The sequence below is a fragment of the Rhodamnia argentea genome, chromosome 2 (genome assembly GCF_020921035.1).
Source record: "Rhodamnia argentea isolate NSW1041297 chromosome 2, ASM2092103v1, whole genome shotgun sequence".
Lineage (NCBI taxonomy): Eukaryota > Viridiplantae > Streptophyta > Magnoliopsida > Myrtales > Myrtaceae > Rhodamnia > Rhodamnia argentea.
Genome location: NC_063151.1, coordinates 10,565,157 through 10,633,846, shown reverse-complemented (window position 1 = coordinate 10,633,846; position 68,690 = coordinate 10,565,157). Strand labels below are relative to the sequence as shown.

The 68,690-nt window shown below is 39.8% G+C and overlaps 6 protein-coding genes across 9 annotated transcripts; 4 read left to right on the top strand and 2 right to left on the bottom strand.

Annotated features, from left to right (window-relative positions):
* Nucleotides 1-10,794: 10,794 nt before the first annotated feature.
* On the top strand, nt 10,795-15,875 carry LOC115754156 (uncharacterized protein At4g26450). Its single transcript, XM_030693118.2, has 4 exons — nt 10,795-12,962; nt 13,162-13,348; nt 13,917-13,974; nt 15,550-15,875. The coding sequence occupies exons 1-4, from the start codon at nt 10,987-10,989 to the stop codon at nt 15,603-15,605; spliced, it is 2,277 nt and encodes a 758-aa protein (XP_030548978.1). The 5' UTR covers nt 10,795-10,986; the 3' UTR covers nt 15,606-15,875.
* A 12,628-nt stretch (nt 15,876-28,503) lies between these two features.
* LOC115754155 lies at nt 28,504-35,966 on the top strand. Of its 3 annotated transcripts, none has more exons than XM_030693115.2 (4): nt 28,504-28,654; nt 29,571-30,082; nt 30,873-32,037; nt 32,511-35,966. In XM_030693115.2, the coding sequence occupies exons 2-4, from the start codon at nt 29,907-29,909 to the stop codon at nt 35,442-35,444; spliced, it is 4,275 nt and encodes a 1,424-aa protein (XP_030548975.1). In that variant the 5' UTR covers nt 28,504-28,654; nt 29,571-29,906; the 3' UTR covers nt 35,445-35,966. The 3 variants fall into 3 exon arrangements, with proteins under 3 accessions (XP_030548975.1, XP_030548977.1, XP_030548976.1); XM_030693117.2 differs by lacking the exon at nt 28,504-28,654 and adding an exon at nt 28,666-28,765; XM_030693116.2 differs by lacking the exon at nt 28,504-28,654 and adding an exon at nt 28,773-28,915.
* A 3,970-nt stretch (nt 35,967-39,936) lies between these two features.
* On the top strand, nt 39,937-43,398 carry LOC115754157 (histidine biosynthesis bifunctional protein hisIE, chloroplastic). 2 transcript variants are annotated; one of them, XM_030693119.2, is made up of 6 exons: nt 39,937-40,286; nt 41,757-42,002; nt 42,091-42,186; nt 42,271-42,422; nt 42,724-43,052; nt 43,111-43,398. In XM_030693119.2, exons 1-5 carry the CDS (start codon nt 39,963-39,965, stop codon nt 42,923-42,925), a joined length of 1,020 nt encoding a protein of 339 aa, XP_030548979.2. In that variant the 5' UTR covers nt 39,937-39,962; the 3' UTR covers nt 42,926-43,052; nt 43,111-43,398. The 2 variants fall into 2 exon arrangements, with proteins under 2 accessions (XP_030548979.2, XP_030548980.1); XM_030693120.2 differs by having other exon boundaries at nt 40,152-40,286; nt 41,747-42,002.
* A 708-nt stretch (nt 43,399-44,106) lies between these two features.
* On the top strand, nt 44,107-45,039 carry LOC115754169 (PRA1 family protein G2). Its single transcript, XM_030693130.2, has one exon. It carries the CDS (start codon nt 44,184-44,186, stop codon nt 44,856-44,858), a length of 675 nt encoding a protein of 224 aa, XP_030548990.2. The 5' UTR covers nt 44,107-44,183; the 3' UTR covers nt 44,859-45,039.
* Nucleotides 45,040-45,549: 510 nt separating this feature from the next.
* Nucleotides 45,550-49,892, bottom strand: LOC115754168. Its single transcript, XM_048274400.1, has one exon. It carries the CDS (start codon nt 48,759-48,761, stop codon nt 45,729-45,731), a length of 3,033 nt encoding a protein of 1,010 aa, XP_048130357.1. The 5' UTR covers nt 48,762-49,892; the 3' UTR covers nt 45,550-45,728.
* A 16,793-nt stretch (nt 49,893-66,685) lies between these two features.
* LOC115754158 lies at nt 66,686-68,281 on the bottom strand. Its single transcript, XM_030693121.2, has one exon. The coding sequence runs from the start codon at nt 68,279-68,281 to the stop codon at nt 66,686-66,688; it is 1,596 nt and encodes a 531-aa protein (XP_030548981.2).
* Between the last annotated feature and the right edge of the window lie 409 nt (nt 68,282-68,690).

Below are 68,690 nucleotides of genomic sequence, written 5' to 3'. Positions count from 1 at the left end.
TGATTGGATGATATTGTGGATGAACTAATTTGAGACTATATTTCATATATATTGGTAGTTTGCTATAACCTTTTGTGTTGATGACAAAAAGGAGGAGAAGTTATGTATGAATATCCCCGTAAACTATCTATGTGAGATAATGATCTATAGGTTCATGAATCTTGCTGAACAGGTTTATACAACTTTGAGAAAAAGATGATATGCAAATCTAATAGGAACTAAACAGGTTGATATAGGAGAAGTGATCGAAGAGTCACTTTATCATATAGAGCATGTTCTAAACAGGTTGATCATATCAAGTTGAAAGCAGATTGAACAAGTTTTAAGCTCCAGGAAGAAGTTCTGAGAAAGATATAAAATGAGATGTTCCGAGCATCATAGTACAGAATTGTCCAAAACTTAAAGTACTATACTTTCATATCTATTGAAGATTTTTGATCCGATACGGGGTCACGTAAATTACATGCTCGCGAACACGAGAACCTATTACTATCATCTCATATATCCTGTTTACATACTTTAAAAGTTAAATGCTTTATACCCGCGCATCTACGATTTTAAAAATACTTTGATATAGGTTTCACAAGTCCTTAGAGCAAAAGCGGAATCACACCGATAATGAATTCAAACCTTGAATTCATCACACATTCTGAGCTTATCTATTGCTAAAATACAAGATTTGAAATGATGCAATGTTATTTAGCAAGACTCTCTTGAGTAACACAATTATTATATTACTCACCTTTTTACTTAACAACTGATATTCTTATAGATGATTTGGTCATCATTAAAAAGGGGAAGATTGTTGAGAAAAATCCCCGAGTGATTTTGAAATTGACAAAACAATCCATGTGCTCTTGATCCGGGTTAATGAGGTAAAATACTTTTTTGCAGATTATCCAAAGGTGTAGGGATACATAGGATTGAATCTAGCAAAAAGGAGCTCGGATGTTATTTTGAGGGACTCGGACGCTATGTAGAGCTCGGGCGTTGAGCGGGGGAGCTTAGTCGTTGGAATGATGCTCAAGCTATGAGAGAAGCATTTTATGCGCAACAACCGGACTATCAAGAGAGCTATTGAAAGATAATTAAATTGATCATCGCAACGGCTAGTAATCGAGCTGGATCATTCTTGAAGATTCTTTGTCTTGAGGATCTATTAATGACGCAGATTAAGGGAGACGAACGTGACCTTCCTAATGAAGAACTCCATCTATGAAAACCTAGGATCATAATTGTATGGGCGATTTGATCCAATGGAGAATACTTTCCTTTGGCAACCCTCAACGGCTACGAGATCTTCTTTTAGGATACATTCTCATCCAAATGGGAAGTTTTGGAGAGCGATCCTCTAGAGGCCTTGCAATGAATAGTTGGAGATGGGGGAGTATAAAAGACATCTCAAAGTCGAATAGAACAGAGGTTGGCTTAAGAGGGAAAATGATTCTAAATTCCAAGATCGAGAGAACTTCAACTTTACATATTCCCATTGATCTATTCATTGTAATACTTAGAGGTATACACACGAATGTTGAGCGTTAGGTGTGGAGTCCTTCGTCTCAAGACAAATCAATGAGTTGTAACTTCTGAGCAATTAACTAGTGGATTCCTATCGATTGGTTGAGAGCGTGAAGAAGTGGATGTAGGCTTGAACAAAGCCAAACCACTATAAATCCTATGTGCAGTTTTTCTATCCCTTACTCGTTTCTGATTATATCTTGTGATAGTAAACCTGAGCACGCTCCCCGTTCTACAATCTTACGTGTGCTAATCATCTTAGGATCAAGCCTTGAGCGTATTCGATTATAATTCCGCAATTATTTATTAAAATACTCTGTAAACACCTATTCACCCCCTTTAGGTGATGATCCCAGCCCCAATAGAAGAAAATTAGTCACAAACATTCCTCTGTGAACCATTTCCGGGTATTGGAAATTTTTGTGTTACAAATAGTGCAAACCCATCACTTTGAGGTCGCTTTTCTCGATGATTTCTCGAGCTTTTGAAGTCGTTCTTTGGTTGATTATACTCTCTCTGTGTAGCACTTCACATTGATACCTTGGGTTTGGTTTGATTATCTCTGTGAATTAAGTTATTTTCCTTCAAAATTGCCTTGGTGAACTGCAAAGTGAGAGGCCTGGGATTTTGGCTAAGTGTTGCTTTGCGATTACTATCTTCCCAACACCATTATGACGTACTCGTTTGGTCAATTCTCGAGCCATTAGTCGTTTTGGAAACTAGATCATACCTATTTTCATGTGGTATTATCGGTTTCTCTTGATTTGATTTGAGCACTAAGATAATTGCTTCTAAAATCACCTTGATGAGCTGTCACGGTAAGGGTTGAAAAATTTTCTGTGTTGGCTTGCGAGTTGCCATTTTCCCGACGTCATTATGATTCATTTGGTTGGCCAATTCCAAAGCCCTTGGTTATTTTTTGAAATCTTATTCCACCTAGTTTTGGATGGTATGTTTGGTTTCCTTTAATTACGAGTGAGGACCGAGTAATTTGTCCGACAAAGTGCCCTACCGATTGGTTTTCAAACCAAACTTTTTTCGAAAAATTGATCTCGTACGCGATTTTTAATGAGATTTCCATTATGCCTTTGCGCAATATGTCATCCCTCAAATCCGGTCCGACCGAATATCTTTTTTTAAAATAAAAATAAAAAAATTACAAAAATACAAAATTTCCAAAAAATAAAACAAAAAATCTGAAAATTGTTTGGAAAATTCGTAATTGAACTTTCTTCCTGTTTTTCCAATCTAATTAGTACCTTTAATCTCTATTTCGTCTTGGAGGTTGGCTGATGTCCATTCTGGCCTGTTTCATTTGTATACCTATCTTTGTTATGTTTTTTTATTTGCGGCTTTGCATATGAACACCCCAGGGCGCGGATTTTTTTTTTTACCACTTTAAAATAGCTCTTTATACTTCCTCCATTATACCCTTTTGAATGCTTTGGATGATTTTCATTTTTTTTAAAATAAAACCCGAAAATTAAAAAAATGCCACGAAATGAACTCCTACAAACCATTTTGCATAAACGTCTAGCATGGTAGCAAAAACATGATTAGTGATTAAAAGCAACTAAACCTCACATGATCACCTTAGGTAACAACCAATCTCATGGTAACCGCAAGGGCTCTAGTAGAAATACAAGGGTAAACTAATCCCCGAACCTAAAATCTTTGGTTGCGAGGAATCGAGCGGCCCCTCCCAATTGCTCGATAGGATTTCCGGCCTACCTTCCTTGAAAGCCCGGTGGCAACTCCTTTGCATGCACACGTTGCACATATCACCCGGCCACATTAAGGTCAAATACAAATTCCCGAAGTCTCGACTTGATATGGGCTTGGGAGGGCCCGAGCCAAGGGCTTGAGCCGAGGGCCACACGCAAGGCTCCCCTTAGCAATCCATTAGCTTGCCTTCCCCTCGATCGAAGGAACCCCCATCGCTCAAGGGCGGGTTCACGACACCCATAAGTTACTTAAGTCATCCAAATCCTTATCATAGAATACGTACTCTTTTCATAAATATATGTATAAAGGAAAAAGATATATTTAATATTTTAAATACAAAGAAAGAAAATTAGATAGGCCCAAAAAGAAATTATTACTTGTCAATTTGGAAGTGAAAAAAAATAAGGATAATACTACAAAAAGCCCCAAACTGATTTACTTATGACAAATTTATCCCAAATTATTTTTTTGACCACAAAAAATCTCAAATTGGTATATCTATTATAAATTTACTTCAAACTAATTTTTTTACTACAAAAAATTCCGAACTAGTACGCCTTGGATAAATTAACCCAAAGTTGGTACACTTGTGACAAATTTACTTTTCGTTAGTTTTCGTTAAATTGTATTAACACCACAAAAACCTCAAACCGATACACATATGACAAAAGAGGGTAAAATCCCCAAAACTAATACACTCGTTAACTATGACGTGTCATTCAACTTAGCAATTTGATGGTAAAGTTTAGCAAAAACTAATGGAGGATAAATTTATCACAAGTGTATCAATTTATGGTAAATTTGTCATATGTTTATCAGTTTGGGATTTTTAGTTGTCAAAAAAACAGTTTGGGATAAACTTGTTACATGTGCACCAGTTTGAGGTTTTTCATGGTATTAATCCAAAACAATAAAAGGATGGTAGAGTATATAAATTATAAATATACAATAGATAAAAAGATAGTAAAGGGAGGGTTTGAAGGAGTAACACATGACCTCGCTAAAACCCTCATTTTGACCTTCTTTTTAATAGATAATAGTTTGATACTGTTATATTTATTCCGTACTCATCTCTGAAATGGAGGGTTCACCTAACTCCAATTGGTGAACCGACTGTTTATGCTAAATGCAAATTTTAGTTTCTATCTTTTAGAAAAATTACTTAACAAAAAGTACATCTATCATCAATAATGGTTTGTCCCTAAATGCTGTCATTGATTAAAGGAATTTTTTTTTTCATTTACTCGTTTTGTTGAACAATATAAATGATTATTTTACAAAATGTTTTTTAATTATTGATTTTCCATTTACAAAAGCGCCACAATATAAATGAAAGGAAAATTTTCGTTTAAGGATTCGAAATACCCTCATTTTTTCAAATAAGTGCTCGAAATAAACCTTATTTCAAATAAGAGCACTAAGCGCTCTATTTATTTCAAAGAATGGCCTGACCAAGGACATTTTAGTTATTTCCTTTTTTTGACATTTTGTTCCTTTTCTCTTTCTTTTTTCCTTTTCTTATTTTCTTTTGTCCTTTTCTTTTTTTCCTTTTTTGTTATTGCCCTAGCTCCTCACCGGTGACCGGTCTCGATGGTTGGCCACGGGTGAGAGTTGCGCAAGGCCATTGGCGATGGCAATGGACTCGCCGGGACCGGCCGAGGGCGGCCCTCTCCCGTATGAGAAATCAACACCCCGGTTTCCTCTTCTTCGGTCGCTCGGGTACATAGTGAAAATTAAACTCATTTGGGAGTGAATTAGTTTGTGGGCTCCGTCAAACCACTTTTAATTTGTGAAGATCTGATTTGGTGGGGGGAAATGGAGTCTTCGTACATGGTGGAAAGACCACTCAAGTCTAGCTTCCCAGCAAGGTGGAAGGCTAGCATGGGACGACGATTGAGGCCTCTTTGTCGGGCCTCGGCGGAGCATCCTTGGTAGCCTACAATGACAATTTCGCCATCGATGACTTGTTCAACTTCTCTAATGAAGACGGAGAGGTTGAAGAAGACAAAGAAGAGGAGGAAGATGACTGGCTCGCTCGGGTGAGGCGATCAAGGGCAGCCTCGACTCGCCCGGGGAGGCCGGCGACGGCCACCCTCGGCTCGTTCGAGGGAGGCCAACCCTCGGCTCGCAGAGGTGAGGCCACCGTTGCCCTTACTGGCGGCTGGTCACCGAGACCGATCACAGGTGAGGAGTTAGGGCAAAAAGAAAAAGAAAAAAAAGAAAGGAAAAAAAGAAAAAAAAAAAGTAAAAAAAAATGAAGTGACTAAAATGCCCTTGATCAAGCCATTTTTTGAATTAAATAAGGCACTTTAGGCCCTTATCTGAGAAAATGAGGGCTCTTCGGTCCCTTAGATGGAATTTTCCCTAAATGAAATCATGATTGAGCAACCTTAGAGGGTAGATTTTTCTAAGGTGGTATTAGGAAAGCGGGGTTGAGTTTCCTCTTCAAAACTCCAAAAAGAATGGAGAACGTTGGAGGTATAAAAACATAGCAGGCACTTACCCAAAGTATTTCATTCTCTCATACGCGTGATGAAATTTACATCTATTAGGAATAAATGTACAAGAAATTTAAAATGGTCATGAAAATGCGATTAAATCCTAAAACTTTCAAAATGTACAATCAAGCCATAAATCTTGTTAAATTGGTGCAAGCAATCTATCAAACTTGGCTAACCAAAAATGCTGATGCGATTTTTCTTTATTATATTCTCTCTCACATGTGACATTAAAGTTGACTAAACCACTAAAACAACATCGTTTTGATCAAAATCTTAATTTTTTTAATCTAAACTTTAGTTGAATTGAAAGTTTTTAAAAGATAAAAAAAATTGAAAAACAAAGTAGAGGCAACAGGGCTAGGCCCGCCTGTGGCCACCGCTCCATCGTCCAGGTGTGGGGGGCTCAAGAAGGTGCACCCCATCGGCAATTGGGCGAAGGGCCTAGTCCTCTTGCCGGTGGTTTTCTTCTGTGTTTTTTTAATTGTTATTTAAGTTTGTCTTTTTCTTAGATAAACTTTTGGAAATTGTTAACCGAATTTAATTTAGATTTGACGCCAGGATTTGAATAAAAACGACGTCATTCGAATATTATAGTTAACCTTTAACACCACGTAGGACGCCATATAGAAGAAAGAAAATAAAAATAAAAAATCATCTTAGCATTTTTCGTTAATCAAATTAGCCAGATTCAATGAAAGGGTTAGATTACATCGATTTGATAAGTTTTATGACTTGATTGCATTTTTTGAATGTTTTAGGATTGAATCACATTTTCACAATTAGTTTTGGAACTTCTGCTACACCTATTCCTTTTACTATTGATAAAAATGCGACAATAACACAAAATCTGAGATGGTCATTAACTAAGTATTAGGCTTGGCAACTTTTGTTGGTATGCACATCTCAGATTTTTTTCTTAATTTGCAGCTTTTCCTATATTTCCTTGTTTCCCTCTTCGGGTGCGGTTGGTTAATCTTTTCCAAAAAAAAAAAAAAAAAACCTTTGAGCCTCCAAATGCCTTAGTGCTAAAGATAAGTCGTTTCGTACCACAATCCTAAAGATCTTTGAGCCAAAGTTTCGTAATTCCAACAAATTTTAAACCCAATTTAACTCCCGCTTAGCATTTGCATTTCACCATTTTTTAAATGCCATTTAAGGGTCTAAATGACTTTCTTTTTCTTCCAATCCTGTGCAAATGATATTTTCATATTTCATTTTGGCCCTTAATGAGGACAAATCGTGACGAGATTTGCAGAGGAGATAGAGGGACGTCGGTGTGGGGCTGTGCGATACCAGCGTTGCCTTCCCTGGGGTCGCTTGATCTCAACGGCACTCGCATGGGTTTGCACAACCTTAGTGACCCTCGTCTGGGCTGTCCTTCGAAGCTCGATCTCCAAATTTGGGTCCCCTGGAGTCACGTGACATTGGTAAATTGATCACTAACATGTGGGTTGCTTGAGGTCACGTGACTTCAGATTCGCCTCGGCCGGGGTCACGCCACCTTGGTGGTCCTCACCTGTGTTGTCCTATTGCCTTTGCTCATCCATTCTCTCTTTATTCTTTTTCTTTTTTTTAGACTATGGGCACCCAATGCAAATATTTCTGTCTATGCAAATAGGGTTCACCAAACACTATCTAAAGTCATTTCATCTTCTTGGATAGAAATAATTTCGTTTGTTGATTTTCTTGCAATTGGGAAAACTAAGTAATTGAGGGTCTCAAAATGGTTTTGTGCCCTTTCATTCTGTCAAAGATTTATCATCTCTTTCTTTGAAGTGTGACTTGTCCTTGCTACTTTCTTCACTTTCGAGCTTTTAGCCTTTCATTAGAACAATTCGTAATAAATAAATTACAAGTTTTTCCCAATCAATATTTAGGCATGCCTTTTTTACTCTAGAATTACTTTGATTATGATATGAAATTTGGAGATATGTCATCCGGGGAAACTCTGGAGCAATACGCTAGCTAAATATAGAATGAGGTTATAATGGAATGACAAGTTTACGAGTGTCCAACAAAAAGCTAGAGTTCTGTTGACCTTTTGCATACTAAGGCTCATTAGGCATTCTAAATTATGAGATAATGTCCACCTTTTTTGGGCACAATAACAGATATCTCTTTACATATATCAGAAATAAAACCATAAACCCCTCATTCTCATACGCGGAAATCAAACCCCCCACCTCCTCATTCAGATGCAAAATGATGGCCCACTAGGGCATCACCTTAGTGGTTGATCATGTCCACTTCTACCTTCTCAACCACTATTTTTATGGGCGGGGGCTATTCACCACCATCTAGATTAAGACACCTTTTTTTTTTTTTTTTAAGCTAAACGACCAAAATACCTTCATCTATCTCTCGTCAATTTATTGTTTCTTTTTCTATTAGAATAACCGACAAAACTACCTTCATTTCTATCATTCTTTTGTCGGTTTCATGGTACAAATACTCCATTATACTCAACAAGATATCATCTTACCTTGTGTTCTGTTATCACTTTGTCTAAAGAAGGTTGTTAATTTTGATATATGATCTCATATTTTTTTAATAGAAAAGCTACATAAATTACTACAAATCTCTATTTATGATGGCTATATAAGGCTTATCAACACACAACTAATTGCATTTTCTTATCAAATAATTTGATGAAAACTTCATTTCAAAGTGGAAAATAATCTTTTCATCTAACCAATCTTGTCCTTGTAGGTGTTTTTCCGGAATGAATTTGTGGATTTTGAAAGTTAAACATTGTTTATTTTGTGCTTTCTTTTTAGCTTTTCACATTTTAATTTGAATTGCAAGATGGGGGTTGAAAATCTTGTTACTCATTTTTCACTTTCAAGCTAATACCAAATTATTTCAGAAGAAAGTTTTAAGAATATTTTGAAGTTTTGATCCACTTGTTGCAAGGTTGAACTACAATCGATATTAATTACTTTCTTCATGGTAGCGATAGAATAGTAAGAAAGTTCCCTTTTCCTGCTTCTTGTGCTTATGTTATGTTAATATTTACATAAATATATTTAACATTTGATTATGTTTCTAACAAAATTAAGCTTTTCGATATTTTGATCAATTTTTCTTTTCCAGTTAATCAAGATCGGCTAGATAAATTAGATTGAATTTTAATCTTCAACTTTGAAATATAGTGTCTTAAATATTTGACAAAAAATAGGCAAGTTATTGTGTGCTTATAAGCCATCATATATAGAAAATTATAATATTCTATGTTGATTTTGTGATTAAAAATATGAAAACATAAACAAAATTTAACTACTTTCACTAGGTAAAGTGATAGCATGATGCATGATGATAATATCTTGTTGAGTATAATAGAGCATATGTATGGTGAAACTAAGGAGAAAGATAATAGAAATAAAGGGAGTTTTTTAGTTAGCTTGATAAAAAAAAACAAATTGACGAGAAAAAGGAGGATATTTCGGTTATTTAACTGAAAAAAGGCGTGTTTTAACCAAAATAGAAGTGAAAATAGCATTGCCCACTTTTATGTACTAATGCTCCTTTTCATAAATTTAGAGTGAACTTCAATTTGGTTATTTCAATATTAATGCTTATATTATGGTGGACATCACATTAGTGTAGAGGATATATATGGCTCGGCAATTGGTTTACTCACCATAAAAGTTTGAAATATGTTTTTTGGGGTCTTAAAGGCGCACAGAAACCCAACCTCAACAATTGTTTTACGCATGTTTAGTTCCATAAAAAAAAAATTTTTTTTTTTTTGGTCGAGTTCCATAAAAAGTTTGATCTTTGTTTTTTTTAATATTTTGGTCACGTTTTCTTTACATTTGATGGGTAGATTTATATTTATTTTCAATGAAAGTACTAAAAAACAAAAACAAAAAAGTGTTTTCCACAATATAAAACTTTTCAACCCAAGCCACCACATCGGTGAAGGCAACAAAGTACAAGAGGAAAATTTCAAATAAAAACTTGAAATATTCTATTTTCTCAAATAAGGATCCGAAGTAGGATTTTGTTTCGAATAAAAGTCTGACGTCGGCCGGTTAAATATTCCGGTCAAGAGCTTTTTCGTCGAAAGACCATTTTAATTTTAAATTATTATTTTTCTTTTTCTTTTCTTTTTATTAATTTTTTTTTCTTTGCTGTGGTCGGTGGGGCCCGACGACTGGGCTAGGGCGGCCTTGCTTGTGATCCTGTGAGGTGGCCCATGCCGGGCTCCGGCCATCAGTGAAAAGAAAAGAAAAAATAGAAAGAGGACAAAATAAATAAAAAAACAGAGGGAGGAATAAAAAGTTTAATTAACTAAAAAGAGAGAAAAGAAAATGAGATAAAGGAGGAGTAGGAGCTCCAACCAGTAGAAGATACGTGTGAGAGAGAATCCGTATGTGTTTTTTATTTCTTCGACTTGGATGGGAAGCTCTCCGGCTCGGATCATATTCGTTTCGTGGCAACGTTGTGTACCTTCTTTTTTTCTCCGCCGCCTGTTGCCCACCTAATATAATAAAGCTGAGGGGACGTCAAGAATTTGACCGAAAGCTGAAGCCGACCCTTTTTAACGCAGGAGGGAAGAAAATTTTCCTTGGCATTGTTCTGATGATGAGCTTTGGTTGCTGCTGATTGAGAACATTTGGGACTCTCCTGGATCTGAAAACCCTAAGAACAACCCACCCTTTTGAGCTGGGCATTGTTGCTTTGCCCCCCGCCGGGAAAAAGTGGGGGAGGAAAAGGTCAGATTTTGCTGTTCTGGGGGGCTCGAACTAAGCCTAGATCTGCGAACCCGAGTGTGAAATTCTCCGGATTTTGTTAGTGAAATTATTGATCTTGCTTGTCTCACTGTACTTGGGACAATCTTGGGGGGTGGGGGGGTTTCTTGAAATATCTGACGGATGCTTGTTCTTAGAATCTTGATTCTTGGTGGGTCTCCGTTTCTCGGGAGATAGGTGTACGGGTGGATGGGAACAACGAAACTTTGGGTGCTTCTTGGATGGGAATTGGTTCAGACAGGAGCCTGTGATTTCTTTTGTTCGCTTTTGGTTGTCTGGAGGGATGAGACCAAGTAAGAGTCCTGCATACTTCGTGAGCAAATGCGTAATTCGATTGCCCCGAGGCGCTCTAAGATTACATTAGTTGTGCGTCAGCAAAGTGTTGGCAACTAAGCCGTTGGTAACAAGAGTCTGAAGAGTGTTTCCTAGTATCGGCTCTGAATTTCTTATTTAAACAGCATAGTTGTTGGCATTGTTTTTTGGGCAACATGCATCCGAGGCACCGGAGTCCTGGAAATGGGTATAGGTCTGGTTCGATGGGGATGAATTTGGCCGTGGCCTCTCGTATCTCCCCTGAGAGTTCAGTAAGGAGTCATGGCTTCCATAATTCGGAATACCGGAGCTTCAACCGTGGTTTTGGGCGGAGCCTGAGCCATGGTCATCCGAAATCCTTTCAACCCCCACCGCCTCCTCTATCGCGCAAATCCGACATATTCATGGCAGCTGGGAGACTTGCAGCGGAATATTTGGTCTCTCAGGGTATTTTGCCGCCGAGTTCACTTTCCGGGAAGTGGCAGAATGGTAGTTTGAAGAAACAGGTGGGCGAGTTTGAGGAGTTTAGGTCTCCAGAGGGGGAGAACTTGCAGTTCCCTGGTGAGATGAGAACGTCAGCCCTTGCCCGTCTGGGTAATTCGGGTTTTGATTCAGGGTCAGGTAGGAGGAGGTATTCTGATGATTACAATGCGGTTGGAATGCGAAACCATGTTAAAGGGAGGAGGAGAGGAGGATCTTTCAGGGGATATGGCTCTGATTGGGGCAGAGATTATGGAAGGAATGGGTCATGGTCCGATAGACGTAGAGTGTCTCCAGAAATGGGGGTTGAACATGCTGCTGATGCGGGACATAAGGAGGAGAAGATCGTTGCTAAGGATAATGCTGATGCAGTGGAGAAAACTAGCACCAGTTCAGTCTTACCAAAGAGTAATAAGGATGGTGGAGATTCAGACTCTGAAGTGAAGGAGCACCTATCAAAAGCAAATTCTAGTAGTCCTGTGAAAGATCGTTTCGTTGAAGCTGGTGGAGAACTTTCCAAGGAGTCTCGTGAGTCGAGAAACTCGACAGAAAGAAATGAGGAGATAAAAGATGGATCTAATAATCATGAAACAGGGAAAAAGATAGTCGCGGAGGAGTTGCCTGCTGAAACTGCTGCTGCAGAGATAAAATTAGCAGGGAGCAGTATTCCTGATTTACGAGCACTCTGCAAATTCGCCAACGTGCCCACCAGAATCCGTTCATCTAGAGGCAACAAACTTGAGCCTGTTTCGGGTGGTGTGGGGAGCAATGAGGCTACAGGACCTTCTAGAGGAACAAGAGTCTTAGTTGAAGATGATACTATTGTTGACTCCTCTAATACTGGTTCTGCAAGCGATTATAATGAATCAAAATGCCTTGACTCTGAGATCTCTAAAGCAACGTCTCTTCATCCATCTGAGGCATTGGAAGAATTAGCTCCTGCTCGTGGCACTGAGTTGGCTGAACATGTGAGTTCACAGCCTTTACCGGAGGTGAAAGAATTAAGCCCAGCATGTGGTTTTGACAAGGCTAAAGGTTCTAAATCTGAATCCTTTCCAGATAGGTCCTTAGATTTTGAGAATGATCGAGATTCGAGTCAGGGCTTGCCAGGATGTGAGACTTTGAATAATGTAGTTGAGAAAAGGGTCAAAAAACTTGCTGTTGAAGAGAGTGATGTAAATGAGGGACGTAAAAGAACAAGGGAGTGGCTTTCTCCCATTGCCAATGAGGGGGACAAATACTTTCACCCTTCCAAGTTGAGTAAAAGTAAAGCAGATATTAAAGGTGATCTCATGAGTGCTGAAAAAGTTGTCACAGTTGCTGACCCAGATAATTCAGCAAGTAATTCTCTGTTGCTAGAAGTTGAAGACACTACATGTGCCAATTCTCAGGAAAAGCAGCTTTTCCCAAGCTCATTCAAGATTTGCGACCTTAATCTCATGGAAACTTCTGATGTGAATGAGAACCATGATCAGGCTCCCATTTTCATGTATCCACCTATTTTGGACTTGAAAGCAGAAAATAGTTCAGTTGATGTCGACTTGTCAATAAGTAATGCAGGCACATCTTCTGAGAATGTAAGACGCATGCCTAATGGTAGAGCAATTGACGTAATTGACCTAGAAAATGATACTGCTTTAGAAGACAAGGCCTTCAACATGCCTGAAAGGAAGTAAGTGTTATATATATAGCATATCCCTTGTTTTCTCGATAGATGTAATAGTTGCAGCATTATTTTATACCGCTGTTTTTTAGTTTGACTCTGAGGTGCCCCTCTGAGTGGACCTTTTGCAGGAAAGATTTTGGGAGATTGTATTTTGACTTTACTTAAATTTAGTGCACTAAATTTATCTTAATTGTTGATCATTCAGAACAGAGACTGCATTCACGGGATTAGAGGGATTTCCTAATCCTGCACCAAATGCAGTTGATATTCCTGATGCTCAGGATGGCTATGGACTCATGATCTCAGAGTTGCTTGGTAATGATTTTGCAAACTGCACTTCGGTGCAGGGTGAGATTAATGCTCTTGATAACATCGGCCTTCATAACGGAGAGGTAATAACAGTTTCTGCCTAGAAATATGTTAATAATTTAACTTGAGAATCTTTATAAAATGTTGATTGACCTTATCGTTGTCTGGGAGGACCTTGTTTATGCCAATGTTTTTGTCAGCTGGCGTTCTGTTTGTTCAAATGAATGGACTGACTTTAATGGCTTTTTATTTGGATTGCTGGCGATGCTCAATTTGGTGCATTTTGAAATCAAGGCCACTAATTTTGATATCAATTTCCCAATCCACTGCTCTTTCATTCTTTTGCAATTGGATGAATTTGATCTGACTGTATGAATTTGCAAACGAAATGATGACGTGGCAACCACATGACCCTCTCTTCTACTTTGACATGGCTAATGCCTTGTGGCCACCAAGCCACCATTCCTCTAGAATTGGCTGAATTACAGTCAAAATGCATTGATCACGATGAGCTAAAGTTTTCGTCATGAGGTGTTGGAAATCAAAATAAGTTGACCTGATTGCAAACTCCCACTAATGGGATTTACCCCTTTTGATTGTACATGTCCTGAATATGTTGTGTGACTAACTGAATCTTTATGGTTGTTTCAGGTGCCTCTTGGAGAGGACGATCCGATTTATATGTCTCTGGGTGAAATACCATTCTTAAGTATGTGAAAGGTTCACTTTATTTTGTTCTTTTATTACAAATTAGTAGGATATCTAGTAGAGGTGACCTAAGTTAGGCATGGGTGTGTTATCAGGCAGCTTCTTGATGCATTTAATGAATTGATGAATACTGAGACATGATGATGTGTTACTTGTCTTGTCTTCTTGAAAAATAACTTCACCTTGAATGATAGATTGGAAGTCCCCCCCCAAGGAGATCCTTCTTTTCTTTTTCGTGTTAGATTCTGCATACATGAGGAGGAAGTTAGGGCAAAGAAAGGATCTTAGCAAATGTATAGATGAAGTTCTACTTTGCAATCAGGCAAAATGTAATCTTGAATCACTCTCATTAAGTTTGTAGAGCTGAACTTGTAGGTTTTCAAGGGAAAATTTGTTTATGTTGATCTTACCATTGTGTTAGATTGTTGGATGTTATGAGACATACCTGCCAAATTACTAGAATACTGACCTTCCAGTGCTTTTCGAGTCTTTAGTGTTCATTCCACCCTTGGACTAACCTCTATTTGAGGGGACTCGCATACTCAAGTCCTACTTAAGATATAAAAGAAGATAAGTGACAACTTTTTAAAAAGTATGTTTTCATATGGCTAATGAATGTGAATTTAGATTTGCAGATGCCCTCTAGATAACAAGTAACAGGTTTTACATGTGATACACCGATTTAAAAAAGGAAAAAAAAAAGAGCTGTGACATGCAATTCGGTATGCGGACCAGAAAGAATTTGTTCTGATAAGACTGCCTTTCTTTTGGGTGAAACCAAGTGGAGGTCTGAACCAATGTTGTTGTAGAATTAGCAGGTGAGTTGTGGTTAGGGAAGTATACTTGTGAGCGGGGCTGATTTCCAAATGCTTTGGGTCCTTTTCAGATAAGTATGGTGTTGAGAACATAGAAACATAGAGCTTAAATGGTTTCTTGAATGAAAGAGTTTAGTATGTATGATTTCCTCATGAGCAATATGGTGAGAGAAACCAAGGGTACAATAAAGATTACACCTTTTCTTTCATTTGATGATTTAAGTATAGTCATGCATTTGAAAAGGGTCTGATGAAAATGTGGTCTATGTAGCCACTGAAGATTGGTCTGTTATGTGCTTGAGGGAAACACAAATTTTTGGCATTGACGGTAGCTGATAATGAAAGTGGAAGCCATAACGACGTGTTAAATAATCCATGAAAAATGACCTTTTTGAGATAAGAGAGCTTCAGAGCTGTATAAATCAAGGCCAGTTTACTTGTCTTAAGCAGTCAAAGAGATTTGCCTCTGTTCTATGGATTTACCTGGGATGCTTTTTCCAATATCCGGTCGTTTTTATTTTTTCCTTTTGGATGTACTTCATCATCATTAACCATCGTAAGTCTTTCTCCTTTTTCAGTCAAAATAACACATATCTGCAATCTGGCATCTCTGATGCGATTTGTGTTGCAAATGTGCTTTGTGTCTACACTGTTGTTGCATCTGGCCCAACATCACCACTTTTTTTCCTTTTACAGCATGCACAACTAAAACATCTAATTGTGGTCCTAAGAACTGTTTGTTTGTGATTTCTCTTTCCTAGGTTTCTTCCGGAATTGGGAGAACGCACCCCCACAGGAGGACGGAAAGCCTTTCTGAATCTGTCCATCAACAAAAGCAGCATAATGCTTAGTTCTTTGTTGTCATTGCCGCTGCTTGGGCGGCTGCGGCATTGACATCTTTGTTCATATTCAACCCGCTACAGTTTTTTCACTTAAATTAGGAAGCAGAAATGTTGTCTCCCTCCTGGGGAGGACTCTTAGAGTCGTGGAATGTAATCTGTATTTGTATGAAACACACAGGATTGCTATGTAGGACATTCGTTTGCTTATTGTATCCGATGGAAGAAAGTTCCAGCGACTTCGCTTCTCTTGTGACGACGGGGCTCTGAACCTTCGGTCGAGGCCGAAAGGTGAGCTCGACTTTGCACCAATTACTGATTTAGGGGCGCCAGTGAACTTTTTAGGAACAACTGCATAATTAGCCAAAACATTCTCACAGAGAAAAAAAAATGAATGGGCGTGCTGAATGCTGATTCTTCCATGGCACACACGATTTCATGTTGAATTGGAAACATTAGAAACGGGCAGCATTTGACTCTTTTCCTTGTTTTCTTAAGCTTCTGTTCTGAGATTTTGCGGTTCTGGTGCATGATCTGAGACCAGATGTTTGAGTCAGATCGTGATTATATGGCATGGGGTGTCACGTTATTCACGTGTCGGTGGATCCCTGTGGAACGGGAGGGAGGGATGGGAAGAGGATGATCGGGTCTCTGTCGTTTTCGGTGGCTTTGACAAAGGAGGGTGAAGTGAAGTCTCTCAGTGCGTGATTTAGGACAAAAGCAAGCAAGAACTTCTGGAAAAGAGGATGTTCACACGTGTAGAACGTGTGAGGCGTTAGATTTTGGTCTCGTGAAATGTATGGAGATGCAATGATGGGGGGTGGTTCCATCCCTGTCTGAGATTAATTTTATCCACATCATTTTCGCATTTTTTTTCCATGCATATTTTGGATTTTCTTTTCTTTCTACTTTTTCCCCCTTTTGAAGGTAATTATTTGTTTTTGACCACAAAAAAAAGGTAATTATTTGTCTCCGACCAAAAAAAAAAAAAAAAAATTATTTGTCTGGCCGAAAAAAGAATATTTTTTTGTTTTTGTTTTGCCTCGTGGGTTGCATGTGTCTTTTTAATTATTGCCTCTTTTCTAGCCCCTTTTTTTTTATTTTTCCAAACCAAGACGAAAATATTTCTCCTGTAAAAGAGGAAGAATTATCAAAAAAGTGATAAATCTATTGTAATTATATTAATTTAGCCTTTTTTTTAATTGAGTCTTAAACCTTTTGTAATTGTGTCAATTCAGCCTATTTGGTCTGCCAATGTTGACGTGGCAAAATTTTAATAAAAATTTATTATTTTTTGAATTTTTGAATAATTTTTTATTTTTAATATTTTTATGTCTTTTTTATTTTCTATTTTTTTGTTTAGGGTTTAAGGCCGGCGAGGATCGCAAGCCCTCACTCGTCGTTGGTTGAAGGCCGCGACCCTCTCTTGTACCTAGGAGAGGGTCGCAACCCTCACCAGCTATTGGCGAGGTCTTATAGCCCTTGCTTAAGTAGTACCGACACACGACGTGACATGACATGCCGACACTTCATTTATTAATAAATAGAGAATTTTGATACGTTGTATATTAAATATATATTTTTATATATACATGGTAAATTATCGTTTATATATAAATATTACACTTAGGTTCTCTTTTTTTTATCTTGTGTTAGGAATTCACGATCGGGTTTTTTTTTTTTTTTTTTGCTACAAGGTATATTCATTTTGGGATGGCCGGGTATATGACTTACATATATATTTTTGATAAATTTTTATTTTAACCCATAATTTATTGAAAATAGTTAAAATTGACCTCGTGCGTATCAAGATAGCATGTTGAGATGTTGAACAAGCATATCACCGGCGTGTCCGGAACACTGATCACTAGAGGTGGCTACGGACCGATTTGGGCCCGAAACCAGCCTGGGTAAAACCCATAACCGGCCCGTTGACCGAGCCCGCCAATTTCAAACCGGAACCAACCCATGCCATAAGGGCCGATTACGAGTCCCCATTTCATTGAACCAGCCCGGAATAGTCGGCCCGGTACAATACAAAAAAAGGGGAAGGGGGGCGAGGAAAGAGCCGTGGCTCTTTCCCCCAAATTGTGATAGTTGCCTTGTAATGGTCATACTTCCCTCCCCTTTTTTTCTTTCTTATTTAATTTATAAATTCTATCTAACTATTATAAATACCCCTTTTTCATCTTTCATTTTTTCTCATAATTTCTCTCAAATTTTCTCAATCCGCTCAATTCTCTCAATTTTCTGAATCCACTTTTTCGCTCAATTTTCTCAAAAAATGGCAAGTGAAAGCAGACTAGTGACACATGAAAGAACAAGATGGGGGAATCTAATTATCCCCATGATCTTTGTGATTTTGCAGATTGGGGATTCGATGTTGATGATATCAACATTATTCACAATGCGTAGCACGTCCCAACGCAAGAAAGCTTTCATCCTCCTATCGGTATAGAAGAAATGTCAACAACAAATAAGCCGAAATGGGAAGTTACATCCAACATATGGGAACACTTCACGAAGAAGCAAAGATTTGATTTAAGCCAAAAAAAAGTATAAGGTAACTTGTAAACATTGTGGGGCAATATACAAATATATAGGTGGACAAGGCTATGGAACATTCAAACGGCATCTTAGGGCGAAACATCCAACCCAAGCAAGAATTGACACTAGGCAACAACAAATTTTCGGGTACGCCAATCCTAACACTCCTCATTTATTTCGTTATGATGAAAAAGTTTATAAAGAAGAATTAGCTCGATGTATTGCCATTGAACATTTATCATTTAATTTTCGTGAAAATTTTGATGTTAATCATTTTATACAAACTGCATGTACTCCACAAGAAAAACATGTTTCGAGAAATACACTTAGACACCAAGTTTTTGATCTTTATAAAAGAGGAAAAAAAGATTTACAAAATATTTTTTATGAATTTTAATGGACGTGTACATAGAGGTAACGACATTTGGAGTGATCCTTGGCAAACTCATTCTTATATGGGTATCACATGTCATTGGATAGATAATGATTGGAACATTCAAAAAAGAGTTATTGCATTTAGAGTTTTTCATGATAGGCATACAGCAAATAATATTTATAGAATAATTAGGCAAGTTTTACAAGAATATTATTTGCTTGATAAAAAATTTTCAATTGGTTTTGATAATACCGTGGCAAATACCGCATCAATTCCCGAGTTGGAAAAGATTTGTAAACCCGCTTTTGGTGGATAATTTTTTCATATTAGACGTACTTATCATATTTTAAATTTATGTGTATAAGATGGTTTAAAAATTCTTGATGTTTTACTCGACCCAATAAAAACAACAATTCAATTTTTACGGAAACATCCCCACATTATGAAAGAATGGGGCAAATTTTGTAAAATGCATGGAAGAAAAGGTCAAAAAAAATTCAAGAGATGTTTCAACTCGTTGGAATTCTACGTATGAGATGCTTAATCTATCTTTTGCATATAAAGATTTCTTATATGCATTTATTTCGGATAATGTTTCTCAAATTAATGTATACTCACAAGAGTGGGATATTTGCAAAAAAAATTAGATTTTTTAAAAGTTTTTAATGATGCAACTTATACTTTATCCTGTGTTTATTATCCTACAACGCATTTATTTTTAATAGAGTGTATTAATATTGTTGGTGTTTTTGAAGAAAATGAAAAAAGATGATCAAATAGGTCAAACTATTATAGCAATGCGAACAAAATGGTTACATTATTATACCAAAATTCCTCTTATTTATTTTGTTGTTTCTATTTTCAATCCATGTATCAAATTAGATGGTTTAGGTAATTATTTGACTAAGTATTATGAATGTTTACATTTGATTGAAATGGTAAATGTTAGAGCTATACAAACAGTGGTTAAAAACGTAATAGTATAATTATATAATGAATTTTGTAGTAAATATAATCTAGATAATAGTGGATCTTCCCAACCTAATGACATACAAGGCGAGAACCTAGGTAAAATTAGTAGAGGGCACAAACTTCGATGAATAGGCAAAAAAAAAAAAAAAAATGGGAGCAATAGGAATATTTCTGAAATAGAGACCTATTTAATCATTTATTTTGAGTTTGTTGAATCCGAAGACGGCACAGATTTCACAATTCTAGATTAGTAGAAAAGGCATTCAACCAAATTCTCAATTCTCACTCTCATTACAAGACAGGTTTTAGCAACCTCTTGTTTAATAGTTGCGGTTAAACAAGCATTTAGCGCTAGAAGCAACATTTTGGACGACCGACGTTCAAAATTAGCTTTAGATTCGGTAAAGACTCAAGCTTGTATCAATGATTAGACAAAAGCTCAATATTGACAATAAGAGATGGATTGCAACAATGAAGCCGAATTCTTCGATAATGGAGATACCACCACCACGGGTGCCGATACCGAAACGGGTAGTGACTATCCCCAAGAAGATATATAGGCGCTTAATGATAATTCATTAAGTTCAAGCCAATTCTCCCTCCCTTTCTCCCTCCCTTTCCCCCTCCCCAAATTTGATTACAATTTACAATTTAATTAAGATTTGTATTTGATAATTTATTATTATTTTTATTTCATAATTTATTAGTTAAAAATTAAATTTAAAAACCGGAACCGACGGTTCCATTTTCGATTTTGAGCCGAAACCGAGCCTTGAACCCGCCCTGAAACCGCTGGTTCAAAATCGAAATCAAACCGCCCCTTAAGGTTCCGGTTACGGTTCCCCCATGGCCACGAACCGGAACCACCGGTTTATAAACCGAAACCAGCATGTTCCGACCCATGGCCATGACTACCGACCACGTATTGATTGCATGTCGAAGAATGTCGAAGTGTTCGACATGCGTCCGACACGACACGGGGCCCCCCGAAGAGTGTCGATGCTTCTTAGACCCTTACCTAAGGACCGACAATCTCTTGCCCGTCCAAAGCCCTAAACCCAAAAATATATATAAAAAGAAAAGAAAAAAGATAGAAAAATATTAAAATTTTAGTGAAATTTTGTCACATCAAGATCGGCGAGGCTAGATCAGTACCAGTCAGCCAAATGAATTAAATTAGTACGATTGCAAAAGGTTTAGGACTCCATTGAAAAAAATTATGACTAAATTGACACAATTGTAATAGGTTAATTTTTCTGGTAATTTTTCCTTGTAAAGGTGTGCTTTCTTTCCTCTGTCTTGTGCGCTTTTGGCAAATCTCATAATTGCTCTAGTTTAAGAACATTCTTTGGTCAATTTCTCGGATTTCTTTTATAAAGTTTTCGGTAGAATTAGTTGGAGACACACGAATTCATGATCCGGTGCAATTTTGCCGTTGATTTTGTGGAACTCACAAGTGGAGCCTACTTTTTTTTTTTTTTTTTTTTTGGTCGAAAGTGGAGCCTACTTTAGATCCATAAAATTGACTGCCGCGAACCCTAAAGTAATTATATGTATAAACTGTAATATTTCTTTCATAAATAAACTGTAATATTTCTTTCATTAGCTATTCAGTAAGAACTCGATGTGTTCGTCCAACAAGAAACAAAAGTAATCGTGAGAATCATGCTGACAAAATCCAAGTGAAAAGAAGAAGAAGAAGAAGAAGAAGAAGTGATAAGTAATGGTGAGAGTTGGAAAAAAAGGAAATACAATCCGACAGAAATCCCAACCCCAATTTGAACCCGAAAAAATTCACAAGGAACTGCTCTAAAGTAGCTGGAAATTAAGAAAACTTATAGGCTTATTTCTTTTTTTTTCTGGAAGGAGGGGGGGTTTCAAATTATAGGCTTAGTTTGAATCGCGAAAAATCAATGATGTGAAATATATTTTCCTAAAAATAATCGCTTGTATCGCTCACAAAAATAAATGGATAAAAAATATTTTTCATCATTTAGGAAAATATTTAGGCATAAATAATTGACGATAATGAAAATATCTTTCATTGATTAATTATTTTAAATATTAAAGACGATCATTTTTAGGAAAATATTTTTCAAACCATTTATTTTTTGCGAAACAATCGAAGTCTTAGGAATGATGACACCGCTAAAGGTGCATTTGTTTCACGAAAAATGAGTGATTTAGAAAATATTTTCCTAAAAATGATCAGCTTAGTTTGAATCGCGAAAAATAAATGATGTGAAATATATTTTCCTGAAAATAATTGCCTGTATCGCTCACAAAAATAAATGGATAAAAAATATGTTTCATCATCTAGGAAAATATTTAGGCATAAATAATTGACAATAATGAAAATATCTTTCATTGATTAACTATTTTAAATGTTAAAAACAATCATTTTTAGGAAAATATTTTTCAAACCATTTATTTTTTGCGAAATAAACGAAGTCTTAGGAATGATGACATGGCTGAAGGTGCATTTGTTTCGCGAAAAATAAGTGATTTAGAAAAAATTTTCCTAAAAATGATCGGTATAAAAAATATTTTCAGCGTTCATGAAAATATTTAGACATAAATAGTCATCGATATTTTCATTGAGTAGTTATTTTAGGCAATACAAGTGATCGTTTTTAGGAAAATATTTTTCAAATCATCCATTTTTCGAGGAACAAATGGAGCCTAAATCTACAAGCTTTTGTTCAATATTTATTTGTCATCTTGAACTATCGATTGGTCAATTACATCCAAGATTACGGCAAGTATGGGCGTATTTGGTAACGTTTATGATTCTTTGTTTTTCTCTACTTTTGTTTCCAGAAACAGAAAAAGAGCAGAAAATTGTTTAGAAATGTGAATTGATTTTTTATTCCCGGGACAGAAACAAAAAGTAAAAAAAAAAATAACTTTTTTATTTTAGGGACAAAAAGAGAAATAATGCCATTTAAAAAAAAAGCTTAGTATAACTTAATACTCTTCTTTACAACTACAAGTCCGCCACCGCCACCTTCATTGAGATTTTTTAATTAAATAAAACATTAAGAATATAAATTTTTAGGGCCGTACTAAATGTACATGCTTGTTCTTTTTCTATCTCATTAATAGAAATTTTGTGCAGTTATCAAATGTGTTATTCTGAATATAACCTGTTCACTGAAATAGAATTAAAAAAAAATCATTAGAAATTATTTCCAAAAAAAGAAATACAATACAAAAAAAGCAAATTCTTAGGAGTCGTTGGCTCGAAACCCGACATACTCATTGGACGAGTAGTCCCATGAGGGAGGATGATCTTTTTATCCCCCACGACAATTGCTCCGGCACATCTACAGAGGCAAATTTCCAGACAATGTAACTACTATCAGTGCAATTAAACCAATCCAAACAGGAAAGATTACATAAATATTATTGTTAATCAATCACAGCTGATATTGCAGATTCAATTTCCTGAAACCCCTCGCAGAATTATTTTCCCAGAGTCAATCTTGGACTTCTCTATGATCATCCTAAACTGAGACAAGAAACCTTAAACAACGTTGAAGTCAAGCAAAAACAGCTAACCTGAACATGACCCCAAAAAAATTCCTAAAAATCTCTTCTTTTTGTACGTTCCGCTCGCACTCGACGGCGACAAAACCAGCCGCAACAATCTCAAACTTCCGGGAAGGAAAAACGAGAATTCACAGAGAAAACTAACGATGGAAAAGACACAAAAGCAGCGCCGCACCAACCTTCGGTGCCAGAACGACACGTTCGTCGTCTTCGAGCGCAGTCTTCACCAGAAGCCGAGTCGAAGAAACCAGGCGAAGGGGAAGCCCTTGGGAGTGTCCTCGCGTCTTGCCTCCTGCGGGATGAACAGGTGCGAGTCGTCGCCGTGCTTGCTTAAGTGCTCTCGCTCGCGGAGCGTCCTCGCTCATCTCCCTCGCATTCGCAACGCGGGTCGCCGGAGAGGAGGGAGAGAGGAGCGAAGTTGAGCAGGCGAGCAAAAAGGGGTCTGATGATGTGCGAGGAAAGAGAGGAGCGAGGTCGGATTTGATTGTCTAGATCTATAACTGGAAGCAAGTTAATTTGGGTAGTTCGTAGTGGGCTTGGGCTAAAAAAAAAAAAAAAAAGTAATTTGGGTAGCACAAGATGGGATATGACCCCTTTTTTAGGCTTTATTTTTTTGAATTAATAAGACGAAAAATTTCAAATGAATACATCTTCATGCTTGTGATAAATTTATCATTCATTAGTTTCCGTTAAATTATGATAGTATCACGAAAAACCTCAAACCTATACACATGTGACAAACGAAAGATAGAAATCTCGAATTGATACGCCCGCCAACCGCCACGTCTCATCTAACTCAGCAATTTGATAGTAAAATTTAACGAAAATTAAATAAGGATAAATTTGTCGTAGATGTATCGGTTTGGGGCTTTTTGTGTAAATTTTTCACGGGTATACCAATTTGCGCTTTTTGATGGTATTAAACCTTTTTTTTTCCCGACCTTGTAGAGCCTATTTTACCAAACAACGAGTTACCCTCATCGACAATTGACCCATTAAATTTGAATCGCAAAATGGATTTGGAACCCATTTTGCCGGCCCTAAGTACACGTAAGGAAAATCGTTTCCGGGGCTTTATTTTGTTCTCAACCCAATAGCCTTTTTTTTTTTACCAAAAATGTTTTATCCATTTGGATAATCGACCCCATTAAATCCGAGTCGAAAAATGGATTTGGAACCCATTTTGACGGCCTTATAATGCACACGTGATCAAAATCGTCTTTGAAGTAAGGGATCCCATTAGAAAAATAGCAGGATAAATTTAATTCGAGCGAGAGGCGTCGTCATTTGACTAGAACTCTATCACACTTAAGGAGATGTGCTTCGCCCCTAAATTAATCACTTGGAGTTATTCAATAAACTCTTGAGGTCATTTAATACTGTCAAGACTACTACATGAATTTCAAAATCAAAATGATCCCTCTTTCCACGAAATGATAATAAGTCATTTTCTTTTTGCTTAAACCAAACGAAATAAACCCTTATGGGTATGCTGGTTTTGATTTATCATTAACATTTTCATCGTTTATTGTCAATATAAAGTATAAGTTTTTTTTTTAATTATCAAAGAAATTCAGATGAATTTAAGCCGCAAAAAAGAACTATCGACTCCATAATTTTGAAAATAACAGTTCATCCTTTTAAATATAATAAAGCATGAACTTTTTTAATCAGCATAAAGTGAAAATGCTAATTGTAGACGGCTCGTTGATCGAGAAAGTCGGACATTGCAAAGACCATTACGAGTTTAACAGCTTCGCAATTGGACCTCGCAACACATTCTATCTATATTATATAAGAAATAATTAACTCGGGACATATAATTGAGCTTACGGACCAAGTACCATCGAAATCGATTTTAAAAGCCTTGGACGAATACATTTGAGTCCTCAATTTGTGCCTTCTCATCCCGATGCGAAACTTCATCTTAGATTATTATAAAATTCGTGCAATGTACAGTAAATTAACGTGGGATGTCGAATGATTTTAGATACACGCACGGCTTGCCAGACAAAGGCAAGGGTTCGATGTGCATTTTAATAGGTCAGATTACACTGACGTGTTTATTATGATCGATTCGACGTTTCAAAGTGTAACTAAAGTACTAATTGTGTCCAAGGAGGTCGAAGCAAGGTTCGCTATTCTTCTTTTTCTCTTAAGTTTTATGGATTAATCCAAACAAGTTCGGTCCAATAATGAAGTTGGTGGTGGGCTTCTTGGAACTCTAGTAGGGGGCAACTTGTTTTAGATCAGGCACGGAGAGTAATCGGAATCGAGAGCGCAATAAACTCTCCGGTCGGGAGTTGAAAGGTCTCGCCGGCTTGAAATAGAGGTGAGCTCCAATGGTGGAGACTCAAAACTCAAAGGAAGGAATAGAGGGAGAACAGGGCAGACGTCAACGAAGGAAATGTTAGGGTTTAGGGATTCAACGACGAAACGCCGCCGCCTGGTTGATGATACGAAGTACATGTCCTACTCAAATGTATGCACTGTCCTACTCTCCGTTGATCAAAGGTTTGAGAGGGGGACATAAATTTGAAAAAGTTTAGAAATTATGGAAATTGACGGTTTTTTTTTTTTTGTCATTTTAGTTCAAAAAACCGGTCAGGCACATATATGAGGGCGTCATATACAAATTTTTAGCACATAAACTTGACATACTCACAAATACTTTACTTGAAAATTAAAAATTTTGGTAAATTTTGGGAGTAGTAATTTTTACATCTAGACTTATAAGTGACTAGACTTATTTTTCTTTTAATTGCTAATGGGGTTCCAAACTTGAGATTTCTACCTAGACATCCACCCTTCGGTTTTATGAGTTGTCATAGGCTCATAGCGTATGTTGGTGTAAAGTATCCTTTGTACGGGGCATTCCTACAGTACTAGATGGTGCGATCATTATAAAAAAAAATATTAAATCTATTGTAATCATACTAATTTCGTCTTAATATTTTTTTGGTTTGGCTAATTGAATCTTGAACTTTTTGTATTCGTGCTAGTTCGGTCTATTTAGTCAATTTTGATCAGAAATCGTAGCTTGGATGCCGATAGTCCTACGTAGTGCGACAAGCACCGACGTTAACAATTTTTAGTGATTTTTTTCCCTTTCTTTTTCCTTTAGCTGGTTGTCGGATGTCAACGACTAGCTAGAATTGAGGGTGAGCAGAGGTCGAGGCTCACCCTCGTTGCCCTCACCTAGCCATGGCGAGGCCCAACCTCATTGATGATTGATTGGTGGGCCACTTTTAACACGTATCGGTGTTTGGTAAATATTCGATGAAAGAATCTCAAGACCAACTGGGTTTTGGGGCGACCTTTATGGGTTTGGGCATTGTGGTGTAGGAAGTAGTCCTAAGTGACCTTCATGGTATTATTGCGGGGAGAGATACACCCATAATGAAGATGCACATTTCGGTTGTTGCGGTCTTCAAATGCAACAAGGTAGAGACTCAAGTTGAAATAGTAAATGCAAAATCATACTTAAATTAAATGGGGTTACTCCTAACATTGGAGCTCGCACAAGGAAGATTATTGGGATTTGCGTGTTAAAGAAAATCTCCGTATCAAAAATTTGGTGTGGTCTGGAGAGCTGGCATATTTTAATTGATTCACAACTCACTAGCTCACACTTTTGAATAAAGGTAGGCGTGACTAAATATATTGATGGGTTTAGACTTGGTTCCTTCTTATTAATTTCCCGAGATATCGAACATCCGTTGCTCGTTTTTACAAGGTCGAACCATTGCTCTAGAGCGTCTAACGTGCAAATGGCCCGTGTAGCTTACGGGCTTAGTGATCGAGTGATTATACCCTATATGCGAAGTAATTAAAATCCAAATGATATATTTTGTACTCTTATAACTCGAGGAAAAAAAGTTATGTAGAAGTAGGATTTGGCAATTCGCATCTCCGTGACATAATCATAATCTTCAAAGACTTATGTCAAACATTTTCGTAACCAAAATACGGCACAATTATCAGACGAGTTACTCGACGTGCGACACGCCATGTATGTTTATCTTGTCGGTTCGAGTTGACCCGAGCGAATCCGCGAACAAAAAAAACCTTTAACATCTACGATCTCTTAAAAAAGGATAATTCCCATGCTTAATTACATGTCACCCGTGTCGTGTAAACGGGTTTTTGAATCATCGGAATCCAGCATGAGAAACCAGAAAAAAAAAAAAAAAACAGGATTGCAATATAGATTAGCATTACATGTGTAACATATTATTAATCCTTTTCTTCTTGCACAAATCAAAAATCAAACATATCACCATCGTTCAGATGATTGATTAAACTTTCCAAATGATTCATTTCATTTCATTTCAGTGGGTTGGGGACGGGGCTGTGTATCGAATTAATTACGCGGCTGTTTCCCAATTAATATCTGTAATGAATTTCTACCAAAAGGAAAGAAATTTTTCCTCCTTTTTTTTTTTTGTTTGTTTGTTTTTTTTTTTCCTCTTTTAAGGATTGAAGTGGAGAGAAAAAGGAAAGTCTCCAAAGAACTGCTAACATGCATTTGCCGACGACCTGCTGACTGCTGCTACACTAGCCTTTTCGTGTTACTGACTCCACACGATCCTTCCTCGTTCCTGCCGTTTTTTTTTATAAAAAAAAATCTCCAAATTGGGGAAAAAGATCTATAAAAAAAAGGGGGTTGGGGGTGAAATTTTGATTTTCCGCCGGTGGGGTGGGGGTAATTGTCAGACAGGGAAAGGTTTGTCGTGTAGCAAGGAACATGAGCAGGGACATGTTCGGCAATTCGAACGTAAAGAAGGGCCTAGAACTGGTATTTCACTTGCTTCCCAGCCCCCATCATGAACGAAAAAATCCGCCGAATTCCCTGAAAAAAAAATCTCAACTTTAACTTCAATATCTTGACAGAAAAGAAAAAAACACACTCTTTAAACTTAAGGTTCAGTTTTAAGTCTGCTCAAGTCTTTTTTTTTGTCTTGAAAAAAAAATTTAAACTTTAAGTATTCAGTTTCGAGCCTTGACTCTCCTTGACTCTCTTTTTTTTTTTTTAAGGGAATTAAGCTTGAAAAAATCTCTCTTTTTTCGTTTTTTTTTTTTGAACAGGAGGAGGAAAGACATCAAGATTAAAGAAATGGCACGAAAATGAGGAGGTGGTGTAGCAGGGTAGGTATACAGGGGAGAGAGAGAGAGTACACGAATCTGATTTTCTACTCTTTCTCTCTCTCTTCTTGCCTTTTTCTTTCCAACACTGAATATAAAAAGACCCCATTAAGCATTAACGCATATTCAGAAGATATGGGGAGGTGAATCGTCGAGTGAAAAAAAAAAAAAATTTGGGTACAGTCTCTCTGCTTTTTTGGGGTGGAGAGAGAGAGAGAGAGAGCACCACCCACTCACACATCAAAAGGGGCATCAGGTTCTACTTCTCTCTCTCTCTTTCTCTCTCTCTCTCTACTGTTTTGTTTTCATTCGGACTCCCTTTTGATTTTCTCTCCCTTTTAATTTCTGGGGCCTCATATTTCTCTCCATTCTCTCCTCTGTGTAAACCATTCTCTCTCTCAGAAACCCAACACAAAAAAAAAAAAAAGCTGAAAGGTTTGTTCCAGATTCATCTCATCTGCTCTCTCCAATCTCTCTCTCTCTCTCTGTCTATCACTCAGTCTCTGGCTGTGTTTAGTTGTTGATTATTCTACTTCTCTTCTTGCGGTGGGTCTCTCCTCTTTGCTCTCTATTTTGAGATCGTTTTGATGGGTCTTTGAAACTCGTTATTTCATGATCGGCTCTTCGAGTCCTGGTCGTGTTAAGTCCAATCTCTTGGCAAACTCTCAAGTCCCTCGTGTTCTCGCCCAAGAAGAGGTAAAAGGAAAAGGGAAGTTTTGGGTCTTGTGTTTATACTCGATGGGTTTTGGTTTTGAGTCATGGTCGGGTCAGTGCTTACTGTTCAAAGTTAGGCGATCCCAGTTGAAATTTGGTCTTTTGGGTTTCTTCAAAATCTTTCAGAAAAAGTCTCTTCTTCTGTGTCAAGATCGCTCTTTGGCTGTTCTATTGACGTTATGGTGGGGAGCTTCGTGTTTCTATTCTCGTGTAACCTCGTTCACCACCCCAAAAGATTGCTTTTCCCGTGAGATTTCTTCTTTTGGGGAATTTCTTCCTGATGAAAGTTTGCTTCTTTCAATCCCTTAAGCATCTCAAGGCCTCGCTCTTGTTTGATTCTTGTTTGACAAAGTTTCAATTTTGAGCTCTTTGCCTTGTTCATCCGCCATGAAATAATGCTTCCTCATGTACAGTGAGTTTACAAAACACGACCTTGCTCTTCCCATCTTGATCTTCGCTCGATTAATTGGGCTTTGAGCTTCAATGATCGACCGTAGTTGCGTCGAATCTGCTTGTACCCTTCACATGAAATAACGTTCTGGAGTGCTGTGGGACATCCTAATCGACCTTACTCTTCTGGGTCCTCTTCAAATCTCCATCATCTCATGTTAATTTTTTTCCTCTCTCTCTCTTGCAGGCTGATGATGGATGCAGATTATTGTAGCTGTGGGGTGCTCTCTGATTGATCTCGTGTTTCTGGGGATGTTGTTGCTTGTTTAAGATGGTCTGCTTTTGTGGTGGGGTTTTGGAGTAAAAGGGTGAAGAGAGAGAGAGAGAAAGAGAGAGAGGTAAATACAAGAGAAGATAGAAGAAGGGAGGTCGATTGTTATGCTGAAGGCAAAGTTAAAGATAAGGCCCAAGGATAGTAGTAATAGTAGACGTAGTTGCAGTAGAAGAAGAGGAAGAAGAAGAGCAGATTCTTGTGACTGTTGGAGGAGAAACAGCAGTAGAGCAAGGAGAAGCTTTTCATCAGATGTTATCCATTGAAAATCCTCCACCAGATCCTCCATGTCCTTGCCAAGTCCCACTCCTCAATAACCCCTCTTTTGATGAGAGGGCTTCTACTTCACACACACTTGCCTTCTCAGAGGTAGATCTGCAGTCCAAGAACTCACCACCACCACCACCACCTCCCAACTTCTCTATAAGGTAAAACTATTTCCTTCTTTAGCGCTCTCTCTTTCCCTACCCTTCTCATCCGCAAGAACAAGATTGTTCGTGAAACAAGTCCTGCTTTGATGCTGCTTTTTGCTGGCTCCTAACTGCTTGTGTTTTCATAGATCTCAAGGTCATGTGGGAGCTTCTTGAGTCAGACCCAGTTCCGGATTTTTTGCCTTTTCGTTGCCGCTTGTATAAACTTTTGGTCTTTATTGATCTTTTGGGGCTGTTTACTGATCCACGGCTCTCATGGTGGCAGTAGATGGAGCTGTGTGCTACATGTGTTTTTAATTTTTGTGTGTGTGTGTGTGTCTCTCTCTCTCTCTCTGAAATTTTATATCCTCAGTCCGTTGATAATCATTCACTCTTGTTCCTTGGATGTGGTTGGTTGATTCTGCGTCACTTTTAGTGCATTTGGAATTCTACATGAGCTCATCTCTGGATGATACACTTTAGCCAAGCCATCTCTCAGACTCTGCTTGTACCGATTTCACGATGGAGCAGATTAAAGGACTTTTTCCCCCCTTCAGTCAGCTGGATACCGAATCTTGATGTAATATGGGCATTTCTTGGCTGTTTCTTGATTCACTGTTCATATGGTTTCTATATGCTGCATATGATTTCTCCATGAGTTGACATACAATACTGTGGTCTAGCGTAGGGCCTGATGCTTGCTCTCTTAGATTTGCTCAAAGGAAGATTTTCGATCCTTCAGATTCTGTCACTCCATTTTTGGATGCTGTAGTATTAACGTGGACCCCCTTTCTTTAATTTGCTGCAGAGAGTATGTTTTCAAAGCCAGGAGCAAAAATATCCAGACCAACTGGCCTTTCTCCCTCAAGAACTTGCAGCTTTGCTTGAAGCATGGTGTGAAGGATCTATTGCCGCCCTTTCAGCATCCTGATACCTTGAGAACTCAGTTGTCAAAGAGATGCAAGGTTGAAGCTAGATCGCTCAATAAAAGAAGCATAAGCAGCAATTGGGAAAGGAGTGAACGACCTAGTTCCAGACCTAGCAGTGATCTCCCTTCGTTTGACTCGGATGTCAATTCCAATTCGGATCGTCATATCGTACCATCCTGCAAAGACATTAGCTCCTTGAAATCTGGAGGCGATGATGATTATCCATTGATAACGACAAGCGCTGTTTCTGGGTCACAGATTGAGCCCGTGTCCACAAGTAGGCAACCTAGCTCGGTTGTAGAAACTGACGCTTTGGTTGAAAGCTCAGTCCGAAAGGATAAGGAAGCTACTTCCGGCAAAGCCGTGAGCACAAGCCAGCCATCTGGCAAGAAGTGCCGGTTGATAGTAAAATTTGGTGGGAAGTCTGAGCGTAGCTCAACAGAAGATATTTCCTCAAATTGTACTAGCATATCAGAAGCGATGGCATCAAAAGTTTGCCCTGTCTGCAAGACTTTTTCATCCTCTTCCAACACCACCTTGAATGCCCACATTGATCAATGCCTCTCAATTGAATCTACACCTAAAGAGGCAGCTGATAAATTGATCCGTCCAAGAATTAAGCCAAGAAAGATTAGGTTGATGGTGGATATATACACAAAAGCGCCGAGATGCACTTTAGAGGAGCTTGACAGAAGGAATGGTTCAAATTGGGCTGGGGTTTCATGCTTGCCTAGAGATGCCGAGCCATCTGCTGAAGGGAAAAAGAAAACCTTGTCAGTGCTTAATGGTGATGGTGCTAATGATGCTGGGGCAGTGTATATAGATGCCAATGGCACTAAACTCAGGATATTGTCCAAGTTTAATGATGCGTCATTAGTCTCGCCTGTTCGGGAGGATTTAGGACTGAAGAGATCTTTGAGAGGAAGCAAAGGAAGAAAGGCGTTCTCAAAGAAGAGGAGGCTCCATGGGTCAAAACATCACAAGTATCTAAAAGTTTCTTCCAAGGGCAAGAAGATTCATTCTCGAAAGGCACATGAATTGCAGGTTTGCCGCTTTTGCTTTTTTATTGTATCTATCCGCTCCTCTCTTCTCCTCTCTGGCTCATGCCGGCGCGTTCATGCATGCACTCTCGCCGACAGCGGCAGAATTTTCTTGGATGGAAATCTTCGAACTAACTTACTGGTATTTCCTAGAGCAAAAATTGTTTCTATTAGCGATTTAATCTCATGTGGAGTTCACGAAACGTTCTCCTTTTTGCATTATCATGGTTCCTTTTCCTTACTCCTTCCTCTTTCTTATTTATTTTAAAGGGTTTTAGTATGAACGTTGAACCCTGACCTTGGAACTGATAAGACTGCGTATTAACCACTTCGGCAAGCCTTGCTCTTACGATTTTTTCATTCAACTTATAAGCTAAATCTAAGTGCTTTGCCATGTTCAACATGTTTCTCCAATATCATGCTTGCTTTAGGTAGGTTTGTTACAATGCATTTATGGGTGCAAATCCTTGTCAACAGGTCATTGGTAATCATAAAAAGCATAATACACTGCAAGAAGGTAGTGTGGGATCTCAAAGACAGACTTCAAGATCCCAAGGGCTAATGAAACCGGGTGATTCTGGATCTCTCAGAACATGGGCATCGTCGAAGAGAACGGGTCTAGCAAAGAAGGCGGCAACTAGAGAGTTTCCACCTCTGAGATGTCAACTGCATCTGGCTCAGAATTTGCTGGTTGAAAGTGATCAATCATGCCCCGGAAGTAATCTTATTATGGACAGTGGACTTCAGAAGTCGTCATGTCCGTCTGACCAGCAAATGAGTGAGGGGAAGGAAAAGCCGTTGGATGGATCTCAAATGATTGACAAGATGGAGCAGGCTCCAGGAAGAAAAAGATTGGGAAGCTTGGTGGGTGGCAGAACTGGTGACGTTACAGTGAGGTCTCTTTCCCCAGCTAAACGAAAGTTTCGCAAGGACAACTCCCTTGGTGACAGCAGTCCCTTGTTGAATCTTCAAGACAATTCTGAACATTGCCCATCGCAGCTTGTTAGAAACAAGACTCTTGAAATACATGCGAGCCCAGATAGTGATTATGGCATTTCTCGCAACATGAATGCGAGGTCGTCGAGGAACTCTCGTGCGTTCTCGAGAAAAGCTTTGAGATTCTCCACATTGAGAAAAAGGGTGCTTTCTCTTTGCCAATCACCTGAGATCAATTCCAAGTCCAATAGGACTGAAAAGTGCTCAAACTTTGAGAAGTCAAACATGCTTTTGGCTAAAGAAATGGGTGAGAAGGTGGCGGCCTTGCAACCTAAATTGCAACGTTGTTATGATGTGGGCCAGGATCCTTCTGAACATCAATCTGCTGGGGAAGATTCTTTTGATGATATGTCTTTTAGTGAACGTGCTATTGGACAAGAAAGAGGAGAGGGAAGTCCTTTACCCAGGGAGAAAGCAACTCCTTTCAGGAGTACGCCATCAGCAAGTCATTGCTTCGATGAGATTGAGGGAGAGAACATACAGCCTTCTTTTGCAGTGTGCACTGGTTTACCAGAGAGAATTGATAGCATAAAATCTAATCCAAATGAAGTCAACGACGATGTGAATGGTGCTGACGTGCCATCCGGGTTGGCCATGGAGGATGCAAGTTGGGGCTTGAGCGGATACTTCAGTTCTGAGTATGATAACCATATGAATAGTCGCTTTAAGACTCACTCCCAGCAATTCCTAGGAACAGCTAAGGTTTCTCTTTTCACAGATGGGGGAGAATTTTCTACCGCAGAGGATGACGATAATGGTGCAAATGAGCAAAATGGAAACGATAGAGTTGATGAGGATTCCGAGGATGGGCAAGCAAGCTCCTTTCCTGAGATTGACCCAATTCCCATTCCAGGACCGCCAGGTTCGTTTCTTCCTAGTCCAGGAGCTATGGGCTCGGAAGACTTTCAAGGGAACTCATCGTTAACTACCAGCCAGGTTCATTCTTCTCAAGATCAGCAGGATTTAGTTGATGGGGATTCATCAGATTCTCCTGTTTCAGCAACGTCCACCATTTCAAACTCTGTAGAAAATAGGGTAGATGTGGACTGTTCAGAACGAATAGCGCCGCATGAACATCAAAACAGTTCTTGGTCGGGTTTCTTGGGCACTTGTAATGAGCCTTTGGTCAAAGATGCTGCTGCTGCACAGGCTTCTTCTGCTGAGGTTGTGGAAAGTAATGCTGAAAATGCGGAGAAACTTAGAGTTGGAAACAGATCCATTAAAAAGGGCCCTCTTTTTTCAACGATTGATGATCAACCGTGTTGTTGCCAAAGGAAGGAAAGGCTGTCTCAGAACATTTCTTTGAGTTATCGAGAATCACCTCATACGAGTAGGAGAATGATGGCTCCATTGGCAGTTCCAGGGATGGGAAAGCAGTTAGGTCGGGGTCCTTATGCTGGACCGGCTCAGCTGGATGGGAGGCCTGAAATGTTCAATCCCACTGGTTACGTGGCCGTCAGATCTGAGAGGTCAGCTTCCCCTACCATTTTCTCCTCCAGAGATCCAGTTACTTATCCTGACGATCGATTGAATGGTCCTGGTCGTGGCGACTGTGACCTTGCTAGCCCATCTGCCTCCAATCCGATTCTGAGGCTGATGGGAAAGGACCTGGTTGTGGTCAACAAAGAAGAAGATTCTTCGGTTCCTCTGGGGCAGTCTGAGTCCCAGACTGGTGCCCAGGAGAACAATCCAAGTCGACAGTTCCTGCTATATTCTGGGGTTCTCAGTGCCGGAGGTCAAAGTCAAAAGTATGGTTTGACAGATCATCTGGTTATTCAAGGTTCTAAGATCACACGCGAGGACCTGAATGGTACGGGTGAACCACATTTTGGCGCTGGGGCACTGGGCAGTAGTTCTATAAGCTTTTTGAACTCGAAGATAGCAAAAGTTCCGCCTGGTGCGTTTGCAACTCAGCAGAGGCTAGTTAATGGTTTCATGGAGGCACGGGATTACAATGGTGGATACAGCTCATCGACTCAAATTTGCCAGCCGGTGGACGTACCAAACAGTTTTACCATGCACAACCAGGTCAGAATTGTGAGTTTTCCCGAAACTCAACCCAAGAAAGCTGGTTCTCCGGCCAATCTCCCCAAAGAGATAATAGTAATCGACGATGCTCCCGAAAATAAGGAGGCTAATCTCTTGAAAAACCCTGAAATATTTAGGGACCATATGCCGTTGTCAAGAACCGTCGATTGCGATCCAAGGCAAGGGAATCCGTTCTTTCCCCACCAGTCACAGGATCATTTGTACTATGGTGGCTATCCTGCGGACTTCTCTGCTCGATCCAATGCAAACGCAGTTGCCTCAAGTCATAACGCGGAAGGTTCGATGCTGCAGCAAGCCACCTTTACAGCTTCTTCATCCTCAAGAGGACATCTAAGACCTGGCATTCGTTATCCGAACTTGTCATAGCAATCTAGGTCGGAGGCCGTGCTTTTTCGCTCGGGAACCAGAAAGTCGAGGGGGATTTCTCTACCTGCTTGCCAAACAGAAAACAAATGGGTTTCGGTGGAAGACAGCAGAAGCTGCAAGAGTCTTCTGAGCTGCTGAGATGGCAAAAGGTTTTGTGCTCGAACTCTTGTCACAGTGGATACCATGTCAGATTTTAAGCAAATTTTGAGGCTTTTTACTCTTTAGGCTAAAACAACTCAAAGAGCTTTCAATGAGACTTGGGACAATGTATAAGCAATCCTTGAATAACAGTTGGAAACGAACCTTTAACTTTGTTAGAAGCTCTTTAAGAGTTTTCTGTCTAAACTTCCAACTGCATTGCCTAATAATAATAGGTAATCATCGATCTTTACCAAACGAAGAAAGAAGAAGAATTCGCTTTTGAGCTGCTTTTTCCCTCTGCATGATGTGTTTCCCCAATATTTTACCCATCATTTGGGAAGTCCTGAAAGTGATGAACATGAAATCTTAGATCTGCATCAACTCTCCAAATGTTCCTGAACTTTCTCAGTCCATAATCAAGCTTAGAAACCCCGGACCCACTCTTTCTCTCTCTCTCTCTCTCTCTCTCGAGATCTCTCCCGATCGAGAAAATATTGGGTTGGCTGGCCTCTCTCACGTTAAAAAGAGAAACTCGACGAGGTCGTCTTCACTTGAATGTGAACTGCAGGCCTCCGGTAACTCTGGAAACCTGGGGAATCTTGTAGTTGCGCACACCCACATGCATGCATGCACATGCACACGGAAGGTTTGTGCGTTTGGCTCTTCCCTGTTATTATTCATCGCCTTTCATGAGGTTTCAACTCTCTCTCTTCTTTGCATCGTTTTTTTTCGTGTGTGTGTGGTGTTTTTAAGGTTCGCACCACGAGATTGTTCAAAGCCTTCGAAGATATATTCCGTACCAAACCCAAATGGCCGTTGGTTTTTGCTCGAGCAACCTTTATTTTGCCGTGGGCACTCTCTGAATTCTCTGAGCTGCTGTCTACTTTCCTTTTTTTGCGCCTTTCTCTCAATTTTGAAATAGTAAGTATCCATTTACCAATATGCATGCGACCCTGCTGATAAAAAGATTAGGGAGGTGGGGACACTACTATCACAGATGCGGAGTTCGATTCATGAGCAAAAGTCGGAGAGAGAATGGTTAGGATAGAACAAAAAAAAATTAGATAAAAAATCACAAAAAACCTAAAAACTAATACTCATGGTGGCACATTTACTTCGAATTTTTTTTTATGACACGAGAAATCTTAAATTTATATTCATGTGATATATTTATTTCGAATTTGTATTCATCCGACACATTAACCTTAAAATTCTAGACAAATATGTCACATGTGGCGTTAAAAAAAATTCGGAATAAATGCATCACGCAGGTATAATTTTGAGGCTTGTGCGACGGCGAATATAATTTAGGGTTTTTGATGGGGGGTATTATTATTATTATTATTATTATTATTTGCCTTTTTATTTATTACGTTTTTTTACTTGTAGCCTAATAAGACACTGCGCAAGTTGTTGTGTAATAAATTTACTTCGTGGGTCAAAAGAGAATTGGGTGGGGATGGGGATGGGGATGGGGGATGGGGATGGGACGTGGGATGTTGCAATTTGCATGTTGAAAGCTGGACAAAACGTGTGAATCGCTTCTCTTGAAAGGCTGAATTTTGCCTCTCCATTTGTAGCTGTTGTGGGGACACCCTCTTTGTCTTTCAACCCTTCAATCAATTATTATTCTTTTATAATGGCGAGTTTCTGTGTCCAAGAGAAATTTCACCCAAAAAATATATATATATATTATTTGTTTTGTCTTTCTACATCATTAATTATTATGTGCCGCCAGCTTCCCACTTGCGGTACGAATTCATGTGCAAGGTGATTAAATTGTCCGAAAGTGAAGTGAACGATTTCCGCTCCGTAAAGGACCTGACGCCCGTCCGTTTGCCCCCCTTCGTTTTGCTTGTAATTTCCTCCCACCCAGTCGCGTGCGTCGGTGTTTTTGCTCCGTTGGCGGCGGCCTTCGGTTGTCGCGGTTGATTAGGCGGCGGTTGACGACCGAGTGGTTGCCCACTGGCGGCGGCAGGAGGGGGGGGTGCTCGGTTTGTGGACGGCAACTGGTGGTGGTGTTTGCAACTTGCAAGAGGTGGTTCTTGTGCGTAGGATGGAGAAAGAGATGACGTGGAAGCATCTAGATCGTCCATCTATATCTACTGGCGTGGCATCGTAGCTTTCAATGTTTAAATTGGTTCTAACACGATTAGTGAACCTAATAAAAATCCATAAAAATGAACTTTTTATGTCTGAGACGGAGTTTTTTTTTTTTTTATAGTTTGATCTTTAATAGCTAATGCCACATTTTTATCAGCCCATGTGAGATTAGATCACTAATCTCGTTTTCTTATTGTTTTTGCAAGATTTTTTTGGATAATCTGTGGATTTCTTTTTTCTCGTTCTTTTACTATAATAATGTTTAGTATGCATCGACGTGACCACGTAAGTTTTGACAACCTTATTAACTTGAAATAACAGATCAAAAATGTAATAATTAACTTGGAATAAAAATTCATTTGAGGCCTAAAGCCCGCCCAGCATGATCTAGCCCGAATTTCCCCTCGACCCGGGATTTTGGCATTTGTTGCAAAGTGCCCCCTGACTTTTCTATTTTTGCAGTATCCCCCTTGAGGCCCATTTTTTTCCAAATGATAACTTTATAACTTTGGACAAAGTTTGGAGACCACAATGAAAACGCAATACACAATTTCGTCATTTGACTAATTATTTCTACGGTATGGTTTTGATTTGAAAAATTACTTATAAGTGCAGGCCTTATATGAAAAGTGGCTAGAGCCAGCATTGAAGAGACATTGCAAACGACTTCGAGACTTTAGAAAGGAAACTGCAACAAAATAAATAAATAAAAAGTGAGGGGTCAACTCATAATAAGTGCGAGGGCCACTATGAAATTTTTTTTCCACTCTTGAACTTGTAGCGCCGAAATTGAACAAGAGCAAAAGCACCAAGTATCACAAATGAAATTTTTCACGTTACTTCTCAATTCTTTTAGGGCAATGGCAATTAACGTAGTTAACTCGATTATCAATTGCACACCTATCATTTTTTTTTTTGTTCTTACCCCTTATTTGGAAAATGTACGATTCGATGTAATTATCCTTCTCCATGCGATGCTTGGAGCAATCTCGATAGATAGAAATTCAAGGTATGATTCCACGAAACCCGTCAAATGTGGCATGCCTATGAAACCGATATGTGGATCAATTAGTCGAGATGTAAGAGGAACATAGTCCTTTGTCAAGATACTTGCGGCTCGTTGATTTTATAGGTTTCTCTTTGATCATCTAATGCTCATACTTGCAAGAGAAAAACAACAACAGCAACAAAACAAAGGTATCATCACATCAAACATTTCAATAAGCTCTAGGCTAATAAAAAAAAAGCAGGCAAAGGAAGGTCGCGTATATGTATGTTGTGACGTTTTGGTCTAACTCACTTGAGATTGTGTTGAATCTTGCGATTTTGTCTTTTAGCCTTGAGATAGGTGCTCTTTCTTATGAGATCGCCTATCCCGATGAGCACGCTTAACATCGGAGTTCAAATGCTAGACATTGCCAATAAAAGTGGATTAATTATGGGATACAAGTTTATCACAATATATATATTGATTTCCATTTGGGGTTAGGATTTTGTCATTCAAGTTCCCTATTTTTCGGGATACGTATCCTTCCACTAAAAATTCAATAATTAACGTAGATACTTGATGCTTTGCATTTGCTCCATGCATGCTAGAGAGGAGGTGGATGTAGGTTTTTTCTAGCAGGAGAATCGATGCCCACATGAATTTCAAATGTGAGAATGTGCTCGATGGAAAGTAGGAGATTTATTTATCTATTAGGTAAATGCCCAAAGATATCAAATTTCAATCAAAAGAAATATTCAATTTGGTATCTAAACCTCTATATCGAAAATAAGAGTAATTTAAGTTTTTGATGAGTGGACTAATATTCGGATGAAAGAAATCGAAAAAATACACGACGAAATCACGCATTGCAAAGAGAAAATTATTTTAAAGGTTTGAACATTTCTTGCGTGACTGTTGAAAGACAGCGAAGATTCACTATTTTATAACAGAAAAATGCGAGATACGAGGTAAATTTATTAGTCTAGGCATTTGTCCGTGGATGTGATATTTCGTAAATTAAGTAATTAGAGGTCATTTGAGGATGGAAAAAATGATTAAGATCTCATAAAAGTAGGAGGTGCTCTTGATTTATATAATCGGATATAAAATAGATTGCTAGCATAATAAATCGATAGATATATTCTTGACACAAAAAGAAAAAAAAAGAATTTGATAGGTATATAGTGTACAATGTATTTGGGCCAAAAGCCTGATTTTTGCCACAGTGGGCCTTCAAAAGCCCAGATAGATCGCGAAAAGCCCTTTCTTCAATAGAAACCCTAAAAATGGCGGCTTTAAGTAGAGCTTTTCCCCATCTCCGCCGCCTCAATTGCCACTCCAGTTCACGCATCAGAATCTCCATCGACGCTTCTTCTGTAGCTTCGTTCCTTCTTTTACGTCGATGTCGGTTCCGTGGTGAGGGAGGGTGTTGGCTCGTTCTCTTCTATCGGTTCGTGAACATGGTGGTTTGGTCTTCCCTCCGCCTTCAACCCGCGAGGCTTCCCGCTCTGGGAGCTTCGGGCTGTTGCTATAGCGGGAGAAGGAAGAGGCGTCACGTGGCATTCGCTTCGGCAAACTTGTCGGGGAAGGATCTCTCCCGTGAAAGCAAGGTACTTCAGTGTGTACCACTACCTCGGGCTGATTATATGTCGGAGCTTTCCGTGATGGTGTCGTTGTCTGGCTATTTACGGCCTCGATGTTCTTCGACTGTTTCGAATGAGACGTACGGCGCCGGTGATGGGTTATCGCTGTATCTTTCTTTGTGGGATAGTTCATTGCCTCACGCTGTGTAAATGCTGCTACTTTAGCATTTCATTGAATGTAATTTTTTTTGGTTGGTATGTGTGGCCTAAATGCTGGTAATTAACATGTTTTTGGGTTGTTGGGCTTCTTCATTTCATTGTTGTACATGTAGTGTTAGTAAGTGTTAAAGCATTGGCAATTTCAGTAATTTAGGTGATTATACCCATGCTGATGAGGTCTTTTTCTTTTTAATATTTTGGTTTTGTATTATTGTGGGGTTTGGTCATTTTGTATGTGAGGAATGTGGGGCCCAGACCTAGTCAGATGACTACCATTTTTAGTTGGTAGATGTCGTTACTTGTCTGGAAAAGAAAAGATGGAGGAGATGACCCGACTGGTGGGTTTCTCACCTGTCTTGTTATCTCTCTTGAAGGTGTTCATCGTTGCCCGATGATGTTTGCTTCAGCTATCTTCGAGCTACATCTGGACTTCATATTGTTCTCTTGTTTCACCCCCAGTGTAATAGGTTTGATAATGTAGGTTTGGATACAATGTGTTCTGATGTGGATCAAAACATATGTATATGTGCATCTATGCTGCATATCCACTAAAGGAAAGTTACACACTAATCAGCTTCTAGTAGGTCAACTGTTAAGTTGGCCATGAATTGATACATTCTTTCTGGGAATTTAATTTGACATCTATGTCCTGTTTTATCTTGTATTTTCTTTTGCTTTGTCTGCTTTAGGTTTTGTACATCAAGTGAGTTGAAATTCGCAAATAGATTCTTGTAGGTCGGCACACTGTCAGACTGTGTAAAACGGGATGATAAAGGTTTGGCTTGGGCGATAGCTCAGAATGGGGACCCAGACTTAGTCAGATGACTACCATTCTTGGTTGGTAGATGTCGTTACTAGTCTGGAAAAGAAAAGATGGAGAGGATAACCCGACGGGTGGGTTTCTCATTTGTCTCGTTAATGTCTCTTGAAGGTGTTTATCGTTGCCCGATGATATTTGCTTCAGTTATCTTCGAGCTACATCTGGACTCCATATTGTTCACATATGTCACCCAATCGAAGTATTTTTGGAAAAATATAGGTTTGGATACATTGTCTTCTGTTGTGGAAAAACATACGTATATGTACAGTTGTTTGGGGAAAGTTACACATGAATCTGCTTCGAATAGTTTTTATGTTGGGAATATTGCTATTTTCATTGATACACAATTGATGGGATATCTATTTAACATCTATGTTCTGTTTTCTTGTATTATCCTATGAGTCTTGCCCATCAAGTGAGTTGGAATTTGTGAATGAAAATTTAATAGATTCTTGTAGGTGGGCACACTGTTAGACAGTGTAAAATGGGATGATAAAGGTTTGGCTGTGGCAATAGCTCAGAATGTAGACACCGGAGCCATCTTGATGCAAGGATTTGTGGACAGAGATGCATTAGCTGAAACAATCTCTTCTCGTAAGGCTACATTTTACAGCCGATCCAGATCACGTCTCTGGACAAAGGGAGAAACCTCTAGGAATTTCATCAATATATCTGATGTCTTTCTCGACTGTGATCGAGACTCTGTAAGTTTAAAGTTGTTGTCATTTCTCTCTAATTGACCTTTTGTCTTGTTTGATCTAGTTCAAGCAAGCGTTTGGTTTTCTTTTCCAGATAATATATCTCGGGAAACCTGATGGACCCACTTGCCACACTGGGTCTGAGACATGCTATTTCTCATCGATAGAGGATATACTGGAACCATCCCAGGTTGATGACGCTATACTTTTGTGAATCTATTAATTAATGTTGCTAGGTCCTGAAATCTAATGAGAATAAATTAAATGGTGCTAGGTCATGAGAAATGAACTGGCTTTGTCTACCTTGTACTCATTAGAGTCTACTATCTCAAGACGAAAAGCTGAATCGGCAGAATCACAAGATGGGAAGCCCTCCTGGACGAAACGCTTATTACTTGATAACAAGTTGCTATGCTCAAAAGTCAGGTACTATGGAGAAACTAATGACAATCTTATGCTGTCTTGAAGTTCTGTTTCTTGAGGTTCTCTATTTCTTGAGAAAGACGATTAAAGTGGCTGATTAAGTTCTGAAAGCCAACAGTTTCTCCTAATTGCTTTTTATTTCTGTAGCTTGTCCTGCAGCTGTAATTTTTATGGACCTTAATATTCTGTTAGATAAGGTAGGTGAAAGATAGAAAAAACGTGCATTGGTGTATTAATCTGGAAATTGCAGCAGTCAATACTATGGGTCGAATAATTGTTCCTAAGACCTAAGCTTCATTTCCAGGGAAGAGGCAGATGAGTTGTGTCGAACGCTTGAAGAGAACGAAGACAAGGAACGCACTGCATCAGAGATGGCAGATGTGCTTTATCATTCCATGGTTCTTCTGGCTGCCAGAGGCGTGAAAATGGAAGAAGTTTTGGAAATTCTTCGACACAGGTTCTCTCAGTCCGGAATTGAGGAAAAGAAAAGCCGAACAAAAGGCTAAGCATGGAGTTTTCTCTGCATCTGTATGTCATTATTGTGTTATTTACTTTTTTCCCGATTGTTAATAACGGAGAAGAAAGTAATGGTGCACCGAGTACCAATTACTCTGTTGTGATGAGTCTTGTCAAGTCTCTTCTCATTCCCTCCCTCCCCCCCTACCCCCCCCAAAAAAAAAAAAAAAAAAAGGTCTCTGCTCATTTGTCCTGAAGGGTGAGCCTGAGAAGGCTTTTCGCATCACTTTGGTTGTCAAATGATCAGGACTTTACTGGGTATATAACGGTTACAAATTGTTCAATGTCAAGTCTGATGATGCCTATAGTCGGGGTTTTTGGTTTTGTTTGAAGGGTCAGAGAAAGGCAATGTGGGATGTAATTCTGGAGCACTTCCGGATCTTTGCGGATAATCAAGTGTGCTGTAATGAATTCAATATCCAAGTCGAAAGTATAATGCCATTACACTTATATATTTCTGCTTTCTCCTATGGACAACTCTATATAGTCAAGAGTTGAAATCGCCATAGTGCTTTCCTGTACAGGACATGGGTCCTTGGGCGGCAGTGTAGCTGGTGGTGTTTTGAGCCATTTGAATGTTCTGCTTAGCTTTTCCTTGGTTGATTGGGTACAATTTGCATTTTCAATCCTGTAAACATGTAAACTACCATCGCCTTGCCTTTCCGTTGCTGGAGATAGGACGAGCTCTGTGCACGTTTTTGCACCAACTCAGGAAAAATGGTACATGTACATAAGGGCTAGAGGAATGAGGCAGTGTCGCAGCCATGAAGACAAGTGAATGGAAGTGTTGGCCGCGGCATCTAGCAATGGCGACGAGGAAAGAGGGTGGGGGAGGAGATACGGCGCCTTTCTCATGACTCGAGAGAGGGGAATGTGGCGCGATCAAAGGTTTCTAGGCTAGGTATCAACCTGCCCCGCGCCCTGATCAAAGTATAGTTCACCATGTTGTGATGGAGGGTCAAATTTTTCCAATTTTCATAGAAAAAGAACAACGAGATCTATATCCCTTGTATCATGGTACTCTTTTTGAATAGTGATCTCATTTGAAGCAACTAATTTTCTAGACCGTTATCCAAACTTTTCTTGACTAATGTTTTGTTTTTTTTGGGTCAAATTCTTGGCTATGTTTGACCACAATTAAAAAAGCAGTCTTTCGTATCACAACACAAGGGAAGAGGAGAGGCTTGGACAGTTTGAACGGTCGTTGAGGTCAAACCAGTCAGCACAGGCCCCCACCAACCTTCCCCAATGCAACCCCCAACTGCAGCCCACCCCAAGGCCCCCGCCTCCACCCCCGGCGGCGCCGCCACCTACACCACCATACCCATCTCCATTTCCGACGTCATCTCTCGGTCCGTCCACAACTTCTCCGCCACCATCTCCCGCAACCGCCCCTGGCCCGAGTTCGTCGCCGCCGGCTCATTCGACCGGCCCGGATCCGTATCCTCCGCGCTGGCCCGGATCCACAAGAACTCCGTCTACTTCCGCGTCAACTACGCCGTCGTGATCGCCTCGTGCGCCCTCGTGTCTCTGATCGGGGCCCCTTTCTCTCTGATCGTCTTCGCCTCCGTGCTCGCCCTCTGGCTGGTCTTCCATTTCTTCAGGGAAGACCCGTTGATGGTCTCGGGTCACCAATTGAACGACCGGTTGATACTGTGTGCCCTCGTCCTGGTGTCGCTGTCGGCGATCTGGCTTGTGGGTCGTGTGGAGAATCTGGTGATCGGGATCGGAGCCGGGTCTTTGCTCTGTGGGGTCCACGGGGTGCTGAGGAGCCCCAACGGGTTGTTTCTTGATGAGAACGAAGCGGTCTATCAAGGCCTCATGGGGTCGCGGGTCGGGTCCGCGTCATCAGCCGGATTCGGGCACAGCGTGGATCGTGGAGGTGTTGCGAAAACGGGACTTGGAGACTGTTTGATCGAGTGAAAATTGCTGAGAATGATCGATTCCTGCGGGTCTTGACTGGTGGAGTGCGGTTGACTTTTTTGTTCTTGGTTTTGTTTGTGGTGGTTGGTTGGCACAAACCAGAAGTTTTGAGGTTGGTTTGAGGCATGACTAGGTGTGGATTTGAAGGGTTGTTTGTTCCCCCTAAGAAGGGTTTGACTTTGACTTATAGTTTGTAATTTTCTCAGCTGGTTTTCTCATTTAGATTGAGATCCTCATTTTTCTGGAAATGGTCATGGGATTGAGATTGTTGCGTTAGAAAAATTTTGAGGACTCCCTGAGTTTTTAGCTGCTGCATCAAGATTGACTTGTGATTTGATTCGTGAGGAAACAAAAACATTTGACTTGTGTGATGTGAAATGTAATGTAATGTTCATGTTCCTCTCACCCTCTGCAGTTATGGCTGTTGCCTATGGACCTTGCAGATAACAATGGAACATGAACATGTGCATATATTAGTTTCAGACTTCTTCCATCTCTTCCACTGAAAAACGGGGAAAAAAGGGGAATACGGAGTCCGAACAGCTAAAATACGCATCAGTATGTGGGAGACAACTATGTCGGAGATGCTTGAGGTGGTACAGAGTTCCGATAAGCTTCGTGTGCTCTTAGTCTCTCTCTTCCTCCCTCCTGATTTTCTCTGTTTCCTGAGAAAAGGAATGCAGGAGAATATATGAACGAAAAACTACTATTCCCGTCAATGTGAAAGAAATGTTTAACAAGGGTGGAAGTGTTAGTGAGGACTCTTGATGATCTTGCATCTAAACTAACGTGGTTACAGTGTTTTTCACAACAAAACTGAGCTCAATCGACCATGAACATTGGCTCTGTTTTTCCGTTGAGAGCGAGCTGTCAGATCTTGCTTCTCATCCTCACTAGCTTGGCCAATGTCTCTTGAGCAGCGAGGGTCAGGGTATGGTTATGCCCGAGCATAACCGTCCTAATACTAACGCAAGTCCTACACAGCTCTTCACTGCTATCGAAGTGACCACCCCTGAGCAGCAATTTCGCTCTGGTCTCCAAGAGCGCAGCTTTCAAAAGCGTCACGTCCTGCCACACGTACTCGTCTACCCTTTGGCTTCTTGGATTCGAGGACTTCTTCCAACAGAGTGACCCGTGGCACCAGTCCTGTATTTGGGATACGAACGACTTCTCCACTTCCTCGAGCACGTTCGTACACACTTTGAGGAGCTCCAATGCTGAGTTGCATCTCGAGAAGGTTGTAAATGCCCTGATTGCCAGGGGCAAGGCCGTCTTTTTGATGAACAAAACCATGTCGATTGCCTTCAGTTGGACTAGAGGGGGCTCAGACTTAAATCCAAAGACTAGGAATGCACAAGACCAGAGGTGATCCGAGTTCAGAACCGGATTGCTGAATTTTCTCATGCCTTGAACTGTTGCTTTGGCAGCGAGCAAACCATCTTTTCTTCGTGCAAATAGTTGAGTTATGGGGTCGAACTGGATCCAGTACCCCGGTTGCCTATTAGCTGTTCGCGCCAGCCCAAGTTTGACTAGAAGGACAGCTGAATCTTCCTCGCTTTTCCAGGTCTTGGGTGCTAAACCGCAGCTGAAACCGAACAACTTGGTCCAATGCAACTGGTTTCCACTGGCCGGCATACTCTTAGCAGCTGAGGCGAGCAGACTCACTGAGATAGGTGCCGGGGCAAACCAAGCGCCAACAAGTAGCATTTTTGATGCCATAAGGTTCCTCTTTACACTGGTTTGCTCTAAGATATTGAAGCAAAAGAGCAGGACTTTAACAAGGAAGGGATTGTTTTTGCAGTAGTGTTCATCGCTGAGGCTTACATAGGAAGTGTTACTAGAAGAGCCATCAAACGGGACTTGGTTCACTGCTTCATAGAGTGCAGATGGGGAAATGGCAAGTTCAGATAGTATGGATCCGATAATCCACATACCATAACTCAGCCTCCCCAGCTTCTCATCAAACTTCCGCAGAACCTCGAGCTCCTGAGCGGGATAGTCTCTCTTCCTTCTCCCTCCCATTAGGATTGTCGCATCAGACAAAGGCAGAGGCAAAATATGTATCAAATCAAAGTTCATGATTTTGGGTAGCCGTGTCGTTATGATCACGTGGGATCCCCCAGTGTTTCTTGGAATCAAGTCATGCAAATCTTTACCTTCCCACCATTCACTCTCGGTTTCCAGATTGTCAATGATTAGCAAGTAAGGCATGTCACGGAACAACTCTCTCTTAACTCTCTTGAACGCTTCGAATTCTTGCTCCTCAAAGCTTCGGATGCGTCCTCTTTCCTTTTCAGCATCTGCGCTCACGTCTAAGCCCATATTGAGCGATAGATTCAAGATATTTTGTCTAAAATATCGAGCCTCGCCACCCACCCATAGCACCATTTTATATCTTTGAGAGTACCTGTAAGCAAATTCCAGAGCAAGCTCTGTCTTCCCAATGCCAGGAACGCCATTGAGGCAGACCACACTGCTGCCTAAGCTTTTGTAGCTCCCGCTCTTCGACTTCTTGTACTTCAACCTCTTCAAAGAGCTCCTTCCCGAAGCTGGCTCTACCCAAGCCTCCAACTTTGGTTCTTTGCACTTTTGCACGTCTAGACTGATGAATCTTCCTCCTCTCGTCGTAGTCGTTTCGCTCTCCTCATCTGCAAGCCCTTCAGATTGCCCACTCGCTTCTCCTTTAGTAGTGGGCATCGTGTAGTCTTGCTCGAAACTATTCCCAGATCCAAATAATGCGTTCTCAATCTCCGTGAGCTCTCTCTCTCTTCCGACGAAATATCTGTTTCTTGGGAAGGGCATTTCCTCAAATGCTTCGACGTCCTTCTCGGCCACGCTTGTGCGCCCGAGTTTCGCTCTCAAATTCCTGGCGGCCCTCGCTATGCAGCTTCTCCAATTGCCTTCATTTGCTTCAAGCTTGAACTCGTGGCACTTGATTAGTCCATCAATGGCTTCTCTGCATTCTTTATCAGTCGTCTTGGAATTGAGTAGGCCCGTGACCTCAGCGGGGCCCGTGTCAAAGAACAATGGAACCAAGTTCTTCTTTTGAGCGAAGAATCTTATCTCCTCCAAGCTAAGAGGATTCATAAAGCTGGAACCGGTAACAACCACTATTCCAAATGTCACTGAGCAAATCACCCTATCCGCAATCTCATTACTCTGACCATCTGAGTACTTTGCTCTATCGGCCACAAAACATGCAATTCCCTGGAGCTCAAGCTCTGACTTGAGCCACTTGCAAAACCTCACCAGATTCGGGTTCTGCCCATGGAAGCCTATGAACACATCGCAGCTCCTCAGCTTAGCATTGGCAGCCGGAGAAAGCGCCCCTTTGCCAAAGGAAATCCGTGGGACCGGGAAGGAGAATGAAACTCGGGGTGGCGCCGGGTCAGAGACGCAGGTGATGAATTTGAGCTTAGGATCATAAGGGTCATCGGAGAATTCGTATTGGTCAGATGGGGGAGTGTAGGAGCTGCTCGGGATGTCATCTGACTGCGACCCGGTGCCATGGAACGATCCCGGCAGAGATGGATGTGCTGGAGGAGCGGGGTCCTCCGTTGGGGCGGGATTATTTGTGGCCGTTGGTGTCAAGGCCCTTGGAGATATGTATGGAGATTGCAAGGCTGAGACAAATGCTGATGAGGGTGGGGACACAAGGGAGGGGGAATTATACTGGTATGATTCAATGGAGCTCTTTATGTTTGCACACAGTGATTCTTCTACTCTATAGCCAATCGATGCCAAGATATCCTTACCAGAGTTTTTGCTGGCATTAACAATCTTGATGGTGAGGCCTGCGTTGATTACATGGTCTTCTGATGCGGCTGAAACTGAAACCCCATGTGCTAGAGCATCCTTGAAGAGACTGGAGGAGGGTTTGACTGGTTTATCATCCAAGTCCATCCTCAAACGTCAAATGAATCTTCCCTTCACTGCCTCTTAAGGATCTGCACTTATCTTCTTCTAAGCATTACCGACTTCGCAAAATGCAATTTTTAAAAGCCCCCACAGGCTCTGAAGTTGAGAAAGCTTTCACATCCACCGGGCCTTTCTCCAGAGAGAAACTGGGCATGTTCTGAGGATTCTTTCCAACATCTTATACTCACAGATGATGCAATTTGAGTGGCTGAAAGCAAGAGACTCTGGCGCAAGAAGATGTAATGCAACAGTGGCATTCAAAGCAGGGGAGTCATTCATCTGCAACTGCATGTGATATTCCACCTCTCAATGTGGGGGCCTTGTCTCTTTCAGACTAGCGGCAAAGTCACAAGCCCGAACCGTGTGCCTCTGCGCCCGGGAACAGGGTTTTTGACCGAGTGTTATCAGCTTCAGTCGAAGGATACAACATGGAGAAAGGGAAACGTTCAGCAACAAGCTTTTTTGCTCTGGAACACAATCAATCGATGGCATTTAAAATCACTTTGAGAGTTAAAGAAAGAGGGGAGGATCAAAAGTTACTTTCTTTGAATCCTACACAATCATTGCAAACAAAGCAAAGATAAAGGCTTGCGTTGACAGATCATGAGTAAGTTCATCACACATCAATAAAACAAGACAAAATGGGTGCCCAAGATACAGTTGGGAAATGATTAGAACTGACCTCTCAAACTTGTTTCACTTCTCAGGCGAACAAGAAAGTATCAAATCATCTCTCTCTCTCTCTCTCTCTCTCTCTCTCTCTCGGTTTGAATAAACAAGCTGTACAGGGTGGGAATCTGATGTATGGGTTAGATCTGAGAGGCTTTGAACAATGAAAAAGAAAGAAAAACAGAGAGAGAGAGACCCACAAGAATTGCTTCAAAAGGAGTTTGCAGGGTGGCTCAAGCACAATGCAATATTCTATGTGCTTAGTTTAATAATTTTCTTGGGCTGTGGTAATTTCTTTTTGTTTTTATGTGTTGTCAATACTAATCTTTTTTCTTAACTGCAAACTATGAATCTATCCTGGGGTTCTCACCCCTCACGGAAGCCAAAGATTGGTCAGAACAGAGCAGAGCTCAGAGAAAATGGCATTGGTGACAGCAAAAACCATGGCATAGAGCCATGTCCCCTTGTGCACTGTTCATTCAAACCACATCTTTCCTGCACAAAATTGAATCTCCCTTTGGCTTTTTTTTTAACCATTACAATTTCATTTTTCCTTTTTTCTTTTGTGGGTTTGAGGCAAGTCTGGATTTTTCTCAGTTATGTGTACTCATCTGACATGGGGTTTGAAACTAAGTTGCTCTGGGAATTGGACCATGACCGGTCCAACTGGGGGACTGAGCTGCAATAATTATTGATGCCAGTCAAAAAAAAAATTTCTCGGTAGACCCTAAAGAAAAGATACCTTACATGTGAGACCTCCCCAAGCTACCATTTTTCTTTTTCTTTTTCAATAATGATTCATATTATTTGAACATTATCAATCATTATTCATATTTAGCCTTCAGCGTTGAGACATATGATGGTCGGCATTAGCATTCCAAACCTGCCAATTTTTTGCTCCCATCTTACATTATTTGACAATTATTGATCATTATTCACATAACCTATGGTGTCTAATCTTTTGCATTAGTGAGTGCTGCCTGGAATATATTTGAATCTTTCACCTTCTTACTTCTAAAACAAAATCAATTCGCCTTTGATTGCCGTAGAGAATAATTCGTTGTGTTTTTCTTTCGATATAAGTGCAGGCTCGCTATATAAATGTACGAAACGAGATACGCACCAATAAGTGAATGGATGTAATCTTTCACTTTTTTTTTGTTTAAAATTGTACGAGAAAAAGAAATTAAAATAATTCTTTTTAAGAAATTCTTTTTTCATCAAAAGTCATTTTATAGAAATGTCCAATTTATGATAGAAAATGATTAAAAGGTACATAAATGAGAAACGGAATCATTTCACTTTTATGCAAATCGTGATGAAGAGACAAACATAAGATTGTCTCTCGAGCACCATGCCCAACGTTCGCTTTTGCCCTAAGTAATTGCCTTTACACTCTCTGGGGAAAATAAAAGGAGGGGCAAATTAGAGATTCAAATTATATAGAGAACTCCTCGTCATGTGTGATCCCTAAAAAAATTTCAAAAAAGGAGAAAATTTTGTGATTTTCTTATCCATTTTAATTTAATTAAATATTTATCGACCTAGGTTCTATTTTCATTAAGGCATGACATGAAATATTATCATTATAACTAACGTACTTATAATAGTCGATAAAGTTAGCTCATCAAAATACAAAACAAAAGCATGTAATCCCATCGATGGAACCTTTTTCTTTCAAATTCTAACATAGACGTTGCGCTCATGAGTTTTTTATATTATTATGGAAAATTTGTAAAATCTGATATTTTCTCTTTCGTGACCTGGACAATTTTGTTTGCATTTAATTTCTCTCCAACGCGAATATTCAATGAACCTCGAATCAAGAGACTCGATACATTAAATTAAAAGAACGTTATCTTGAGAAGAGATGAATGGTCTTTTGCACAAAATTTGTATATTGATGCACCTCGAGTTTGGTAGGAGAATAATGCATGGATTTGGAGCTTAAAGATCACTTTTTTGATTTGCAGACAGTCTTTCGATTAGCAAAAAAATTTGGGATTTAATGGTGTTTTATGAAGCATCGTTAGCGCATATGGTTTGTCCTTTGAAAGACACAAGCACCTAGATTATAGTAATGAGAAATTGGAGCAAATGTTGATAAGGGAGGAAAACAATGTTTATTTATTTATTTATTAAAATCCCATTTTTCCAATGTAGAGGCAGCTCATTTCCGTTGCATTGACAACTTTTCCGATGTTATAAAATTATTTGCTGCACTAATATGTGTATGCTAATCACTTTATAAAGATAATGGTGTCTTATTGGGTGTATGATGGGTTAAGCGTTGCATTATGCTTGTTAGCTGTGTATTGTGCTTTGTTAAAAGGCAACTCAATAATTGGATCTTTTCATTTCCATGGTTTCACTAATGTCTGTGTCTTGTGCACATCAGACTTGGGGCATCTAACTAGCTGTGGGGGAAATAGATAGGTGATTTTGGTCCCGTTAATTCGATCTAGGCTCATATTGGATACAAGTCATTTTCATTAAAAAAAAACCAATTAAGGTTTTGGTCAAATTGTTGGGGTTGTTCCATATATGTTGTGGAATGAGCTAGTGGTAGGTTTATAAATATAAAGAAAAAATCTCAACATTTGAGCTAGCTTTTGAGATGAAAAAGTCCCAAGACCACCCAACGTTGGTATCAGAACTCGGTTTACCAACAAATCTGGACCCGTCAGACACACGGGGAGAGATACGGGGTATTGCGCCTCTGACTCAGAGCCCAATGTGTGAGAGGGAAATTGTTGGTATTGTCCAATATCTCTTGTAGAAGGGGTTGATAGTTGATTCATAAGTATGAGGAAAAACCTCAACTTTTGAGGTAACTTTTGAGATAAGAAGGTCAAAGACCACTCAACATGAATACAAACCATTTCTAGTCGATTTCTTTTGAGTTGTCCATTATTTTAATGCGGATAGAGTTCGGTTTGGGTCATTACTAGTCTTGGATTCTCTCGAGATTTCAAATATTTGAGATACAAATTTGTTTTAGTTTTGACATCGGTGAAGACATTTGTGGATGGGTTGGATCAATTTCGATCGGATTATATTTGATTTTGGGCCATATTTGTACACGAGCCATTTCGATTGCAAAACTTTGGTTTAGGTTTCGCACTTGCATGGGTTTGGGCCACATTAGGTTTGGATTCAATTCTCTTCGTTTTTGGGCTTGCATGGGCTTGGGCCACATTGGGTTCGGGTTCATCTTTCTTCATTTTAGAGTTGGGTCGGGTTCATGATAAATGATTCATATTCTTCGAGGAACAACTCCAAATAAAAGTTCGAAGTGCTCTCATTTTCTTAAATAAGAATTTGAAGTACCATAATCGATTTCAAAGAATGGCCTGACCAAGGGCATTTTCATCATTTATCCTTTTTTTTTTTTTTTATTTATTTTTTTTTTTTTCTTTGTTGCGGCCTACGAGGGTTCAACGACCCTTGCTTATGGCTAGCGAGGGCGATCCTCACGCGATGGCCCTTGCTAGTTACCGGCCATCACCTAAGACCAACCACCGGCAAAAGAGAAGAGGAAAAAAAAAAAAAGGAAAAGGAAATAAAAAAGTAGATGATGAAAATATCATTAATCAAGCCCTTGTTTAAAACAATGAAAGCATTTCATGCCCTTATTTGAAACAAAGCCTATTTCAAGTCATTTATTTGAAAATTTTCCTATTCTTCGTGTCCTATTTTGGATATAGATTGAGTTGGACACTTGTTGTTGACTTTTATCGGCCAACTTAGGTTGAGGCGCATCGATTTTTGGGTGGATCGGGTCAAGTTTTAGGGATCGGGTCAAGACTCGTATATTCTAGAGGATTTTTCTTGAGGAGCAAAAAAAACATGAAACAAAAGAAAACGAAAACTCGGAAGATGAGAAAGATCCAACTCGAGATAGAATTGACGAGGAGGGCAAATAAGTAAATTCACAGTAGCAGTATCCAAGGATTAGTGGGCCAGTGAGTCAAGCGATTCATGTCGTGAGTTTGAAGTGGGCCACACTTAGTTGTAGCCCATTTCATCCTTCCACGTTCGGATATTATTATTTATTATCTTCTCTTCCATGTCACTTTTTTTTTTTGTAATTTTGGATATAATTGAAATGTTACAACAATCTCTCTTCCTTCCAATAAAAAATATATAAAAATATACGAATGGAACAATTTTTCAGGACTCCATGTCGACGTAAGAAATTTCTACTATCCGCTCTTCGCAACGGTACCAATCTTCGAGTGATGTGAACACCCGTAAATTCTTTTAATACCGAAAACTCAACTTGAGTTCGAACGAGTATTAAAATAAACGTTCGAATTCGACTCGACTAGAAAAATCAATATACTCGAGTTCGCTTCGACTCAACTTGAGTACAATCAATTTGTGTGGAAAATCCAGCTCAAGCTTAAGCTTGATCTTGAAAAGCAAGAATGAGACGCTCAAGTAGTTCGAGCTCGATCTTGATTCCTCTCGAGTATTCATTAAATCAAGCCAAATTATTCGTGAGTAGCTTGACCGAATTTCACCCCTTACTCATTGCACATATTGATGAAATGAACTTTGTGACCAAAAGACTTCCGCAGTTTCGTCACAAAATGAGGGTAAAATTACTTAAAAAATATATAAATTTATTATAGTGAAAATTTCAAAAAAGGCTCGAAGTGCCTTTGTTTTCTCAAATAATAGTCCGAAGTGGACTGTGTTTCACATAAAGCTTGAAGTTCTCTTTTTATTTCAAAAAAAGACTTGACCAAAGGGTGTTTTTTCATCCTTTTACTTTTTTGAATTTTGTTTTGAAATTTTTCTCTTTCCCTTTTGCTTTTTTTTTTTTTTCCTACTTCCTCTCCCCTCCCCTCGCCCAACGTCTTCTGCAACCGTGGACACCTTCATCTTCTTTAACCCCGACGTTTCGGCACCCTTCGATGCCTTCCTAACAGACTACGGCGGGTGGCCGGAGCCATCGTTGGCTGCAAGCATGGTGGCCAGGATGCCCCCAACGCCGGTCCCGACGAGGACATCGAAGAAGTCGCGACGGAGGCGTGGCGTCGCAGGTCCTGAGGCGGATCTGGTCCTTAAGGCAGACGAGGGTGGCATCGTTATTTCACGTGGTTCAGATAATCATGTCCTTCGAGATGGATTTGATCCAAAAAGAAATATGATTTTCTACACTGAATACTTTTGTCCTTCCCCATTCTGTTTTATGCAATTGCAGATACAGTGGTACAACTTAAATGCGAAAGCAATGTGGTGTACTCTGCAACCACAAATCAGAATAGTGCGTTTTGAATCCTGTTGGACCCTCTCCAGTGCATCCTCTCCACAGTACTCAACACTTGCCAATTGGTGGTCCCAACCCCTCTCTTGAGCTGCAATTCGAGCTTGCCCGTTGTCGGGGTCCTCCAGTCAGCGTTGCAGCTGTTCGTCGGGAACGCAGTCCAGGGACTCAGCATCGCCAACATCGTTTCGACTGGGTTCAATCTCACCGGCTGAGCCGTATGGGCATGTAAATCGGACCCGCCTCCTCTGCATTGACGGCGGCGGGACCACTTGCATTGTCGCCGGGGCCGCCCTCGTCCTCCTCGAGGACCAGATCCCTCCGCCTTAGGACTCGTGACCCCACACCTCCATCGTGACTTCTTCCACACCCTCGCCAGGACCCGCGTTGGGGGCATCCTTGCCGCCATGCTTGTGGCCGACGAAGGCTCCGGTTGCTTGCTGTACTCCGCCAGAAAGGCGTCGAAGGGTTGGGGGTTGAAGAAGATGAAGGTGTCCACGGTTGCAGAAGAAGACGTTGGGAAGGGGAGGGGACGAAGGAAAAAGAAAAAAAAAAAGCAAAAGGAAAAGAGAAAAACAGAAAAAGAAAAAAAATTAAAAAAATAGAAAGATGAAAACGCCCTTTGATCATGCTCTTTTTTAAGCAAAAAAGTACTTCTTTTCCTTATTTGAAATAAAATTTATTTTAAGCTTTTATTTGAAAAAATAAAGGCATCTCAAGCCTTTATTTGAAAATTTTCCTTTATTATATACATACCAAGTTAGTCTTTAATTTTTAATTTGGCCATTTTTTTTGTCGAAATTTTTTTGAGATTTGCTAATGTAGTCTTTCCTACCAAAATTGACCGTAAAGTTACTCTCATGGACACCAGCAATTATATGTGGCACAGACGGCACCGATGTGGACGATTTTTTTTTTCAACTTTTAAGACTTTCTGAATTTTTTGTAATTTCCTTTTGATCATTTTTTTTATTTTTTTCTTTGTTTTTCCTTCTTTCTCCTTCGGTCGCAGAGCTTTAGTGAAGGGCAGCCACAAGCAAGGGCCAACAAGGTCAACCCTCACCAGCCTCACTTGTGGCCGGTAGAGGAATCATGAAAAAATTTTAAAAAGAAAGAAAGAATAATACGGATAGATAACTTTTTAAAAAAAATTGTAAAAATTGTCCATCTAGGCACCGACCGTCATGGATTGGACCACTATGTTAGTGATTTCATCCAATCTACATTCGCAAATCGTCAAAATGTTTATAACTAAATTGATTTAATTAAAATATTTATGACTGAATTGACATTCGCATAATAGGTTCAAGACTTCTTACTTCATTATCCCACAAAATGAGAAATTTACAAATACTTATACTCCGTTTATTTCGCAAAAAATGAGAAAAATATTTTCCAGAAAATGACATTATTTTTCAATATTTAGCTGAAATTTGAAAAAGAACCGGAAAATATTATCTCTCATTTGGTAGTAAATTTTTTTTTTTTTTATTATCAAAATAGACATGTATTATTTGGGCCCTAGTAATTAGAGTACAGGTAGCCGGGGAACTAGGTACGGGCCCTAGGGGTCCGAGTCCATCGAGGCTAGGCTTGAGAAAGCAATACTTGTGCTCGGATCCCTGGCACCGGATGGACAATATTTTTTATACAAATGTACATTGCGGCCTCTATTAATCAACAAATGCAAGTCGAAAAATGGGTCCACCACACGTTTTCATGGAGATGCTGTGCTACCCTCAAATAAATAATCATCCATTATATCAATCCAGTTTCATCATCCCGTTATAGAGTATAGATTAATCAACATTGTCTTGACCCGATGACTTAATCGCCGATGCAATCTCTCCAAATTGTTTTCAAAGTGTTGCATTGTTATCAACATTGTCGGAACATCTTCGTCTTTTGTGAGAATTTTTTTTTTTCCAAAGGCACAGTAGATGAAGATGCTTTTGATCCCTTCATCCTCTCATCACTGGCTTAATAAATAAATTATGAACGACATTTACTGAATCATAGTGATTGATATAAGTGTTACGTGACAAATCATTGGTTGCTGTTATGTTGTTGTGCTCAGGGATCGAGTAGTAGGATGATCTCCTACCTTAAATTTTGAAATTTCATTTACTGGACTTAAACTCACCCCCAATTATATTTTATAGATTGGTTAAGTTCAGCATTCAAGGGCTTTTAGATTATTGCTTCTGTTGTTTGCTTTTAAGGATTTGGTCAGAGTGCGCAACGAAAACAGAGGCCTTTGTCTTTACATAAGGTTTTGATTAATACAAGTGGAAGATAAATTATTGTGACTGTTGAGGTTAAATTGTAATTATCAAGGGATTGAAGTGAATCTACATTGTTCATTCGAGGTTTAAATTTTTTGGAAAAATTTTAGGCCGTGACACATTCAGCTTTAAAAGTGCATCGGATAAAATACACGAATCATGTGCAATGCATTCCCAACTAACTAATACAAAAGAAAATCTCAAGTCAAATGTAACAACGACTAATATATTTTGTGTTTTTCCCTCCTTCGGACTGAGAAATCTTTCTTGAATTTCAAGGGGAACCGATGCACGTACATGAGTTCCATCTACTGCCCTAACTCAATCCTAAAATAATCAATATAGTCACCAACCTAATTCTAATTAAACTTCTCAAGCTATACATATATAGTTATTTTTTTAAATTTCATACCTTAAAATATGATAAACTCTTTGACTTTTCCTTATAGCAGGAGGAATGGAATTGCTCAGTTTTGTCATCACGTGTTTGCATAATTTCAAAATTGCTTGCAAGACAAGTTAGAAGTATTTGTTCACAATTCATGTTGACCTATGAAATCTTCTCTTAATGACTCTAAACCTTACATTATCTCTAATGATATGGCAACATATCATAACCTTCTCCCTAATAGAAACATTTACTGTACAACAAAACAAGTTTCTTGCACTAATTGTCTTCCAAAATTCTAAAAAAGCATTTGCCGCCATCCATGTTTAGTTTATACAATGAGCATATCTATTGCATAACACACGATCCATCTCTCTCTCTCTCTCTCTCTCTCTCTCGGTTTTCACATGAGGCTCTTTCGGTATACGTCTATGTTGGCACTAAAAATAATATGCCTATTAATACACGCGATGCACATGTGAGAAGGAAATCATGTGCAAAATACATAAGGTTTTCTACAGGTGTCGATCGATGAGGGAACTTCGGACAAAATTGTCGACACAAGCACAAGTTAATGCCACGTGTTCAAATTGGCAAGATATATCAAAGACGGACAAAGAAACTACAAAGATTGGTGCCGATGAGGAATGATCTTGTGAAAGGTTCAAATGTTTTCCAAAGGCGCGCAGAAAAGACAAATTTTTGCCTTTGAATATTTGGTGGGAGAACAGTTATCTAAATGTGAAAGTAGCCTCCTAAAGATGCGGTTCAGAGCCCTTAAAGAGTGGGAAATGTGAGTATAGCCCATATGAACAAAGAAGAGAGGAATTGAAACGATGTAAGTAGTCCTGAGACCACCGACGGTTATTTGATTATTGGGAACAACTTCCTGAAGATTCGGTTCAAAGGATCTTAAAGAATGGAAAAAGTGGACACGGTTCATCCAAGCAATAGGAGAAGAAGGCTAAACCGATAGGAGGGTTTGAAGGTGGTCATGAAGCTTTATGCATGACAAAATAGTTGCCTACAGACTCGGTCAAATGAGTTCGTGGGCTAGAAGAGCCCCCAAACAAATCAACAAATTTATCTTATCTCTACGTATCGCACTTTACTTTCCTCAGCTGTAATTTTCAGATTCTCATTGTCGAGTCAAACTCCGGTGTTTGTCTTTATCTTAAATTCTATGTCGTCGAGTCAAACTTCAGTGTAGTGTCGAGGTGTATTCAAGCTCTATCATCGAGTCAAACTCCAACATAGTTTTGGGTGAGTTGGTTCACTATTTTGGGAGGAATTGTGCTCTCAAAGCTATTCTGTTGAGTCAAACTCCAGCTTGGTCTATGTTTGTGTAATTTCTTCCAAGTTCATGTGTAACAATTTCCTTTGAATTGTACTTACTGAAACTTCCATTCTATCAAACTCTAGTTGGCTCACATTTGTGTAATTATATTAAAAGCTTGACATAATCTACTTGTTGATTTTCCGACTATCTAGATCTCTCCTTTCCAAAATCGCCGCAGGACCCTTTATCACATTTAAAAGCCGAAGAACGAATTTCGGTCAAAGATATTTTGTCGAGGAGAAATTCCGGCGAAAGTATCTCAAAATGATTATAATCATCCCTAACTAGTGTGATGATGGTCATAACTTACAACCGCACCCGCTTACCATCACTTGAATTTTGTCATTATCCATCTATATTGGAGCACAATGATCATGAAACACAAAATGCAGGTGAAAAACAAGAAGGGAAATACATTGGGTACCTATATTTTTTTCCCAATCCACAATTACAAACAAAATGCAGGTGAAGGACTATAGAGGATTCATTATTTGCCACCACCAAATACAATATAGCCACTAATCTCTCAAAAGAGCAGAACCTTTCAAGACAAATTTGAAACTAAAACAACATTCATACCCTAGTCCCTACCTGTATCAATTTGCACCTGTATACAAAATTTGCTATTAAGCACGCTTGTTGCATAAGCTTATGCAAAACACAAAAGGGCCATCAACCATCCGAATAGGTTGATCATTGATTACCGATTGTTCATGATTATGCGAAGATGTTAATTTGATCATGTTCATGATCATGCCAAGGTGTCTATTTGATCATCTGTCCATATTCTTCTGCTAGAGTTGCTCGTGAGCTGGAAATTTCAGTAGCTGTCTTTGTTCTCTTCCACTCGAATTATTGATCATTGATTGCTGATTGTTCTACACTGTCGTTTCGTATTGTTTTCCATTTTCGATGGATTAGGTGGGTGAGGCTTTCATTGCGTCGAATCTGCTGAAGAGAGAGAGGTGAGTATAGGAATGTTGTTGCGCGTTCATCGAGTGCGCGACGGGGTTATGCGATAGTCGAATTGAGAGTGTTCTGGTTAATGCCCGTGGTGAAGGCAATTCACTTATGCCCTCTTCAACCGGTAATGATCTAGTTGAGAATTAAGCGTCATGCTAATTTGGCGCCGACATCAGATAACCCCTAAAAAAGCTATTGCTCCCGGACGGACAAAAGGGCTCGGACCGAGGAAATGGAGGCGAATTAGAAGGGAGAGCGTGAAAGAAGGCAATGCCGGTTTTGATGCTAGTAGGAATTTGAAGAAGGACTTTTGCCAATGGTTGTGGAGTTAATGGCTCTGACTTGGAGTCTAAGATTTGAAGGTGGGTTTACATTTTGTGGGTATGGTTTGCCGTCTGGGAAGAGAATGGGACTAGCGCGAGAAGTGCGAGTGATGCATCAACATGTTCGACAAGAAAGGGGTGGAATCGAAAGGAGCGAGAAGCCGAAAGGCGAAAGGGCCGGAACGGCGGAAGAAAGCTCGCACACAAGCTTGGAGTCCGACTCGAGGAGTTCGGAGCTTGTCCGCAACTAGCGATGGAAGGAAGAAGGGCATGGCGAGAAGCTGTGACGGACAACGTAAAGGCGAATCTTGGGAGGGTGAAGATCGGTTCAGCTGGGAGATTCGATCTGAAAGCGATGACGAGGGTGGAAGAGAACCGCATTGTAATGTAATCCAGGAAATGTTTTCATCTGTGGGCCACTCTCGTGGGCCGAAAGAGAGGAAGCGATCACCCTGGGCCCTCGGCAGACCGTGGTCCTCTGACTCGGGCTTAAATACACTACGAGTCATAATTTTTATACGGTGCTCACTTGAGTGCCGTCACCTTTTTTTTTTTTTTTTTGCTCACTTGAATGCCACATCGGAGGAAAATCATTCACTTGAGTATCACTTCCTTTAAATCTTCATACGTGGAATTTTTTTTTATTAATTTTTCAGTGACATGTGGATTTTTAAAAAATTTTACAATTTTATGGAATTTTTTATTTTTTATTTATTTATTTTGATATGTTTCTTTTTTTATTTTTGTTTCTTTTTCGGCGTTGGCCGGTGAGGGTCACCAACGACCCTCATCAGCTATAATCGAGTGGCTCCTTCGCCGGCCATGGGCAAGGCGGCCCTTACCGCTGCGGTTGAGGCTCCTTGACAGCGACCAAGGCCGCGATGACCCTCACCAAGTCCCGCTAAGGGCCACCTCACCCATGGTTGGCGGAGCCACGAGGTCCCTTGCCCGCGATCATGATGGCTATCATGGCCTCGTCAATCCTTGCCCCCGGGGTTGTGGGCCGTGGCCGGCGAAACGTCACTAGTGACCCTCACAGGCCAAGGGAGCAAGAAACCAAGAAAGAACCAAAATAAAAAGAAAAATTACAAAATTAATAAAAAATTATGAAAAAATCCACATGTACATTAAAATATTCAAAAAAATCATTTCGTCAATGTTACGTCAGCTTTTCCGGCCTTCACGTAATCAATGGCACTTAAGTGGTCGATTTTTCAAAGTTATGGCACTCATGTGTACTTGCCCCCTCTAATTGAGTCGCTTGTTGCGGAAGCAATTCTACTCATTTTGTGTCCAATAATCAATAACCGGAGGCATGGCGGAACCCCTTTGAAATTACAATACATTGATGACTTTCATAATTATCCGGTTGAAGAGATATGGGAAATCCACTTACGATCTTTAGGCTAAGAAGGAGAAGCCACTTCTTATGTGGAATATTTTTGAATCTAAGCAAATATCTCGTTGTTCGAATCTATCAAAAATTAACCACTATAGTAAATGTTACAAACAAAAAGAGAATTGATTAAATTGATCAACTCTTTGAGATAACTCATATAAATAGAAAAACAACCAGATCACAAAAGCATCATAAACTATATAGTACCCTAAATCAACAAAATCATTCTAAAACCAGTTTCATTCAAGTTAAGAACACGACTTCTCTTTTCTAGTAATTATGGTAATTATTGAATAATTCAAGAGCAATGTGTTCTGGGGCCAATGCAATTCTTTTACTACATTGGTTGATTTTTTCTCGTAATTTTTTAACAGTTTTATGCTCCACTGTTGATGGTCAGCTTTTATGTACCCACAACTCTACTTGTTGTGCCGACATTCCTAGTATACTATGGTTCAAGGCAATACTTCCTTCAGGAACCCTCGTCAAGCTGAGACTTGATATGGTTGCTTCCCGGAATTTTAAGGCTTTAGATTGGCAAAGCTTCTGTCTTGCAGAAATAAAGTAGTTTGGTGGCATGCACAAGCAACCTTCGGCCAGTTCACACAACCATCTGTACTCATAGGAACCTAAATGGTCCATGTTCTTTGTAATTTTATATATTTCCCTTCTCAACAGGAGCATCGAGCTCAAGCTGATCCTGTGTCGGCTTGTATTAACCACCTTTACTATTCAACTCAGCTTCATTTCTCCTCTCATACCGTGCCCTTCGTCATCATCACAGCCTTGAAACTCGTCCAACTTCTCCTTGCCTTTGGCCTCTCTAACTGATGTTGTATAGCCCGATCAGCTAGTGAAGACTCTCTTCACTTTCACTTTGTTATCAAGTGGGGATGACTCCATCTTTTACTTCTTGGACACCTGACCAATTCGGGGCAGGCTCGAGCTTTATCTTCGTACTCGCCCTTGATCACCTCCTTGGCATTGCAATTATCACCTCAACTTGTTGCGGTGCTCGATGGATTTTTCCTAAAAATTTCCCCCCTTCTTTTTTTTTTTTTTTTCCTTTTCCCCCCCCTCTTTTTTTTGGTTGGGGGGGGGGGGGGGGGGGGGGGGGGGGGTTTTTTTCCTTTTTTTTTGGGCGCGCCCACACCCCAAGGGCTGGCGTACTCCAGTATAGAGACCAACATGCCACGGTTTGACCTCGCATGGGATGAATTCCCCCACAGCCTGTCAGGATGCGATCTCATGTGCAGAACAAGGACTTCATCAAAGGGGAAGTCTTCCTACCCCACCGCCTGTCAGGATACGACCTCATGCCTGTCAGGATACGATCTCATGTGCAGAACAAGGACTTCATCAAAGGGAAAGTCTTCCTACACATAGCACAAGTCGCATCGGAATCATCCTTTCAGCCTTGGTGGGATAATGATTGTTAACACCACCACTCTTCTTGAGCTTGGTTTATGAATCTTCTTGCGGGAAACCGGTGACGTCTCTTGCTTGCTCGCGTGTTAATCCTCTTCTACCCTCCCAACCCTTTTCTTGTACCGAACCTTTTATTGCAGAAATTGCAGACATAATCCTTCCTGATTTGAGGGTTCTTTAATTGATCATCGTTGCCGTGCATGCTGGTTTCTTCACCGTTAGACCGATTGGCTGCCGTCAGCATCTCTACAATCTCTTTTCGTGAGATCCACTGGCATGTTCTCTCCGGCGCTGTCCTTGTCGTGCTAGTCTGGACACAACTGAGTATCCTGATCTTCATCCATTGATAGAAAAACCTAATTAAAAAAACTGAAACCCAGATGAAAAACAAATAAGAAGGTGTGAAGACTTGAAACAAAAACAAAAGGTTGAAATCATGAGCACACAACTTGTGATGATGAGCTAACAAGGAGCCAAAAAAATCTAGGAGACCCGGCCAACTCAGTCAATCTCCAAGTCCCTAACAAACGAGTCATTCACTTTTGTACGAACTTTTGTACAAACGAGTCATTCACTTTTGTTTGATCAACCAATAGCTATAATGATCTTCGCGAATTGCTGACGTCAATCGAGATCGATCAGATTGAAGCTCTAGCATCTGACTTGAATCCGAGATTTTCTAAACAGTAAGACAAGAGCACGTAAAAATTAGCCGAGATGAAAAGTTCGGAACTCACCCGATCGAGGGTTGATCTCTTGGAATGAGAAGCGATGGTAAAGATGAGATTTTAGATTAGCAACTGAGCTGATAAGAAGAATAAGAGAAGATGCAGCGAAGAGGTATGATCAAAGCGGAAAGAAAGAAAAGAAGTGGAATAGCTAAAGAGAGGACAAAGAATCAAGACTTAATTTTTTAACTGCTCAAGGAAAAATTTAATTATCACATTCAATTCCTATGTTTCAATAAATGATTTTCTTTTTCAACTCTATTTCTTGACTTTTCAGTAGCCTCATCTTTCGCTAGAACTGTATATTAGTGTTTGGAAATATTAATTTTTTGTGTGTTTGAATTTAGATTTTGATATCTATCAATCTCCCAAGACCTCTCTTGAAATAAAAAATCGATATTTGTTTTCTTGAGTGCAATTTATAGGGCAAGATATGTTAAGAAACAAAATCTGGTAATTTCCTAGATTCCGACGCTAAAAGATTGCGATGCTAAAAAAACAGCGAGACAGTTTGAAGAACTTGTGCAAAGACAGTTTTGGTGGAGAAGTAACATGATATGGAGTTTATTTTCATGCTCCTCAGATGGTGGGAGAGGGCTACTCCCCACACACCCCACATGAATGAATATTAAGCCTATTTATAGCCTCCACCGCCATAGTCAATTACACCAGATACATCTAGACTTTTCTACAAACATCTATTCCACAAATTTTTTCTCCATGCTAGATATTTCTAGACTTCAATGCCTATCCTCGAAGACTCTAGAAATTGGATCACAAATTCCAACAATCCTTTTTGTGCATTTTACCCAGATCCGAGCTACCTTCCCAACCTTCAAACTTCTCCCTACTCGTTTAGTATTCTGAGCTGTACTGTCCCCATTTGTTAAAATTCTTTTGGCATAATCAGAAACAAGAGAAGAGCTTTTTCAAACTTCTCCCTACTCGTTTAGTATTCTGATCTGTACTTTCCCCATTTGTTAAAATTTTTTTGGCATAATCAGAAACAAGAGAAAGAGCTTCTTGAAGTTGCAAACATGAGGCATTCAACTCGGTATACACCTTGGCTACGCGAAACTATTCTAGGAGGAGCTAATTATGTTTGTGATGTGGCCGGACATGCTTCTCTGGTCGGCGGTACTGGCACCTCCTATCAAGAGTTCTACTACAGAGGCAGCTCAAGAACAATCATAAGTCTCTTTATATCCTTCCTCACTTCCCATTCTCTCTTCAGCTTCGGACCATATCGGATCAGTCTTACTGAAAATGGGGTGTTGGATGGAGATTCCCATGTCTTGACCATCAATATGAGCAAAGAGAAAAAGTCGACAACCACTTGAGTGAGCTGCAACGTTTTTTTTCCATTTTTATTTTTTATTTTTTGATCTTTCAGGTTATTTTTCTGTTTAATTTTGACTTTTAAAAAGATTTAACTTAATTTTTAGTTTAAAAGTCCGCGTGGCGTCCACGTGGAATAAATTTTTTTAAAAAAAAATTAACACGAGTATGCCATGTGGACTGACCTTTTTTAAAAATTCTACATAATATTAAAAAATTAATAAAAAAATGCCACGTGTAATGTTTGGCCGGAATTGACACTTAAGTGATCGTTTTTTGTCAGAATTGGCATTTAAGTGACCTTTTTTCTAAGATTTGGCACATAAGTGATCCAAAAAAAATATTTGTACTAAAATTAGTGCCGTACATAAATATTGACACTCCAGGTGTCCTTTTGTCTATCTTATTCTATTTTACAAGCCACATTGTGTGCCTTATAGTGCGAAACTCTGGTCCCTCATTCATGTGTATCCCAATTTTTTTTGGGTCGAAAAAGCATATGCCAGTTTAAAAGTAATGTTTCAGCAATTTATGTAGTTTTATCAACTCCTTTACAAAATGGATAAAGAGAAAAACATTTTGGAGTAGATTTCTACAGGAATGATATATAGCTTATTTTAAAGATGACTCTTGAATTGAGTAATAAGAAATCATTTAATTTTTAACAATGGAAAAATGAAGTAGACCTAATAATACGGGGAGATTGAACCAGAATATACTTGATTACAAAGTAAAAGAGTTATAGAAGTCATAAATTATGTGAAATAAAGCTTATTGCATGAATGATCTCATTTGGAAACTGATTTATCTCAAATACATTTAATAGGAAATCTGAAAATCCTACAATTGAAGTAGAAATAAAGATTCAAAAAAAAAAATGAAACAGATAGCAGATTTGAGACAAGTGATCTTTTCCGTAAGAATAAATGATATTAAGCTGAATAAATTCACTTACTTCAACATTAGGACAATTTGAAACTAGGGTTAATATCACGAAGAACCCGAAATTGATACACATATGATCGATGTAATTATACTTCAGCAACCTTATCTTCATCAACATCCATCATCACTTTAATTCCGGTACATAAGATAGCGGATATCGTTGTCTCGACTAATAAAAGGAGGTTGCTTACCTTCCAATTTCCTGATTAAACTCGATTATTAAGTCGAGTGAGATTACACGTCATCTCAGCGCGTAACGACGAACATGAAAGAAATTTATTTGTCCTTATTTTCAGCACAAAAAATCGAAGAAAATGTCTCATACAATACGTGCATGAGAATGTCTCATACTGGCTTTGATTTGATCTCATGAAATAGACATTAGAAAACTATCTTTTGTTTAATTGCTCTAAGTCTCAGTACACATAAAGCATATCTATTAAGAATCATACACCGACTACAGAGATTCAATGACTTTGACCGAATTGAAAAAAAAAAAAGGAAAACCCTCTTGAAACCTCCTTCATCTCTCACTCTTTACCAGCCATCATGCTTTGCCCTACGTTGTTGGAGAAAGGCTTGCAACGATGAAGGACTCGATCCATGATTACTCCACATTCAAGAAGAGACCCAAAAAACCATATGAGAAGAGGAAGAAACTAGCTAGTTTATTTGCACTGACCTCCAAGCCCTAATTATCAAGAGTTCCTAAGGAAATATCAAACTATTCTCATTTGACTGATACTTGTTTGTGAGCTGTTAAGCTTGCAAGAACATGGATATACAGCCAATTGAAGATGAAGCCATACTTACAGTCAAGAGAGAACCATCATCCCTCTTGCTCATCCTGCTCCGTAGGCGGAAGCTTGTTGAGGTCAATGGCAAGCATCTTGCGACCCGATGCCTGCACCGAGGGTGGGCCATCTCCGCTGTCTCCATAGCATTTGGCATCTGCGCTGCCATCATCCTCCGGTTCTTGGGTCGCGGTTGCAGCGATTGATCTGAACTCATCGGCTTCTTGATCCACCGATGCAGATCCTTCATGATCATCTCCACTTCGGCTCTTCTTGATGGTGACCTTGTTGTGGCTGGACATGTGACCACCCAAGCCTTGGTGGGTCGAGAATGATTTATCGCATATGTTACACTTAAACCTCTCAGATGTCTGGGAAATCTTCCGGCTACGGCTAATGCACCGAGCAATGCCATCTGCTCCTGCTTCCGAATTTCCGGGCAATCGCTTCCTTTTCTTCTTTGCAATGTTTCCCTTCTCAAAGGGAGTATTTAGCTCAACCTGATCCTGTGTCACTTTGTATTCACCATCCTTACAATTCGACTCAGCTACATTACTCCTCTCATGACTGTATCCTTTGTCATCATCAGCTACATTACTCCTCTCGTGACTGTATCCTTTGTCATCATCACAACCTTGAAACTCGTCCATCTTCTCCTTGCCTTTGCCCTCTCTCACTTTTGTTTTATAGGCTGAATTCACTTTCTTCACTTTCTTATCAGATGGGGATGACTCCATCTTTTGCATCTTGGACATGCTGACCAATTCGGGACAGGCTCGAGCATCTTCGTACTCGCCCTTTATCACCTTCTCGGCATTGCAATTATTGCCTCGAGCCGACTTGCTTTCTGGGCCAGTTGTGCTTGATGGATTGCTAAAAGGGTGATTCCCTTTAGCAAGCAACAAGAGGTTATCACTAGCTTCTAGCTCCAGGTCACTAGATACCCAATCAGACCGAACCGGACTCGAAGACAAACCCGGGAAGTCGTCAACAGTGGAGGACAGTTTATTTCTCCTCTTGCCAATGACCCCCCACTCCGATGTGGATCGCGGAGCTGGCGATGATATCTGGCTAGTATCATCAGGATCCCCATCACGAACCCCGCAAGTGCCAGCGGCGGACTCCAGTACAGCGACCAACATGCTGCGGTTTGACCTCGTAGGGGGATGAATTCCCCTCCACTCCCTCTCAGGGTGGGATCTCATGTGCCCAAACAAGGACTTCATCGAAGGGAAAGTCTTCCCACAGATCGCACAAGTTGCATCGGAATCATCCTTAGGCTCGTCGACACCAGCACTCTTCTTGAGCTTGGGTTTGTAAATCTTCTTGTGGGGAAATCGGTGATGTCTCTTGCTTGCTTGCGTGTGAATCCTCTTGTGGCCTCCCAATCCTTTTCCTGTACTGAACGTTTTATTGCAGAAATCGCAGACATAAACCTTCCTGGTCTTTAATTGATCGTCGTTGCCATGCATGCTGGTTTCTTCAGCATTAGACCAATTGACCGCCGTCGGCATCTTCAGCTTTATGTACAACCTCCCTTTCGTGAGATCGACCGGCTTGTTCTCTCCGGCGTTGTCCTTCTCCTTGTCGTGAAAGTCTAGACACAACTGAGTATCCTGATCTTCATCCATTGATAGAAAACCCTAATTAAAAAAACTGAACCCAGATAAAAAAAAAGACGTAAAGAGACGTAACTAAAACGAAGGTTGAAATCATGAGCACACAACTTGTGATGACAAGGAGAAAAAAAAATCGACTTGAATCCGAAATGTTCTAAACAGCAAGACAACGAGGCATATAAGATCAAGAGCACATAAAATTAGCCGAGACGAAAAGTTTGGAACTCACCTGATCGAGGGTTGATCTCTTCTGTGAACGAGAAGAGATGGCAAAGATGGGATTTTCCCTTTTTTTTCTGATAAAGACTACCAACTGAGCTGATAGAAAGAAGAAGAAGAGAAGATGAAGCAGCGAAGAGGTATGATCAAAGCCGGAAAGAAAGAGAAGAAGTGGGAGAGCTAAAGAGAGGACAAAGAATCA

Bases quoted from the DNA above. Each gene is read 5' to 3' on its own strand.
- LOC115754156 (XM_030693118.2), top strand. From the start codon at position 10,987: ATGCATCCGAGGCACCGGAGTCCTGGAAATGGGTATAGGTCTGGTTCG. The intron at 12,963-13,161 runs GTAAGTGTTATA...TTGATCATTCAG, and splicing joins TTCAACATGCCTGAAAGGAA to AACAGAGACTGCATTCACGG. The intron at 13,349-13,916 runs GTAATAACAGTT...TGGTTGTTTCAG, and splicing joins TCGGCCTTCATAACGGAGAG to GTGCCTCTTGGAGAGGACGA.
- LOC115754155 (XM_030693115.2), top strand. From the start codon at position 29,907: ATGTTATCCATTGAAAATCCTCCACCAGATCCTCCATGTCCTTGCCAA. The intron at 30,083-30,872 runs GTAAAACTATTT...AATTTGCTGCAG, and splicing joins CCTCCCAACTTCTCTATAAG to AGAGTATGTTTTCAAAGCCA. The intron at 32,038-32,510 runs GTTTGCCGCTTT...CCTTGTCAACAG, and splicing joins GAAAGGCACATGAATTGCAG to GTCATTGGTAATCATAAAAA.
- LOC115754157 (XM_030693119.2), top strand. From the start codon at position 39,963: ATGGCGGCTTTAAGTAGAGCTTTTCCCCATCTCCGCCGCCTCAATTGC. The intron at 40,287-41,756 runs GTACTTCAGTGT...AGATTCTTGTAG, and splicing joins ATCTCTCCCGTGAAAGCAAG to GTGGGCACACTGTTAGACAG. The intron at 42,187-42,270 runs GTTGATGACGCT...AAATGGTGCTAG, and splicing joins ATATACTGGAACCATCCCAG to GTCATGAGAAATGAACTGGC.
- LOC115754169 (XM_030693130.2), top strand. From the start codon at position 44,184: ATGCAACCCCCAACTGCAGCCCACCCCAAGGCCCCCGCCTCCACCCCC.
- LOC115754168 (XM_048274400.1), bottom strand. From the start codon at position 48,761: ATGGACTTGGATGATAAACCAGTCAAACCCTCCTCCAGTCTCTTCAAG.
- LOC115754158 (XM_030693121.2), bottom strand. From the start codon at position 68,281: ATGGATGAAGATCAGGATACTCAGTTGTGTCTAGACTTTCACGACAAG.